Here is a 72,089-nt window from a genome sequence, read left to right on the forward strand (position 1 = left end):
CAATCAAAACATTTTTTATTTGACTGCCATTAATCACTATACTCACAACAGGACTACCTGGATCATAATACTTTGGAATGGCAATCTTACCTAACATAATATCAACCATTTGACCCATAACATGCACTATTTGTGAATCCTTTTTCTTCCTGCCAGGTTTTTTTAGACATGCTTCTCTCAATGCCTTACCATATATGGGAACATCCTTTATTGCTTGCAACAATGGAATTTTAACACAAATGTGCTTCAGTTGATCAATAATATCAAATCTTTGCTATTGTTTAGTGGGGACTTCTTTTTCTTGCAATTTAAGGGGAAATGGTGGCAATATTTGATTTTGGGGTATTGTATTGTTGGATTAGAGATTTCTTGCTCCTCCTGTACCTCTGTGATAACTGGATGAGAGGGATTAGGTAAAGTTGTTCCAGATCGGAGGTGAATGTCATCTAGTGATAAAGAATAGGCTGGGTACTGATTAACATCAGTTGAATAAGCTTGTTGTTGTTGCTAAGACTTGATATTTGGATTTGGCAACAGTTGAGTAGGCAATTGTGTTGGTTTAGGTGGTGCAGCAGTAGCTGCAGGAGGAGGCATTAAAGCAGGAGGTTGTGGCTGCTGAATAAGTGGCTGATAACCAGAAGATTGGGCTGGCCATGGTTGGATTCCCCTCCATTGAGAAGTAGGTTTCCAATTCCCTTGAAACTGGTTTCCTTGGCCCTGAGGTGGGTACCAGTTCCCCTATGGCTGCTGCCACTATGGCATTTGATTAGCAAAATGCTGCCCTTGGCCTTGTGAACCATACCAATTTTGATAGTTACCAAGATTTTGAGAATACTGTGGTTGCCATTGGTTATTTGGTGCATAAGAATTTCCACTATAACCAGAAAAAGAAAGTGGTTCAGGTGGCATACCTTGTCTTTGAAAATTTGGTCTTCTTTGAGCAACATTGAAGAATTTCTTGTCCTCATCTTGAATTGGCTTGAATTTAGGTACCTCCACGTTTGCAACCATCTTACATCTGCAATCTTTCTTTTGTTGTTTACAATGAGGACAAAATTCTGAAAGGAATGAATCAGCTTCCTCATGCTTCTTCTTAGTTGCTAGTGTATCCAACTGGGTAGCCATATTGTTTATAATGTCCTCCTTGAAGTCCTTTAACAGATCACTAAGTTCCAATCTAGAAAATCCAATTCCAAATGCTGATAATGGTGCCCCTAGTTTAAATCTCCTATTCTTCTTAGAAGTAGATCTGGAATACTTCTTGCAAATTTGTCCTATTTCAGCCCAAGTGGATTGTGTAATGTCACCTCCTCCCATAAGATCCAAGGAATCAGTGCATTCATCATTGATTCTCCTCAAAAATATAAATTTGAGGGAATCTTCATTGAGAGTGTTATGCTTGGACTTTTTGACACTAAATAGAAACCTTTCCAAGTAATCTTCAAGACTCTCATCTTCAGTTTGTGTCATTCTAAAGATATCATCCCCATGACAATTAGTACCCCTACAACACTCTTTGTATTTTGCAAGAAACAACCATTTCATCTCATCCCATGTATTGATTGTGCTACTATCCAAGCTCATAAACCATCTCAAGGATGACTCCTTCAAAGTGGCAGGAAAAATTTTGAGTCTATGGGCATCTGTAGTATAGTCAAAACTCCTACAGAGAACATCAAACTCAAACAGAAATGTGTCCGGATCCTCTATCACCAATTCATAGAATTTAGGGAGTGAAGATGTTGGAATGTTCTTGAGATTAGCGTTATCATGTTGATCAAAGATGGGAAACTCAAACGTTGGACTTGGTGGTGGTGGTGGATTATTCCCACCAGGAGGAGGGTTCCCTTGCATTAGAATTATGGGGGTTGTTGCTATAGAAAATTCTTCTTCTTGAAGACCAAAAAGGAACTGAAGACTACCTTCCAGAAATTCAGATTCAAGGTGATTCAAATTATGTGGGGCTTGGTAAAGTTCAGCAAAAGGATTTATATCTAGGAAATTATCTTCTACATGATTAGGATGAGTGGGCAGAAATCTACATCTGGGGTCTCTTCTTCTATGCATGCAGATTCATGAAATTTTCAAACAATAAGGAATCTCAAAAATAATTAATTGGAAACAATAATAACCATGAAAGGTTCTTAGTTTGACACCATCACCGACAATGGCTCCAAAAATGTCTACTCCAACTATAATAATAATAACTCTAATTGAAATCTCAACCCGAAGTTTGGACATTCATCTAGTGAAGTTACTATTTTCATGGCTAGTGTTCATTTAGTTATCAACCCAGGGATGTAAAACTTGAAATGGGTCTGCACTATATATGCACTAAACTCCTTCAATGGCTATTTTGCATTGCTGCAATAACTAACATTATGCAGAAAGGAAAGGCAAGAATGGAAATTATAGAAGGCTACAAGAAAACTTATAAAAACAATGCTGGAATGATCTAATATAAATAACAGAAATCACTCTGTTCTGGCTTGGCTGTAGGAACAATCAGTGGATCTATTTCCAATGGTTGCAGGAATAGTCAAGGCACAAACTTCTACTGCAACTAAAGAAGAACTAATTTCAATGAGAATAAACCCAAGATCACTCACCAAGTGGCCCCCCTTGGATGAGTGATATCAAGCTTCCAGAAAAATACTTTTAGCAGATCAGAACAACATATCTTTTATTCATTGCTTCCTGAAATTGATTACATGTTTTACAAGAAAAACTCCAAAATGCTTATCAAAATTATCTACTCTATTCCTTTCTATTCTGTCTAACCTCTAAGAAAAAAGGAAGAGCTTATTAAAAAGAAAAGATCAACTACAATGGACAAATCAAATCACGCCCAAAAGAAGAGGCGGATGATTGATTGATGAAGAAGATAACTAGAGCTTGGCTGCAGGAAATGTGGATTTAGACCGAACCACAGTCTTTGCATGCCGTAGCGATATTTTGTGAATTCAATGCCCACTAGAGTTAAACTTTTGTAGTGTTGTCTGGCTGCTCTGCTCATGCCGTACCTTGTGCTCGCTCAGCTTCTCTTTGGTTTGATCTCTAGTTATTTCTTATGTGATTCTTCCTTCTTCAAGCACGAAAGGAGAATATCCACCGCGGCATCATTTATTATCTACAGTACAATAAAAACAACATACATGGACATGCATACGTATTTTATTTAATTAATACATCCATTAATTCACATATGATATTACCCTAAATAATCCACATAGCAATAGGAACAAATCACTTGGCTTCAGGAATAAATGGCATGGCTGCAGGAATAGACCAGCAAAGTTCAAACATGATTTCATAAGTTTAGGTTTAACACATGGAATACATATAGTCAATTTACAATACTTCACTACTACTATGCAAACCAAAAGATGTCAAAAACCTAAGAGTTTTGATGATAAAAACATGACAAAGTCTCAACTTATCACCAGGGATTGCATTATTATTCTGATTTTCTCTATTCATACAATGCCTAGGCATATGACCAAATATATTGCAAACAAAGAATCTACCATTAAATTTATATGCATTGGGTTGCCTTACCAATGACCTCTTATTTTGGTTGACCTTTTGACTGGATGTGTTATCCTGATTTGTAGTACTGGAGCTTTATCCATGCTCAAATCCAAGACCTCTAGTCTCTCTAGTGTCCCTTTGATCCTTCAATAATTCATCAAACTTAGAATTAACTAACCTTGAACTTATCTTTATATTCATTTGCAATTGTCAAATCTCCTCTTAGGATTGTTACCATTCTTTCCAATTCTTTCTCATTGCTCAGTGATTGCACCAATTCAGTTCTCAACACGTCATTTTCATGAACCAACTGAATGCATTCCTCATATCTGTCTTTCAGAGATATAGCAATATTTTCTTCATTCTTCTTCTGGTCATCAATCTCCTTGGACATCCTCATAGTTGGGGCTTGCATTTCATTCTTCATAACAATATTCTCTTTACTCAACTTCTGACATTATTCCTTAAGGGCTTCCTTCTCTTCATCATCCTGATTTTGAAAAAGTTCCTTCCTTTTAGCTTGAATAGATGACAGCCTTTCCTATAGGATAAGAATGAATTTCTTCATAGATATCAACTCATCTTGCATCTTCATTTTCCTCAATCTTTCAGCATCATAGTCTTCAAGTGCTACTTGAAGTTCCTTCCTTAAACTTATCTCCATAGATTCTGAATATAGGATCTTCCTCAAGCTATTAGACTTACTCCGAGGAGCCAGACTCTGATACCAATTGTTGGGATCCAAGAACATTGAGAGGGGGTTTGAATCAGTGTTCTACTAGAATGGAGAATTTTAACCTTATTAATACAACAACTCAGTAACTGGTAAACATAAAAGCATATAACAATAATAAACAATGCAACTACAAAGATGAACACCATAACACCATAGATTTATACATGGAAAACCTTAAAGAGGAAAAACCATGGTGGGATTGGAGACCCACAATATCTATCCACTAATCAGATGAATAAATATTACAATAAGAGGCCTCCACATGCAAGAAGGCCAACAACCTAGAGCACACTTCTCATCACAAAAGGAGTCTCACTGACTACATAAAACATCGGACAACAATTTGGAATGAAGATTGAACTGCAAGTATAGCATCTCCCATTTTGGAGTACAGTTCTGGTTAAGCTCAATACCGGAGGCCTAAAACTTCTTCCACAAACCCAATTCAATCACCTATGATCAACAAAATCCTCTACATGAATGATTACTATATTATTCACTTGCATGCCATTCATAATCTTATCTGATCTACAAAGACATCTTCCATCATATTTATACAAACCTGGGACCTAAACAATTAGGTTGGCCACCTAAAGGATAATACAATAAATTCATAACTTAAACCCGCAATCTAATGATCAACAAAGCTGGCCTAAGACCGAAACAACATAATCCAACTAGTAACGCATCGGGAGCATCAACCCACACGTTATATAAACTTGTCCATAACCTAGAAGAATAGCCACCGAACCCAATTTAGGTCCACACATGCTAAAGAAATGATCCCAATCAGTCAAGACCTGAACACGATCATCAACAGCATCTAGATAACCTTCTAGAAGCTACACCAACACCACTTATGCATAATATCAAAAGATCTTCAACAAAGATCTACCAGTAAAACCCTCATCGGATCAGTAAACTAGGCTTACCAGCATATAAGATAGCATCTGATCACCAAATCAATACCATAGATCAAAGCATATCAGAGCATACCAAATCAACATGATCTTATCGACCAGAAACCAATCATCCTATTGAGACCAACCAATTACCGATAAACAGGAAAAGCAACGAGTGTTTACATCAATGACAAACATCATTGCAACACATAATCAATTCCTCCAAATTTCCAACAGAATCTACAAAAGATATCAATTGATAAGCATTGTCTAGGATGAATTTCTCCACGGGGAGAAGAAGTGTACATGTTTTATGGCAAGTGGTATGCAAGTCCCTTTTCCATTGTTGTCAAAGGGGGAGAATGAGTTGCTTGTGTGTGTTGACATCAATTCCAAAGGGGAGATTGTTGTCATTATTGTCATTGATGTCAACAAGTGATGCAAAGAAACAATAAGTGTTGTAGGGTGCAGAGTTATCATGCAGAAAATTATATGTGTGTGAAGGGCTTCAGTTGATGAAGATGCAGTGGAGAGTTTATATTGACAGATTGGCATCTCTGGCTGATGTGTCATGACCAGAAATTGTAAGTTCCATTCATTTCTATGTACCATTCATTTGGGTCTTTTTTATTTCCCTCAAGCTTAGGGTTTAAGCCTCATTGATCGAGTCCTTTTGTTAAAACTCTTAAACCTAATATGTTTTTGCGTTACCTTTTGACTTAAGCCCGAAGTTCATCTAGTCGTTGGAGGGGCCATGTCTTTTTTCCTAGGAATTAATCCTTGGTTTGCCCCTTTGTTATTTTCCTAAGTCTAAGCTCCTCATTTTATTTCCCCACGGGCAGGCCCCTTTTCTTTTTTTTGTCAGTCCCTGCAATGCCATGATGACCCTAAGTTGACCATCCTACACATCACGGGATTGCAAGGAACTACCATATGTCTCAGAGCGGCCAGCTGTCATAGTGTTATTGTCTGAGGCATGCAACAAAATAATTTTTAAGTCACAGGTCAGGGAGAGTATGTTAAAGCTCGAGCTACTAAGGGTGCTCCCTTTTTGCACATGTGTTAAAGGGATAAATATCTTTTAAGGCTGATCAAAAGGTGCTCGATGGTTAAGAAGTTAAGTTGGAGTTCATCATGGCAGAGAGGTTAAAGTGAGGTCGAGGATGTTAATCTTCATGGCATCACAAAATGATGCCATGTGTCCACATCAAGAGGTCAGTGTTGATGGTGGGGCCATAGGGATGAGTTGTGAGGAAGGACCGACATAGAATTTTCTTATTGGGCAAGAGTGGGGTCACTTGCCAACACGGAGGTCAATATCAGATTGACTATGGTGGACTATTCGATTTACCAACATGGAGGCGATCTACGGTGGAGATTTAAACTTGATTTAAAATTGTTTGGTGTCATTTCTTTGCAAAGGTTCCCAACCTTATCCCATGAGGTGTATAATAGGAAGATCAATCAAAGTATGAAGAGACCAACGATCCACATGGAAAGTGACTTGGATGATGAATAAGAAGATGACTACATGCCTCTAGACAAAATGATAGTCCACATATGCTTTGACAAAGTCAGACCTGACGATGTGGCATATATGAAGCGAATTAGAAGACATCTGTCGAAAAGATGAATGGTTACTTTGCTGACATATTTGATGATTTTAGCTGACTCTGATGTCATTTTTGTGAGTCGATAGACTTAGAGGTTCACAAGATTGCCAACTAGGATTGACAGAGTGACTTGGACATCGAATGTGATGACATGTGTGCTCCAGGTTTTCAAACAATAATGCAAGGATGTTGAACAAGGTGTTGATGGTCTAATGAAGCAAATGATTGATTCAAATAGGGCATGTAGTCGGTGAATTCATTAATGGAATATCTATAGCAGATAGGTGTGCGGCTCAATATGATCAACATGCTAGAGATCAGATCTTATGGACAAGAAATGAGATTGGATAGGTATTTGAAGCAGTTGAATCCAATCGGTGAGATGGATTGAGTTTTCTAAATATAGAAAACTAAGTACAGAGAATAGTTAGAGACCAAAGAAGAGACATTTAATGCAGTTGATTGATCCAAGAAAGAAGTCCAATTTGCTGGCAACCAAATCCCAGAGAGATAAATGAATCAATTTTATAATGAAAATTTGGAGAGAAAAAAATTCACTGATGTACGGTTGATTGAACAGAATAGTTAATGCAGTTGGATAAAATTAGTTGTTGTTGAAGAGATAGAGATAGACGTGAAGTGCTATTGAGAGGGTGTTGTGGTATGGTGAAGTATAGAGAGTATTGAAGCATAAAAGAGAGGGGAGTTGTGTGTAGCTGCCAAGAGAAAACAAAATATTCTAAAAAGCAATGTTGTAGCAGAGAGAAGAGGACAACCAGATAGAGGAAGAGGAAGAGGAAGAGGAAGAGACAAATTCAAAACAAAAATAGAGAAAGAGTCTCAGCAAGAAGAAATTTGTAAGTTTTACAAAACACATTTGTAATAAGGTGCATAATTTGTATTTGTAATTTCATTCACTTGTAATCTTTGAGTGGGTGCTCAAAGAAGGAGTAGGTGCTCCTTTGAGTTGTATCTCATGAAACTAGGGGTTGGTGCTCCTTTAGTTGGTGCTCAAAATATTAAGGGTTGGTGCTCCTTGGGTTGGTCCCCTAAAAAATATTGTAATAAGTGATTTCTTGTGAGGTTGGACTGGAGCAGTAGAATACAGTAGCTATTATCACAGAGGCTTTTCCCACATTGGGTTTTCCTTCTATATCTAGTGTTATGTGATGTTCTCTTGTGTGTGTGTGTTTGTTTGTATTACATTTCTAAAATTTTCACACTGAACTTAATGTTTTAAAATACACTGATTCACCCCCCTCTCAGTGTCCATTTGTATTCAACACTATGTCTTTCATATCACCAAGACTTTAATTTATATGTTGTTGATGAGGAATTTCATTTGGTCATCTCCTTTTGATTCAAGTTGATCTTATTGATTCACTTGGTGACCTTTTAATTTGGTATGTCTTTCTTATCGGGTAAACCTTCTCTAATCCCTTTCTTCCTCTTGGATTCCATCCCTTTATGCCCATCGCTGAGAGTTACAACGATCAAATATCATTGGTGGGATAGTAGTTGTCGGGGTCACACAAGAAACCCCTAGTCAAAGACTATTTTCTTACTGATATGATCATGGATCCTTTCGTTATTCTTCCTTATCGGTGTGGCTTCTCAAGTCGGGCTGAATTGCAATATTTCTTCATGATCTGAGTAAGTTTGGTCGATGAAAGTAATCTCCTATTTTACCTTTTTGGTGTGACAAATGGACCTCTTGCCGATATATTTAACTTTCTCCTATGTCGGGGTGACCTACTTAATCGGTCTATCTTTTGTGCTTTCATCCCGATAGTATCGGTCTCATGGATATACTTATCTCATCTTGTTGTTCATATTGAGGTGAGTCTATCTGATATATCACCATCTCCATCAAAATGACTTCTATCATCTGGCTGATTTTTGGGATCTCTCGCTGACTTCATGACTCCTGTCAATGTCAAACTCATCAGCCAAATTCTTCTCGATGGTTTTCTACCCGTGGATGTATATCGGTGAAACATATGACATCAGGCTGATGACTTCATGCTCATTTTGATGGTAATTATCACATCAATGCAGTTTGTCTACCTGTTATCGGTATGTCTCTTTTCGATGACAGTGCAAGTCCTCTTTTCACAAAAATATCTCTTATCGATCTAACAAGACAGTGTCTTCCTGATAGGCGCCTATAATGCCAATTTGAAGAATACCAATATGATCAATATGACTTAGTGGGGTCTTGTTGATTTACTTGTCTTGAGGCTTTTTGCTAAAATGAAATGTTGGGCTTATACATTATTCAAATTGCTTGTATTTTGACAACTTTAGGTGTGTCTAGGTAGTACCACTAAGGTCTGTGGGGACCAAAGTGCATGATAATGGAGATTCTAAGCCTATATGATAATATTTACATAGGGAGATCACTTCATTTTTTCTAGGTGCTAATAGTCCCCTCATGGCTATATGTTGGGCTCCACCCTTGTGGGAGCCCATTTTACCCCATATATAACACATTTGTTATTCATGTCTTTCATTGATGAACTTGTACCAAAAATAACTCCATTTGATAAGTAAATAAACCATTCTTCTCAAACCAATGTCATGGATTCAAGAATAATTATTAGCAATGTAGGGAGTATTTTCCAAGTTGGTGGAATATAATGATTTGATTGATGGTAAAGGTCAGGAAAAATGACTACTTTAAAATCCTAAGGAGAACCTTAATTCCACCAAAATTAATGGTTGCAACACTTTTTTTCTCAATATGCCACATCTAGTCCTAACTGGATCATCAAGTTTGATATCAATAACAATATTCATACAAATCTAACAATCTCCCCCTTTGTCATTGATGGCAAAACATCTCAAAAAGGATAATCTCAAAAACATATTCATTGAGACTCATTTCTCTGTTTACCTTTCTCCCCATTCCATTACTTCAAATTTCTTTCTCCCCCTTTGACATCAAGGACAAAGGGTACCTTTGATGAAAAAGAAAATAAATGTACACAATAACAAAAAGAATGTCAAAATTGTATATCAACCAAAAAGGGCTTCTTAACTGCTTTTCTTCTGAAAGATCTACTTGTATTTCTCCTTAATCTTCGGAAGGAGAACCTTCCATGAATGTACAATCAATTTGACAATAACAGATAAACTTTTGCATTCGACCAACACATCAATAACATGGGATAAACTATTTGGAACAGACAGATTCTACTCATAGTCAACCGCATCACTAAGCAATACTGAGAAGTGTTCCAGTTTAGCCTCAACAATCTCCTTGACTTTCCAAAAAATGCTCATGTAGTCTTCCTTCTTCCTTTGTAAAGATAACAATTCACACTATAGGGAATTTACCTTTTTTTCTCACCATCTTTGTCACTCAAAAAATCAAATGACTTACCCAGAGAGTTGAATTCTTCTTCAACAGATTCAACTTTTGCTTTGAATTTAACCATAGCAACCAGCCATTGTAGACGATATCTATAAACTTTGCTAGAACTGTTGATACAATCTCTCATCTCATTTATGCATTCAGTTAAATCCTTTTACCATCATCATATTTCTCTAACATATCTTGTATATTATCTACTTCTTTCTTTAAATCGTCTTCCTCTTTCTCTACAATCTCTAATTCTTCCTTAACCATGGGGAATTCTGGATCATCTAGCTCAATAACTTCTTCTTATTTCAATTCTTTTTGCTTCTTCTCAAGTTTTGGAGAGCTAGAGGACACAATCTCCTTGAGCTTCCTCTTTTAGCAGATCAAACCCTCCTCAGCCAAACAAGTAGTAGGGGATATCGGACCAATACACCACATATCCAGAAATGACTTAAAGTAAACATCACAAGCTTCTTCTCTCTTTTATAAACCATTTAGATACTGATAGATATGTCTAGCAACTGGGACTTGAGTTCCCATAACACATTTTCTTTCGCCAGTAAAGATCCTAGAAAATACATTGTCAAACATACAAGAAACAATCCAAATCGGAAGGGGTAACTTTGATCTTTTATCATTTTAATGTTTTTTAATAATTGATTCTTTAAAAATCCACACAAATCAAATATTGTATCTTCCATAGAAATCATGTGTGCAACATATACAATAATAGCTGAAGTATAATCTTCCATATTCCTAAAATAAACTGTGTAAGATATACCATACACAACATAGCTCACCACGTGATTCATTATTTTGTCAACTAATAGCACTCTCTGATCTCCCATCACCCCAGTTAGGGTTTCAACCTCCTTATTATTTACAACCTTCTTAACCAATACACTCCCTTTGTCACACAGACTGATAACAGTTGAAATAATGTCCTTCATGATTGGATAGGGTTTATCCAACATGATATAGTCATTTTACAATCAACTTAGAATTAATCTGATCACATCTTCACAGTCAAACTAAGGGACTTCACTCCACAAATCCAATCCTTTATGCCCTAACTCTTAGCCTTCTACAAAGCTACTTCACTTAAACTGCTCTCAATTTTCCTAATCTTTTTAGTGTCAAATTTTTCTAGTTGTACCTTTTCCAAATTTTGAAATCCTCTGCTACTCAATTTTGCATGATGACCATCTTCAATTCCATGATTACTTTCTCTACTTATCTTCTCTTCACTCTTTAGTTTTTTCTTCGCTCATTTAACTCTTTTTTTGCACAATGTAGAAAATGATCTCAAATTACAGATTCCTTCTAGGGTTTTGCCACCAAAATGTGTCTTGTTGATAATGTCGGCATATACACTAAATTATTGGATAACATCTCAAACATACTCATGTTTAACCCATGACATAAACTAACTCAAAAGAGGGGACCAAATTATTCTCCTTGATAACTCCCCTGAGCCAAAGCAATAAACTCAATTATCGGAGAAAGAGATGCCCGCACCGAATTTTAGTTTAGGCTTGCTTTCATTGTTCATCTCCTTCTTTCTCCATACCATGATTTTATTTTTCTCTGATTCACTAGTCTTCATCACATTCTTCTCCATAGGTTTACCAACTTCATTTTTGCATTGATTAGCATAATGTTCAGATTGCTTGCACTTGTAACAATTGATGTTTCTCTGCATTGAGTTTATTGAATTTGTCCTAGATCTGCACTGATTAACTTTTTGACCATAACCATTGCATACATGACAATATCAATGAAAGTTACGATTCATCCTACTCATTCCAACTAGAACATGATTCTAGTTCACAACATGATTTCTACAATAGTTTGCTTTGTAACCAAACATCTTGTAATTGTAGCATTTAATGCTTCTAAAGTCTGCAGCCTTATGACCAAATTTATTACATTGAAAACAATAACCATTAAATGATGGGTACCTTTGTGCATTCAGTTGACAAATAGGTGGTCTCCTTGCAGCAGACTTTGATTCTAGGTTTCGCTTGCATCTTCAGGTTTCTTTTTGGCTTCTACCTTGACTTCCTTGCCTTTGTTTTTGTCATTTGATTTGAATATTCACTGATCTGAAATCCTAGTCCAACCTTGTCTGAATTAGCTTTTTGCATGTTAATCAAGTCTTCTATCAGCTTGCTACTTTCAAGAACCTTACTTTCTACCTTTGGATTCTTTACTTCTTATTCCATCTTCTAACATTATTCAGTCTCTAGCTTAATTGAATCTTACAGGGTTTCTTCTATCTTGTTCTTTTCCTCAATTTTTAGCATCGAATCTTTAACTATTTTAATTCACCTGCTTCAAGTGATTATTAACTTCCTTGTGTCTCTACTTGAACTTCCAAATTTTTTCTCTCACTTTTTGCATGCATTCATTATCTACCTTCACATTCTCTTTCAACTCTTCATTCTCAGACTCCACACTTTCCAAATCTTCAAGAGTTGTCTTCAATTCTTGATCCAAATGATAATCTTTAGTCATACTCATCGGTGTCATGTTTCAACCAACAAAGATCTCCCTCAAGTGGTTAACCTATTTGACAAGGGACCAGGCTCTGATACAAATTGTTGAATGGTTGAATGGAATGGAATACTGAGAGGAGGGGTGAATCAGTATTCCCAAACTTATAAAACTTTTACAAATATATAAACCTCATCAACATAAATCAAATAATAAATAAACAACACAACCACAAAATGAACACTGTATTTTATATGTAGAAAATCCAAATCGGAAAAAACATGGAGAGGGTTGACTCTCAAGATAATATAGCTAGTTATATGGTGTTTACAAAATGAGTGGCTCATTGCCAAAATACAAATCGGCTCATTGTCGGAATGCTCACTATAATAGAAATAAATGAACTAAGGAAAATTGCATCTCCTAATGCATGAGATCAGTTCTAAGATAAGCTCATATATCAACTCACAACATATCTAGTAAGGGATCTCTCTAACCTATTAACAACTACTTACAAAAGATCAGGTAAGAGATTACTATATCACTATATGCACTCTGACAATCAAACTGGTTGCAACAAATCTGGTAAGGGATTACTGCATCACTATTTTCTCACATACACCTTCACTCTCACAAATATCATACTCCACTGCTCACACTGTATACTACTCACATACTACTACTGCCCTCTTGTCCACAACACTGTCACTCACACACCTCTTACTTTTCTATACTTTCTATTTGCTAAATGTCACTCACACACTTCTTACTCTGATATACTTTCTCTCTCTTGAATATCACACTCATGCATATCTTCTATATATATATGTCGCCCAAGCACAAATGATTTACACAATAATACTTTTCTCAGATCAACATGTTATCCAAAACATGCCTTGACCAAAAATAGGGTTACCAAGTTGGCCTTCACTAATCTTATACACACTTCCTTCACACACTTCATTTACCAAAACATATGCCTCAATTACCAAAACAAAACAAGGGTATGTCAAACCCAAAGATACAAACCCATAATCACAAATTCCAAGCACAACAACTTCTATCTTCCATATATAGATGCCACAAATTCCAGAACATAAATCATAATGCAATACAAACATTTGGATAATAATGTAACAAATACAATTGATACCAGAACTGGATGCAAACCATGATAAGCAAAACACAAGATTCCAGAGAAGAGGATCTTCCAGAAATAACTCTAGTAGCTCATACTTACCCTATTGCTTCATATCACATGCATACCTATCTTTCACTGTTCTTCAATATGCCACATACAGTCCTAACCGGATCACCAAGTTTCACATCAATGACAACATTCACACAAATCTAACACTAATTTATATAGAGAACTAGATCAAAGTGCCACTTTAAGTTGTTCCCTCTATAAAGTGATCACTTCTCCAAGAGGTAGGCCTTATAATTAAGGGTGGAAAAAAAATAGAAAAGAGATGGGTTTGGTTTCTGGTCACCCAAGTTACAAAAAGGGAGAGCATATACCTACCACCTTACAAACATGGAAGACGATGATTAATTAACCTCCTAAATTAGACTATATAAAACTATACAAAACATTCAAAAATGCAAGTCTAAAACTTAAATTGAAAGAAAAAAATCCTACAAAAATAACTTATTTGTAGTTTTAAATTTGCATCTTAGACATATGTTAAATAACTATACAGATTGTTAGTGACCAAATTTAGCTTAAAAACCAAATTAAGAAATCAGTTCTGAAAACTATGAAATATTAGTGTTAAGCCCACTATAACAGATGCACGGGAACAAAGACTATATGGGCAACATAATGAAATACAGCCATAAGAATACTCAGTGTATATGTAATAGGATTGAATGGATGCATAGAAGGATTGAATGGATGTGTAATTGGATAAGGTAAATGCACAACAGAATAGGGTGGATAACACTAGGATAGGATGGATGTGTAGTAGGATTAAGTGTCTGCATAACAATTTATAGAATGAATGTGTAGAATCAAGAGTTCCGAAGGTTTGCAGGAATGTAGTGAGATAACTAGTAAAAATTAAACTATATGAAAATTAAGTCTTTGTTATGGATGTGTAGGAATAGGTCACATATGTTTAGGAACAACCTGTTACACCTATAAACACTCAAAAACTCAATTTTTTTATGTCAACTTAGGGGTTGGGGCCCACAATGGGTCCAAAAATGTGATGATGGAATTGGAAAATACTATCGAACCTACTAAGTTACCACAAATTACTCTATAAATCCTACTAAACCATAATCAACAATGAAACAACTAGAAAAAAGAAAACTTTAAAGAAAATTCTAAATTTATACCTGTTAGCTGCAAATTCATTTTTCTTGTTTCATCGCATCCGATCACTTGAGATCTTGTTTTTGATAATGCTCTCAAAAATGTATTTTTTGTTTCAAGATGAATACAAGGAGAATGGACTTGTGGTTGGTTATGTGCATAATAAATGATTCTATGATGCAAAACTAAAATGATAGTGAGATGAAAGCTAATCAAGTTAATCTATTGAAGTAATAATATGAATATAATGATATCCTACTAAAATACCATGATAAAGCTAAAATGTAACAATGGAGGTGAATGTATTATGCTAATGAAAGCTAAAAGCCAAAGGTACACTCTTTGTTATGATTATGATCTCAAAATGCAAGTATAGTAGACACACTAAACTCTTGACTATTAGCCAAAATAAGGATATGAGTTCTCCTTTTATAGAAAATCCATGTCTTTGATCCTCGGTGTCAAAGATCAATGGATAAGAATTGGTCTTCAGAAAATAGAGGGCTAGGATTGAATTGGTTAGATTGTGAGAGAAAGAGTATGTTCCTCCTACATTGACAAGGTGGAGAAAATGTGGGAGGAGATACCACTTGTCATGATGCTCTCAATGAGCATGAGAAGGAGGAGGAAACATTCAAAGTTGTTAGAATGTGAGAGAAAAGGTTGGCCTACCTTTGACCATGGTGAGGTGGAAAAACCAAAGTCTTAAGAATAGGGAGGGTGGAGAATGAGTAGGAGATAAGGTGACACATAAGTCTCCCTATTCCTTTTGACTAGGGAATGATGTTTAGGATAAATAGCCAGTTAAATATTAGAAATATTTAATTTTCTTAGCCACATGAGGATGAAGTGGCAAGTGAGGTGTAAGGTTGATGTGGAAGAGTGATGTGGAGGGTGAGGTGGAGAGGAATTAAATAATTTAAAATTATTTAATTAATAAAAACTTTAGAAGAAATAGAATAACGTTAATCACATGGGTATGTATAGGATCATGGTGGGCCAAAACAAGCCCTTAAGTGGCAATGAAATTTGAGAAAACAAAGTTATGCAACTTGACATGAAAATTTGAGTAAGCTATGAACATTATTTTAAAAATATGTGAGAAGAGAATTTGTAGCAAATTGAATGTAGCTTCTAAGCTACTAAGTTGTTCTATGTAAGAAGTAGGTGTATGCCTGACCACCCTAACCAGAATCAAATCATAATATTTTTTTATTAAATTTTTAATATAAGTAGTAGAGTCATGTCTCAATGTGACACATATCTTTTGGTAATTTTTTTGAAGTAAATAATTAAATATTATTTTTTTACTACAACTTTTCAAAAATTTAAAAACTCATATGTCTGACCACCTTAACTTGGTCTAAAATTTATGAAATTCAAATTTATTTTATTAATCCTATAGTAGACAAAGCATAGAATGTGATACATGTTTTGGATTCAAAAACTGTGATACCGTTTGAAAGTTATGGGTGTTTTTCAATCAACCTATCAATCAAGACTTTAGTTAGAATTCAATTAGAAAATAAATAATAATTATTTATTAAATTCAAAATAAAGAAAACCTTATATTGTTGGAAAGTTGAGAATGTCCTTAAAAAACCTTTTCGTTTTATCAATTTCGGCTTAAAAAAAGTCTTCAGCCACTAGGGCGAAGTCTAGAAAAACAAGGAATACTCAAAAATAGGTTTTTTTTGTTGACTTTCTAGGCTTGGCATTTCCAAGCCAAATGCCAAAGAATTCCGAGACAAATACCAAGATTTCAAATTTTTATCAGAGATATAAGATATCCAATTAAATATCAGATATCCGATTTGTATAATTTTTTATTATGAATAAAATTAATAAAATTCGATATATTATTATATAATAAACATGTTATATATTAATACTATAATATATATATCTATATATTAAAATATATTATTAATATTCTTATTAATATATTAATAATAAAAGATATCAGATATTGGATAATATCTGATATTCGGTACTTTGTTTCAGAGAGAGAGAGAGAGAGATGGTTGGCAAGGGATAAAGGTCTGAAAGTGATCTAGATAGGGAGAGAGGGGGAAAGGGAGAGGGAGAGATAGGGAGACAAGGGTAAGGTGAAGGGGGAGATTGGGAGATAAAGGTAAAGGGTTTTAGAGAGAGATGGGGGAGAGGGAGAGAAATATCTGATACCTTGTTTAGGATATGAAGAGAGAGAGAGAGAGAGAGAGGGGGGGGGGGGGGAGGGGGCTGAGAGAGTGATATAGGAGCATCCCCGATCTATGAGCAATCTTACATCAACCAAAAATATTTTATTTTAGTTTTGTTCTAGTTGCAGTTTCTATGTTACTTTCAGCATTTTCTGGTAGGTGTTTATTTTTCGTTGCAGATTAGATTTTTGACTTCTAGGATTTTTCTTGTTCATCATTCTAGATTTCAAATTCATTTGGATTCTTTTATGACAAGTTATTCCTTCTGGAGTGTCTGTTTCTTGGTTCCAAAGCGGTTTTGAGCTTATCGTCTATGTTGGAGATTTCTTCTCATGTGGAGTGATTCCTTGGATTGTGGAACAATTTGGCACCAAACATGATGTCCTTAGTCCCTTGGTCGACCCTCCTTTGTGGTTTGCACTTCATGTTTTCTCTTAGCGGATGGGCTGACCTATTTTACATATTTCATTTTCCTTCCTTGGTAAATGTAATCTTTTGTGGCCAACCTAGATGTGTTTCGGATGGTATATATATTGGTGTGTGTGATCCTTTGAGACAAGAGGAAGTAGTATGATGATCTATATTCATGGATTTTAATTCAGATACTTCTTGGAGGTCTGGATGAATTTTTTTTGGGAATGAGTCTGTAACTGGGCATGTTAGTCTACATGTAACCTGGATGTTACTGGATGTTCTATGATGAATATTTGATGATGTGGATGTCTGATTTTCCATTTTCTATTGTTTGTGTTGTTGTTTCTATTGTGTTACTCTTGCTACATGATCTGGACTATTCTCTTTGAGGATCCTCTGGGTCATGGTTGTGTCAAATGGTATCAAAGTTGGTTGTGAACCTTTAGGCATTCCTTGGGGTGAACAAATCGCCGAATTGAGGTAGGTTGCAAGTGCATTCAATAGATTGTTGATGAAGAGGAAATTGAAATCTTGTATTCAGATTGCCAAGTTGAGGTAGTTGCACCGGAGAAAATGAGATGTTGCCAAGTAGGATGAACCCTAGAAGGGTAGAGAAAATGATGGAGGATTTCAAGAATGAGATGAGGAATGGGATCTGAAATACGTTGGATAGTTTGCAGAGGAATCCACAATTGGAGAATGAATTTAAAGAGGTGGAAGAAGAGATTGAGATCGAAGAAGCTGAGGGACCAACATATGAGGGTGAAGAAATATTCTTAGGGCAATAGCACATGTAGGAAAAGTTCATAAAGTTGAGGTTTCTAACTTTTCGGGTTTGTTGAATCTGGAAGACCCAATAGACTAGATCGGATAATTGGAGGAATACTTCAAGTTTGAATATGTTAAGGACCCACATAGAGTCTAGTTAGCATAAACTAAGTTAAACAAACATGCTTCTTTATGGTGGAAATATTTACAGAGAGATAGAGTGGACAATGGTGAGATGAAAATCACCTGATGGAGGCAAATGGTCATGAGATTGAAGGCTAAATTCATTCTAGGAGACTATGAGTTGGAGTTGTTCATAACGTTGTAGAACTGGAAGAAGAAGGACATGAGTGTAAAAGAGTATAATGAGGAATTCTACAAGGTGATGATCAGATCCAGTCATCAAGAGATGGATAGCGAGAAGGTGGCTGGATACATAAATGGACTTTGATTTAACATCTAGGATGTGATGAGTATGCTGAAGATTTCTATAGTTGAGGAGGCTTACCAATATGCTTTGAAGGCTAAAGATAAAGTGAAAAGGAGACAACATAATAGCCCTAGAGAAAAGGAGAGATATAAGGGGTAGGTGAATGGTAGTATAGAGAAGCATAATGTTGGAGAAGAACCAAAATCTAAATGGAGTAAAGAAATGGATCAGAAGACATAGAGAAAAGGTAGTGACAGTAGTAGTAGAGAATTTTTAGGTAGATGTTTTAAGTGTGGGTAAGCTAGACATAGATCTCTTGAGTGTAAGAAAGGAATGGAAAGTAATTGCATGGCAAATGAGGATCAAGAAGCTAGAGTTACTAGAGAGAATGTTGAGTTCCAAAGTAGGGCAAGTCCCTTTTGTTCAGAAGAGTCTTGATGGAATAGAACAGTGAAGATACCATACCTACTCAAAGGAAGAATCTTTTCCAGGTTGTTTGAAAATCAGGTGGTAAGTGCTGTAAGGTTATTATAGATATTGGAAGTACTGATAATTTTGTATCAAAGGAGATGGTAGTGAAGCTTGGTTTGAAGAGGCTTGAGTATCCTAGCCCTTACATGGTGAGTTGGTTGTAAGATAGTCATAAGGTGGAAGTGAGAGAGCAGTACTTGGTGAATTTTAATATTGGAGCTTTCAAGAATTAAGTCTTGTGTGATATTTTGTCTATGAGTGCTTGTCATTTTTTGTTGGGTAGACCTTGGCAGTTTGATAGAAGAGCTATCTATGATTGTAGAAGAAACCTAATCACTATTGAGAACGATGGACATAAGTTTACTTTGGGTTCTTTGAAGGGGAAGGAGAATGTAGTGAAGAATTTGAGTGTTGAGAAGAGTTGCAGTGGTGGGAAGAAAGTTGCAGAGGATACACCAGATCACGGCATGGATTTGTAGAAGGATCTAGTGGATAGGTCTAATAGAAAGGTCGTATCATATGGCAGTAAGGTTAAGGTGATGGTGGTAGACCAAATAAAATACCATGGAAAAAATAAGAGAGTAACAGTCAGAGACAGTGTGCACATATGAAGAAAGTAAAGGGAGATAAAGAAAAAAATAAGCTAGAGAATCTAGTTAAGGTTCCAGAAGAGTTTAGGAAGAAGTTTGCAGACAAAGAATACATTTGGATCAGAAATGAGCATGGGGTCTATATCTTGAATCCTTTTCAATGTTCATTAGTTGCCTCTCATGGAAAATCCTTTTCTACCTAGGGTGTCTGATGCAGGAGCATCCCTAGTCTATGAGCAATCTTACATCAACCAAAAATACTTGCTTTTAGTTTTGTTTTGGTTGCAGTTTCTATGTTACTTTTAGAATTTTCTAGTAGTCATTTATTTTTTATTGTGGATCAATTTTTTGTATTCTAGGCTTGTTCTTGTTCATCATTCCAGATTTCCAGTTCATTTGGATTCTTTTCTGGCAAGTTATTCCTTCCGGAGTGTCTTTTTCTTGGTTCTAGAGCAGTTTTGAGCTTATAGTCTATGTTCGAGATTTCTTCTCGTGCAGAGTGATTCCTTCAATTATGAAACAATTTAGCACCACACACAATGTCCTTAGTCCCTTGGCCAACCCTCTTTTGTGGTCCGCACTTCATGTTTATTCTTGGCGGATGAGATCTTCACGTTCTGGGGCTGACCCATTTTACATGTTTCATTTTCCTTCCTTGGTAAATGTAATCTTTTGTGGCTGACCTAGATGTGTTCTGGATGGTACATGTATTGGTGTATGTGATCCTTTGAAACATGTAGAAGTAGTATAATGATCTAGATTCATGGATTGTAATTTGGATACTTCTTGGAGGTCTGGATGAATTGTGTTCTGGGATGTAGTATGTAACTGGGCTTGTTAGCCTACATGTAACCTAGATGTTCTATGATGAATATTTGATAATGCAAATGTCTGATTTTCCATTTTCTATGTTCTATGTTATTGCTTCCATTGTGTTACTCTTTCTGCATGATATGGACTGTTCTCTTTGAGGATCCTTTGGGTCATGGTTGCATTAGAGAGAGTAATTAGGGGGAGGGAGAAAGAGGAAGAGAGAGAGAGTATTGGGGGGAGTATGACTATAGATTTCCTAAGGGATCATATGGTGTCCTAGGGGGTCATATGGGGTCCTAAGGGGTCACGCACATGTGTTAGAACACCATATGACCCCTTAGGACACAACATGACCCATTAGGACATCATATTGTTGTTCAAGGTCATATGGTGTCATAAGGGGTCATATGGTGTTCAGAGGGGTCACATGGTGTTGTTAAGTGTCATATGTGGTTATAAGGGGCAATGCATGTGTTAGAACACCATATGACCCCTTAGGACACCATATGGACATCATATGGTCCTAAGATGTCATATGGTGTCTTAATGGGCCATATGGTGTCATAAGGGGTCATATGAAGTCGTTGGGGGTTATATGATGTCCTAAGGGCCCACACATGTGTTATAACACCATATGATCCCTTAGGACACCATATGACCCCTTGTGACACCATATTATCCTAATCTCTCATATGGTGTCATAAAGGGTCATGTCACATAGTAGGATGTTAAAAGGGATTATATGGGGTCCTAAGGGCCTACATATGTGTTAGAACACCATATGACCCCTTAGGACATCATAAGACCCCTAATGACACCATATGATCCATTAGGACACCATATGACCCCTTAGGACACCATATGACCCATTAGAATATCATATTGTCCTAAGGGGTCATCTGGTCTCATAAGGGGTCATGTCATGTACTAGGATGATAAAAGCAGTCATATGGTGTTGTGAGGGGTCATATGGTGTCATTAGGGGTCATATGGGGTCTCAAGGGCCCACACATGTGTTAGAACATCGTATGATTGTTACAAGCTAGGGTTGTTGTTGCACCAAAAGATCGACCTATCAATGCCCGATATAACCACTAGACTTATAGAATCCATAGGATGTTGTTAAGCCAAATCGTGAATCCCCATGAGGGATGCTGGCCCACTGGCAACAATCCCCCTCCCAGTGACACTCACTGTAGCCTACGTGATTCGAACCTGTGACCAAGCTTTGATACCACTTGTTATAAGCTAGGGTTGTCATTGCACCAAAAGATTGTCTTGTCAATGCTTGATACAACTACTAGACTTATGGAATCCATAGGAGGTTGTTAAACCATGTCACGAATCTCCATGAGGGACATTGTCCCACTGCCAAAAATGACCCCTTAGAACACCATAAGGCCCCTAATGACACCACATGACCCCTTAGGACACCATATGATCCATTATGATATCATATTGTCCTAAGGGGTCATATGGTATCATAAGGGATCATATCGTGTACTAGGGTGTTAAAAGGGATCATGTAGTGTCCTAAGGGGTCATATGGTGTCATTAGGGGTCATATGGGGTCCTAAGGGCCCACATATGTGTTAGAACACCGTATGACCCCTTAGGACACCATATCACCCATTAGGACATTATATTGTCTTAAGGGGTCATATGGTGTCATAAGGGATCATGTCATGTCTTAGGATGTTAAAAGGGTGTTAGAAATTGACACTCATTTGATTGGTTTCAATATGTTCTTATTAATGGCAACATGTTTGGACTTCATATTTTAGTTTGGTTGTTTACCAGTACTGGCACCGACACTGGCAGGTATCTTCACCGGTTGGAAGGAATTCTTTGGTTACCAACATTGCAGGCCAACATAACTTCATCAGGTTATCAGTATTGGAGGCCGACATCATTTGGCAGATCTGACATTGGCAATTGATTTTGATATTCATGTATTTATATAATTGAGTCGACTTGTATATTCATTTTGTAATTATCTTTGTAAGTCGACATAAGGCATGAAAGTTTGTAAGGGGTATATAGGTTAGTTGATTATGTTCAACCCAACAATAAGAATAATAACTCCGGTTGAAGTCTCAACCCGAAGTTTGGACATTCACTTGGTAAAGTCACTATTTCCATAGCTAGTGTTCATTTGATTGTCAACCTAGGGACGTAATACTTGAAATGGGTTTGTACTATATATGCACTAAGTTCCTGCACTAGCTACTTTGTATTACTACAGCAACTAACATCTATGCAAAAAAGATAAGCAAGAATTGAAACTATTGAAAGGCTATAGGAAAACTTCTGCATTAACATAAATTCATTCAAGCGATACTGGCTAAGTTCAATGCTACTAAACAGAAATTACTCTATTTTGGTTTGGTTGTAGGAACAATCAATGGATCTGTTTCCAATGGCTGCAGGAATAGTTAATGCAAGAATGTCTACTACAGCTAAAGAAGAAAACTAATTTTAACAAAGGAACAGGAACACTCACCAAGTGGGCCCCCTTGGATGACTGATTTCAAGCTTCCCAAAAACAACTCTAAGTGCTCAGAATAACATATTTTTATTCATTTTTCTTTGGAAGTCATTACTTGATTCAACATCAAAAGAAACTCAAAACACTTGTAACTTTATTTCTAAAATCCTCTGCTCTTCTTTCTCTCCTTTCTATCTAACCTCTGAAAAGAGATAAAGACTTTTATTTAAAAGAAAATTATTTCCCATTACACAGATCATGCTGAAAAGAAGAGGCAGATAACTAATCAAGAAAGGAAACTGCCGAAGTTAAGTCGTTGATAATGTGGATCTAACCAAACCACAATCATAACACATCATGGCAGTATTTTCAACACTAATGTCCACTTGAGTAAGACATCAGTAAACTTTGCGTAGTTACTTTTCTTCTGTTGTTCCTTACACTCATGAGCATTTCTACTAATTCAATCTTTCAATCTCCTCCTTTAATATCTCCTAGTGCAACTGGTGCAACAAGAGAGCCTTCCCAACATCATCAATTTATTCTTGCAATATCAAAAAGAAAGAACATACAAGAACATACACATCTATTTTAATTAATCAAAACATCTATTAATTTCACACATGATATTTCCTAAACAATCCACATGGCAAAATGAATGAATAACATGGTTGCAGGAATAAACTAGCAAAGACAAAACATGTTTTAATAGGTTCAAGCTAACATCTAAAATAAATATAGTAAACTTCTGATATATTATTACTATTATGTAAATCAAAATATGAGAAAACTTAAGAGTTCTGAGGATAAAAATATGCTAATGTCTCAACTCATCATGCCCCCCAACTTTAAGGTCTTGTTGATCCTCCAGCAAGAGGAAAATTCCTAATTCTGGCACTAACTCTTAAGTCACCAACGGTTCCTTGACTTGTTCCTCCTTAAGGCAAATTCCAATAAAACCCCTTCATCTTTTCTAATCTAGACAATCTGACCTCCTTTGTAGTTGCTTCATAGGGGTGATCTATAACCTTACATCCCAACAATGGCCACATAAGTATAGGGGGTTGAAAGATCAAAGGTAACCAGTTATTGGTTTTCACCCTGCCCAGTTGGATATATTTAGGGGCTCTGTGCATAGTTGCATGAAAATTTGGTAGTGAATGAGGTTCCCCTTGTTTCAATTCTTCTAGCTAATTATTCCAGTACTGAGTTAGGCCTTCAATTACAACTGCACTTTCATTTTGAACTAAATGCTCATATGCTTGGAATATTTCTTCCCTCATTGGCAGCACTTGATTCCTCACATCTTGCCTTACCAATAGCTTCTGCCATTCATAATAGAGAACTCTTGGCTCTTTTGCTTCCTTCCTCAGTGGTAATGGACAATCAAATTTAACATCCCTATATATTTTGGCTTGAGCTCCCATGCTGATCTCATTCTAAATCCATGACATTAAGGCTTTTATGTGGATATCACCAATGTATAACAAGGGATTCCACTCACTATCAAAAGTTACAACATAGTTATGCAAGTAAATCTCACACAATAAATTTTTCACAGCTACTAGGGAAGTCTGATAGGCATCATAAAATTCCTCAAGGGTTTCTAAAGAAGAGCTAAGGTCGCTGACAATGCGGTTTAATTTAAAATTTAAATACCACTCTTTCAAATGCAGAGCATAAACTCTTGGCAGTGCCCTACATTGCATTAACTCCGGGACCATACTAGTGATTGTATCAACTTTGGCTTCTAATTCTTCACTTTTTTTTAACCCTTTTTTCAATTTCCTTCTGTTTTTTATCAATAATCCCCTATAATCTAGCCCTTTCTATCTCCCACTGCCTATAAAATGTTAATGCAATAGATAAACTGTTGAGAGATTATGGAGGTCTAATAGTTGTTACCTTTGGACACGGAATTTCTTCAACAGGTTCCTCAAGTTGTCCTACCACATATGCCAAGCTTGAAAGTCTGTCAACATCATCCTCCTTCTGAATTTCAACCTCTCCTAGGCTCTCTTCTTCTGATGATTCTACTGAAATAACCTTTGTTCATCACTTATTGGATGGAATTTTTGGGTAGTACTCCTAGTTCTTCTTGCATAAACCTTTGGAGTGGTTGCAGGAATGGTTTCTACCTGCTACTTTGCTATAGGAGTATTTATCTTCGGTCTACGCCTCTTGGTTGTAGGGGAAACTTGAGTTTCCTGTGGTTGAACCATAGGTTCATCTTTTGCATTAATTCCTTCTAATTTCTTCCCTTTTCTTTTAGAAGATGTTGATTCTCTTTGAATATAAGTGGAGGGCTGCTCCATGTTTGTCTCAACCATCTCTTCCTCCATAATGGTCACAACTCCTTCAACAATGAGCAATTCACTCTCTGCAAAAATTATGGGAGAAGAGGGTTCTCCCATTTCCTCCTTTTCAACTACTAACTCATCTGCAACAGGAGCATGTTCAACCCTAAACTGTAATATGTCTTCAAATACCCCCCATTCCATCTGTGAGACATCCGTAAGAGAATGTTCTACCAGCAATTTTATCAAACCATGATGGCTGATAGAATGATTTCCATTCTTTCGTGTTTCTTTGGCACTTGTGGAAAAGAGGTGATATAAAAAATTAAGAACATTCACTCTTCGGCCATGGCGTAAATGACTAAGCAAATTGAAATGGGGTGAATGTAAATTTGACTACATCCCTTCACAATTAATGTACTTCATTACATATAAAGTCACCTGGGGCCACTCTATTGGAAGGGAAACCCTCCTGGTTCCTTGCTTGTCCACTATTAGAGGTCCATCTATGGGGAGTGCAAATTCTGCTCTAGTGCTTCTAGCATTTTTTATTCTAGTAACAATTCTCCTTCCTACAGCAACCCTGTAACCTCAGTTATCTGCTGCTCTGTAGAAATGACCCTTAATCCTTTAATAGTATCCTCACCTTTGTTGAATGAATGCATAAAATCAGAGGCAATTTCTTCATTATAATCCCTTGATTTGAGAAAGTAGACAATCCAGCCATGTTGTTGGAAATAATGCTCACAAAGAGCATCCTATAGCAATACATCATGGATTATTGGTCCATGGTGGATTGGATCTCCACCCATTTCTTAATCTGTTAATGTAGCAATCTCCGCAGTTGAGAAACGAAGAACCAAAATACTCTACAGACTGAAAATTGAAACTTCCTTACCTATTTCCAAATTTGGCTACAAAGTTCATTACTTTCTTATGCCAAAGAATATCTCATTAAAGGAATGATGGCAAGAAATCAAATCAAGGTACCGAAAAGGATGAGTAATTACTAATTTTGGAAACCGGACCATAAAACACCCCCCCCCCCCAACTTACTTTAGCACGTGTCCACACAGGCTGAAAGGATTTAGGGAAGTGTACGTAGATTTAGCAAATGCAATAATCATAATGAAATCATAAATGCCTAATTAAAATAAAATAAAATATGTACATACTTGCAATCATGCGAAAAGAATGGCGAAATAAAATGAAATGATAGATAATGAAATGAGATGGGTTGACGTGGATAGAAAAATTTATTTATGGAGAATAATATTTCTATAAGACATGGAAATATTGTTGTGAAATGACGCGTGGAGAACTATGAAGTGGCAAGCATGTTCACTGCAAAGGCTGCAGGAACCTTACCTCCAATACTTTGCTCAATTGCAAAAGGAACTTAATCAGTTGTTGCATGAACTTGTGTTTGATCCGTTTTAGCAAATTGTTGTAGGAACTCCTCTTTGTTGGCAAGCTTATGATAAAGATGCAATTTGTGACCATTTACCAAAAGCTTGAACCAAACCGAGTCAATTGTGGTCAAACAAATAGCTCCATTGTTGAAAACTTTCTCTATCTCATATGGACCTAACCATCTGGTTTGCAGCTTTCCCATAGTATCTTTATATCTTGATTCATATAATAGTGCCCAGTCACCTACTTTGAACTTTTTCTCTTTGATGTATTTATCATGCCACTTGGCTCTCTAATTTTTGTATTAGTTATGTCTGTTGGGCAGCCATTTTTTCCATTCATCCAAAGCATTCAATTGTTGAATACGATCTTTTTGTGCTTCAAAAAGTGTTATATTTAATTGCAAAGTTGTCCTTAGATTTTTATGCTCAAACTCAATAGGCATCATTGTTGCTTTTCCATACACCATCTCAAAAGGTCTAAAACCAATTGGTGTCTTCCAAGTTGTTCTGTGTGCCCAAATTGCTTCTAAAAGTCTATGAGACCAATATTTTTTATGAACAACTATTGTCTTGGTAATAATAGCCTCAAGCTCCCTATTTGTAACCTCTACTTGTCCATTAGCTTGTGGATGATATGGGGTATATTTTTTGTGTCTTATGTTGTATTCATTGACCAAGGCTGCAATTAATGTTGAAGTAAATTGTGGTCCTTGGTCTGATACAATTTCCCTTGGTACTCCATATCTTGTAAATAGCTCCTCATAAAGGAACTCAGCCACCTTATTATCTCTTGCATGTGTCATGGCGTGAGCTTCCACCCATTTGGTTACATAATCAATACATACTAAAATGTAAGATTTTCCATTAGAAGGGGGATCAATTGGGCCAACAAAATCTAATCCCCATTTATCAAATGGTGCAACCAATATTTGTGGATACAATGGCATCTCATCAAATTTAGTAGGTCTCCCCATGTGTTGGCATATATCACATTTTCTTGTATACTGTGTTGCATCCTTATATAATGTGGGCCAAAAATATCCTGTATTCAATATTTTGAGTGTTGTTCTTTTAGCAGCAAAATGTCCTCCACACGGCTCATCATGACATGCATGCAAGATATCATATGTTTCATCTTCTCTTACACATCTTCTCATGACTTGGTCAAGTCTAGTATAAAACAAACAATCAGCAATCCATGAGAAGTTAAATCTTTTCTCAACTAGCAACCTTCTTTCTTTAGGGGAGAAATGAAGTGGCATTTTATCAGTGGCTAAATAATTGACAATATTAGCATACCAGGGAGTGTGGGCCTGTATAAGGAATAGATGTTCATCTGGAAAGCATCATCTATTGTTGTAGGATCTTCTTGTAACTAAAGTCTTGAAAGATGATCTACAACCACGTTGGACTTTCCTGGTTTATCAATAACTGTGATATCAAATTCCTGCATCAATAATAACCAGTGAGCTAATATACTGATAATTGAAGGCTTATTCATGAGACATCTGATTGCAGTATGATCAATATGCACAAATATGGGATACCCTGTTATATAGCACCTGAATTTGTTGAGTGCATATATAACTGATAACATTTCTTTTTCAATGACTGTGTAATTTAACTCAGGCCCCTAAAAGTTCTTGCTAATATAATATATTGCACTCTCCAAGTTATCAATATTTTGTCCTAAGACTGCTCCTATTGCATAATCAGATGCATTTGTATGAATTTGAAATGGTAAAGACCAATTCGGACCTTTAAGAACTGGTGCTTGGGTCAAAAGCGTGATTAAGCTTCAAGAAAGCTTCATTGCATGAAGAAGTCCATTTAAATTCCATATCCTTGGTAAGTAGAGAATATAAGGGACTTGCAATTTTGCTAAAATATTTGATAAACCTTCTATAATATCTAGCATGACCAAGGAAACTTCTAACATCTTTTTGCTTTACCCGTGCATTGATATTTTGAATAACTTCAATTTTTGCTGGGTCAACCTGTATTCCTTTTATAGAGATATGATGACCAAGGACTATTCCTTCCCACATCATTATGAAGCACTTCTCACTATTTAATAACAAACTATAGTCTTCACGCCATTGCAAAACTTTATTCAGGTTCCCTAATGCTTCTTCAAATTCAGAACCATAAGTTGTAAAGTCATCCATATAAATTTCCATGATGTCTTGGGAAATATCTGAAAAATATGCTTATCACCGCTCTTTGAAAAATGGTTGGAGCATTACACAATCCAAAAGGAAAAATAGAATGTGCATATGTTCCCCATGGACAAGTAAATGTAATCTTCTCCTGGTCCTCTAGGGCTATCTGAATTTGGTTGTAGCCACTGAATCCATCAAGAAATGAAAAGTATCTTTTCCCAGCCAAAGAGTCTAATACCTGATCCACAAATGGCAATGGAAAATGATCTTTTCTTGTTGCTAAGTTCAAAGCTCTATAATCAACACATACCCCCCATTTTCCTCCTTTCTTAGGAACTATTACCCAAGGTGATGCCCATTGAATATCAGAGGTAGGATAGATAAACCCAACCTTTAACAACTTCTGCAATTCCTCTTTAACTATTTCTTTTAATGCAGGACTGATTCTTCTTTGTGGCTATCTAAGTGGGCAACAATCTTCTTTTATGTAGATATGGTGGGTACAAACTGTTAGATCAATCCCATGCATGTCCTTGTAATCCCATGCAAAGGCATGTTTATGACATTTAAGCAAGTCCATGAGTGCTACTTTTTGAGTATCTGCAAGATCACTATTGATATTCAAATATTTATTCAAATCAATTTCTATTTTGATAGTAAGATAAATCTGGGATATATCAAAAAAATTAGAAGTACAGACTTCATGCGGCAACAAAGTATGCAATATATCAATGGTTGCAGGAAAGTCTAAATCTGCAATATTTGGTACCAACTCCTGCAATTGTTGTTCTTGTTTATACTCATTTGTCAGAATTTTATAAAGAATTGAGTCTTCATCATGGAATTGCATGAATGGTCCTCTATTAATCATCATAAGGTGATTAATAGAGTCAACTCCCTTAGATTGTTCTCCCAAAGTAGGACAAACGACTTGTTGTTGATCAAACTGGGGCTGAGCAGGAGAATAAAAAGCTAATATTTTTGTAGAGTTCCCATCTAAAATAGTCATATCCCCTGATCTACATCCAATATATGCATCACTCGTAGCAAGCCAAGGTCTTCCCAGAATCACCAGATATCCTCCTAATGTCACCTTTTGAGATAGAATCATAAAATCTGTAGGGTATTTCCAAGAATCCAAAGTAACAACCACATCTTCAATCATACCATCAAGTCGAACTGTAGAGCTATCAACAAGTTGTGGGACTGTAGGTGTAAGTCTGAGACTATTGATTTCAAGCCTTTGCATTACTTCTCTTGTCATCACATTAATGGTTGCCCCTAAATCAACTAAAATATTCCTTATTTGAGTGCCATTAATGACTATATTCACAACAGGACTACTAGGATCAGAATATTTAGGAATTGAAACCTTTCCTAGCATAATATTTGCCAGTTGACCCATCACATGCACTGTTTGCGGATCCTTCTTCTTCCTACTAGGTTTTTTTAGACATGCCTCCCTAAGTGCCTTTCTATATATAGGAACATCTTTTATTGCTTGCAACAATGGGATTTTAATACATACATGTTTCAATTGATCTATGATATCAAAACCTTGCTCCTATTCTATAAGAACTTCCTTTTCTTGCAATATCTGGGGAAATGGGGGTAATCTATGTTTCTGAGTGTTGGCATATGGACACTCCAATGAGACATTATGTGTGATTGAAGGTTTTGTCATTGATGGCAACCTTGCAATCCTATGGCACCAACAAGACATTATACTAGCAAAGCATTACATAGGCAACCTTGCAATCCTATGGCACCGGCAAGACATTATACCAGCAAAGCATTACATAGGCAACCTTGCAATCCTATGGCACCAGCAAGACATTCTACCAGCAAAACATTATTCAAGCAAGACAATGCACAAGCATCAGCAAGAACAATCTACACCGGCACCGGCACAGAAGAAAAGATGTATACTAGCACAGAGGCCGATAGGATTTTTGATATGTAATATTTTGTTTATTATTGTAAGCCGACTTGGCAAATTGTAAAATGACTCTTGTATATAAAAGAGATCATTGTAGAAATTTGTAGGATATGGATAGGAAGCATATAGAAAATTATTAGGCAGACCTAATGTGCGAATTATAGGTCAAGGGTATATGCAAAGAACAAGAGCAAAAACTGGTACTGAATCTAGCATTGAAGATGCTATTGTAAAGCAGTACAGAATATTGGATTTGTATAATCCTCATTGTAAGTCAGTGTGACTTCTTATTGAGCAGTGTGCTCTAGGCAGTTGGCCTTCCTGCATGTGTAGGCCCCTATTGTAAGTAATATTCTCTTATTGGCTAGTAAGTGAATATTGTGGGTCACAAATCCCACCAAGGTTTTTCCCACACCGGGTTTTCTCATTAAACATCTTGTGTTATGGTGTTCTTTTCATGTGGATGCTTTTGATTCTGTTAATTACATTAATTCTTGCATACTGGTATACTATTACCTTATGTTCTGCATGTTTTGTATTAAGAAAATTTCATTACCGGTCAAATACTGATTCACCCCCCCCCCCCCCTCTCAGTATCTGTGGGAACCCTAACAATTGGTATCAAACCTTGGTCCTCTATTTTTAGAAGCCTAATAGCTTGAGGAAGATCTTGACACCGGTAAAGATGGAAAATCTGATGAAGCAACTTGAAGGAGCTCTTACTAACTATGATGCAGAGAAGTTGAAAAATATCAAATTAGAAGATGATTTAAAAGTAGCTCAGGACACTATTCAGGCACTTCAAGAAAATCTTACTGTTACAAGAAATAAGAGAAGAGAACTTTGTGAAAAATTGCAAACTGAGAATGATGAAAAGGAATCACTTAATGATATGATAAGCAAATTGAAACAAGAGATCATGACAACAAAAAATGAAATGCAGGATATGACTATGAGATTTTGCAAAGAGATTGAGGACAAAAAGAAGAATGAAGAAGAATTGACCAGAAGACTAAGTGATGCAGCAAATGAGAACACAAGACTTAGCTATGAAAATGACATGTTAAAGACAGATCTGATGCATACTTAGAATGACTTGAATGAACTAATGAGACAAAAAGAAATCTTGGAAAGGGAATTGGAAACTGCAAATCAACACAAAGAAAAATTCAAGAAAAGCTCAGAAGAACTTGGTACCTTATTGAAGAATCAAAAACGCAAAGGTGACACTTCTGGAATTGGATTTGAAGTTGGAGAAAGCTCCGGTACTGCAAATACTCAGGATCATAGCAAACTGGTAAGACCTCCTGATACTTACAAATTCAATGGAAAATGATTTAACTGTAATAAATATGGTCATAGGGCAAATGAATGTAGATCTAGGAATTATCAGAATATCAATCCTCCCACCGGTCAATGCTCCAAATGCAACAAAATTGGTCATAACTCTGAAAACTACAGAATGAATGTAAGATGTTATGTTTGTGGAAGATTTGGACATTTATCAAATCAATGCAGAACACAAACCGGCATAGGTTATGGGAAAGCTATTCAAAAAAATAATGTAACTTGTTATGCATGTAACAAGATTGGTCATATTGCTAAATTTTGTAGAAGTAAAGGTACACTGGTAGACAACAAAAGTACTAGCTTGAAAGGTAAAGAAAAGGTTGAAGAGGTTAAGAAAGAATTCTCAAAGCAATGGATTAGAAAAGGTGATCTAAATATTGGGAATACTCCTCCACCAGTAGAACAAACAAATTCTCCACTGGCAAGACAATATGATGCTCCACCGGCAGGCCAGAGCAGTGCTCCACTGGTAGGAAGTTCTTCATCTAATTGAAGAAAATTATCTTGAGGGTTTGGCAATCTAATGACACATGTGCTATTATTCCCTCGGTTAGAGAAAAGAAGTTGAAAATCACTCATTACTGGCAAATAAAGTTAAGCTAATACATTACCAGCAAGTAATTAATGTGGTAGCTAGCAGAAAAGACTTTATAAAATAAGGTTTTGGCTCCATTTCACTTCACCGAGCATTCAAACTTTCAGAGAACGTGAAGATTTCCGAGCTAAGGCATTCCAAGCAAAGAGGCAAAGCATTTCAGCAATCAATCCATCCAAAGGCAAAAAAAGGTATTTATCATCATGGCATCCTCCTCTACACCTGAATTCATAGCAAACCCTACAGTAGTCAAGGTTATAAAATGCCCTAGGCCCGTATTTCAGCTAGTTCCCAGGGTAGCTAAGAAAGATGACAATATAGGTGCTTTTTCCCAAATTCCAAAAGGTGTTGTTTATGTAGAAGACCCTAGAATGTATATTCATTGCAACATAGAGGAATTAGGAGATGAAGAAATTAAAAACATGTATAAGACTGTTATATGTGACAATTCCAGAAATGTAAAACCTGAATGTAAAGTTGTTGAAACCCTAGGATTCACTGAAATCCTCTGCATTCCTGAATTTCCCAAGGAAGTGAATAGGATAGTTTTAAGTAGGGTACATGGTTCATTCTTTCAGCTTGATTCAGTTCACAAAATTACAAAGGAAGCTATGAAAGCAGTAACAGGGTTACCCTCCATCGGTAATAGACCTGACAAGACTACGAAGGTCTTCAATGACCTAGTAATGAACTTAACTGGTGCAACATCAGACAGAAGGTCTCTAAGGGTTAATGATGTGACCAATACAAATGTTATATTTGTTAGCATGATTTTAGGGTACAAAGCAACTCATGCAAACAAACTTAACTCAGTTTCTAGTTTATGCATTAAGAGTGCTCATGATATGGTAAAAGAAAATGTGAAAATTGATGTATGTGAATGGTTAAAAGATGAGTTGATTGATAACTTAGCCAAAATCAAGAAGGATAAGAAAGGAACTTTTAGATTTGGAAATTTATTTGTATGCTTAATGTTACATATAACCAAACAGGTTCCCGGTATAGGCAACAAAGATTTTGGATATGACATACCGGTAGGAAAACAACTATCAGACTTATTCAACAACATGGGTGAAAACAAGGAAAAGAATATCAATGAGTATTTTCAAGCACTAAAGGTCAGAATGAACAAAAGAATCAAACTATCATAGGAAATTATCAACAAATACAAGGTTGATATATGTTTTGTAATAAAAAGGATGAGATCTAGATGGAAGCAGTCATCCTAAGAACAATTTGGGTAACAGAGATGGGTTATGAGACCGATGATCATATCATTGAAACTTATGCCAAAGCACTTCTGGAAGCACCCTGGGAACCCTAACAATTAGTATTGGAAGAAGTATTTGGTAGTGCTGAGACCATAGAAAGCCAAATTCAGTCAAAGAAAAGAGTGAAAAAGGTTGAGGCATTTGTGAGAAAAGGATCCAGACAAGCAAAAGCCATAAAGGAAGATGTATTAAAGAAAACTGGCATAACTAAAGATGAGTTGGGAGCCCAACAACCTGAAACTCATCTATCACCGGTAGGTACTTCCTCAGAAGGAGATATGCCAGCAACTTTCAAAAGAGTTGTTAGGAAAAGAGACCCCTCACCGGCAACCACTCCTTCACCTAGAAGGACAAGGCAGAAGCAATAAGCTGTGAGATCTCCGATCAGAAAGGTCACACCTAAAAAGAAGCTGACCCCTAAGAAAAAGAAAAAGACAACAACTGACTTGGCACCTCTAGAAATTTTGTTAAATGAGATCACAGAGGAAGGAAAATTGAAGAACATAGGGAAAATTTATGACAGGGCAAGTTGAGGAGAGTGTAATATTACACATGGACATGTTTAAAAAGTTTTTGTTGCAAGTCTTAAATGAAATTCCTGATGACTTATACTAAAGACTTGAGGCCAGAAGGCAAGGTGTGATAGAATTGGATAAGAAAATTAAAATTGAGAAATTATTTGTTGTATATCCGATAAACTCACCTAAAGAAATTGATGACCTAATTGCTCAAGCAAACCGGTCAATGTTCTCTACTGCACACCAGCAAATTTCATTGATGGCAGGTAGAGTTACAAAGGTTTCGGAGGAAACAGAAAATGGTTCGGACATACTTTTGGTTGAAAAAGAAAAACAAGAAGAATATAGGAATCCCAAGCCTATTAAGGTATATCAGAAGGACAAGGGGAAAGGTAAAGTTGGTGGACCACCAAGTATCAAGGTTAGAGACAACTTACCCCCACCTCCTTTAAATACTCCACCTGTAAAATCAACAACTACTGAAGATCAACCGACAGCTGAGAGCATGGATACAGAGGGTGGCAATACTAATCCTGAAGTCCTATATACTGTGAATGTTGATACTCAGAATATCAACATAGTGGTAGATAAGGATACAACAAATAAATTAGATATAGCCAAAGAGCCTCCGGTAACAGGAAATACAGAACAACTGGCAGCGGATACAGGGAAAAAGGTGGAATCTGAAACACAAACAAAGAAACTGAAAAAGCTAAAGGCTCCAGAACAGATGCCACCGGTAAGAAATGAAGCAGGAAAACCAGTGCTTAAGGAAATGCAGACACAAACTGACCTGCCAAAGGTCAATACAAGCATGGTCACTTCCATCGGTACTCAGTTTGTTGGGTCACCATCAAAGTCAACAAATGTGATTGAGGTATTACTTGAATCTATCAAGAAAATAACTGATTATAGCTCACAAGCTTACAAAGCAATAGATGATTCAATCCCATTTTTGAAATCAATAGCTCCTAATAGTAAGATAGACAATAAAGATTCTTTAGGACAGTTGGATACACTTTGTAAATACATTTATGGAAATTTTGAGCAAATAAAGGTAGAATCTGTAAAGGAAATTGTAGAAAAGGAGAAACAGAAATTGTTTGAGGAAGGAATAAAGAAGTGTAACAGAGAGTTTGACACACTTCTACCGGAACTGTGTAATTTGTTAAAAGAGTACAAAAACTTGTATAAAGATACATGTAAAACAAATTTTTTGACTGTAGATATTGACAAGAAAATAAGCAAGGCACAGGATGAGATAAATAAACTTGCAGACAATTTTGTCAACACAACTGATTCATTATCAGTTTTTGAAGAGAAGATAGCAAATTTTGAGGAAGAATTGCTCAAATTGGAAAGAGAGAAAGAGAAAATAATAAACAAGGCAAAACTTTTGAGATCTAAACTAAGTCCAAGATTGGACTATTTAGCATCTCTGCGGAAGGAAATTTCAGAGGCATTAACACAGGGAAGCAAAACACCGGCAGAGCATTTGCAGTATCTCACCAGTACAGTAAAAAGAACTGAGACAGCAATAAAAGACAGTAAGAAGTTTATGGATGATATAAACTTAATTTTGGGAGATCTTCTTCAGATAATAACTACCCAACTACAAGGTTCAGGTTATGGACTAGTATAACTACTAACTCTACTAACCTTTGTCATTGATGCCAAAGGGGGAGTAGTAGGATGAGAAAATTCAAAATACAAGGATCATATGCTCAGGGGGAGCTCTCACATTTTTGGTAAACATTTTTGGCTCTCACATTTTTTAAACATTTTTGGTCTACACATTTTTGGATATCTTTTTGAAATTTCTCATGAGTGTTGCCATCAATGCCAAAGGGGGAGATTGTTGGCATATGGACACTCCAATGAGACATTATGTGTGATTGAAGGTTTTGTCATTGATGGCAACCTTGCAATCCTATGGCACCGGCAAGACATTATACCAGCAAAGCATTACATAGGCAACCTTGCAATCCTATGGCACTGGCAAGACATTCTACCGGCAAAGCATTATTCAAGCAAGACAGTGCACCAACATTAGCAAAAACAATCTACACTGGCACTGGCACAGAAGAAAAGATGTATACCGGCACAGAGGCCGACAGGATTTTTGATATGTAATATTTTGTTTATTATTGTAAGCCGACTTGGAAAATTGTAAAATGACTCTTGTATATAAAAGAGATCATTGTAGACATTTGTAGGATATGTATAGGAAGCATATAGAAAATTATTAGGTAGACCTAATATGTGAATTATAAGTCAAGAGTATATGCAAAGAACAAGAGCAAGAACTGGTACTGAATCTAGCATTGAAGATGCTATTGTAAAGCAGTACAGAATATTGGATTTGTATAATCCTCATTGTAAGTCAGTGTGACTTCTTATTGAGTAGTGTACTCTAGGCAGTTGGCCTTCCTGCATGTGCAGGCCCCTATTGTAAGTAATATTCTCTTATTGGCCAATAAGTGAATATTGTGGGTCACAAATCCCACCAAGGTTTTTCCCACATCGGGTTTCCTCGTTAAACATCTTGTGTTATGGTGTTCTTTTCATGTCGATGCTTTTGATTCTATTAATTACATTAATTCTTGCATACCAGTATACTGTTACCTTATGTTCTACATGTTTTGTATTAAGAAAATTTCATTACCGGTCAGATACTGATTCACCCCCCCCCCCCCCTCTCAGTATCTGTGGGAACCCTAACACTGAGGTATTGTGGCTATTGGATTAGAGATTTCTTGTTTTTCTAGCACCTCAATTATAACTGGAGGAGATGGATTAGGCAGAGTTATCCTAGATCTGAGGTGAATATCACTTATAGATAGAGAATAGGTTGGGTATTGATTAGGATCAGCTGAATAAACTTGTTGTTGTTGCTGAGATTTAATATTAAGATTTGGCATTGGCTAAGTGGGAAACTGTGTTGGTTTAGGTGGAACAACAGTGGCTACAAGGGGAGGCATTATTGCAGGCAGTTGGGGCTGTTGAATAGGTTGTTGATATCCAAAAGATTGGGTAGTCCATGGTTGACTCCCCCTCCATTGAGGAGTAGGTTGTCAATTCTCTTGAAACTGGTTCCCTTGTGCCTGAGGTGGATACCAATTTCCCTGTGGTTGCTGCCACTATGGGATTGACTAACAAAATACTGCCCTTGGCCTTGAGGACCATACAAGTTTGGATAATTACCAAAATTTTGAGCATATGGTGATTTCCATTGATTATTTGGTACATAAGAATTTCCACTATAAACAAAAAAAGAAAGTGGATTCGGAGGAATACCCTGTCTTTGGAAATTTGGCCTTCTTTGAGAAACATAGAAAACTTGTTCATCCTCACCTTGTATTGGCTTGAAGTCAGGAACCTCAAGATTTGCAACCATTTTACATCTGCAGTCCTTTTTTCTTTGTCTACAATGAGGGCAAAATTCTGCAAGAAATGCATCAGCTTCTTCATGCTTCTTCTTAGCTAAGAGTGTATCCAATTGAGTAGCCATATTTTTTATGATGTCCTCCTTAAATTCCTTCAACAAATGGCTAAGTTCCATTCTAGAAACTCCAGTACTAGATGTTGATGAAGGAAGTCCTGGCTTGAAACGTGTTTTTTTTAGAAGCTGATCTAGAATACTTCTTACAAATTTATCCTATTTCATTCCATGTATATTGTGTAATGTCACCTCCTCCCATAAGATCCAAATAATTAGTGCATTCATCACTAATTCCTCTTAAAAATATCAGCTTGAGGGAATCTTCATTTAGAGTGCTATGCTTGGAATTTTTGACACTAAACAAAAACCTTTCTAGGTAATCCTCAAGACTCTCATCTTCTTTCTGTGTCATTCTAAAAATATCATCCCCATGGCGATCAGTGCATCTACAATAGTCTTTATACTTTGCAAGAAACAATCATTTCCTCTCATCCCATGTATTGATTGTGCTACTACCCAAACTCATAAACCATCTTAAAGATGATTCTTTCAAAGTGGCAGAAAATATTTTGAGTATATGGGCATCTGTAGTATAATCAAAATTCCTAGAGAGAACATCAAACTCAAACAAAAATGTGCTTGAATCCTCTATCACTAATCCATAGAATTTAGGGAGGGAAGAAGCTGGAATGTTCTTGAGATTGGCATTATCACGCTGATCTGATATGTTAAACTCAAATGTTGGGTCTAAAGGTGGATTATTCCCACCAGGAGGTGGATTTCCTTGCATTGAACTTGTGGGGGGAGTTACCAAATGAAATTCTTCTTCTGGTGGTCCAAAAATGAAATGAAGGCTGCCTTCAAGAAATTCAAATTCAGGGTGGTTCAAGTTCTCTGGGGTTTAATAAAGTTCAGCAAAAGGATTTATATCTGGGGAATTAATTTATTCATGATTAGGATGACTGGGTACAAATCTACCTAGAACATCTCTTCTTCGCCTACGCATGTAGGTTCATATTTTTTTTGAACAATCAGGTATGCTAGAATAATAATTAACTAAAAAATGAAAAGACAATCACCATAACAGGTTCTTAGTTTGACACCATCCCCAGCAACGGCTCCAAAAATGTTCAACCCAACAATAAGAATAATAACTCCAGAGAAGTCTCAACCCAAAGTTTGGACATTCACTTGGTAAAGTCACTATTTTCATAGCTAGTGTTCATTTGATTGTCAACCCAGGGACGTAATTCTTGAAATGGGTCTACACTATATATGCACTAAGTTCCTGCAATAGCTACTCTGCATTACTGCAACAACTAACATCTATGCAGAAAAGATAAGCAAGAATTGAAACTATTGAAAGGCTACAAGAAAACTTCTGCATTAACATAAATTCATTCAAGCAATACTGACTAAGTTCAATACTGCTAAATAGAAATTACTCTGTTTTGGTTTGGCTGTAGGAACAGTCAATGGATCTGTTTCCAATGGCTATAGAAACAGTCAATGCAAGAATGTCTACTGTAGCTAAAGAAGAAAACTAATTTTAACAAAGGCACAGGAACACTCACCAAGTGGGCCCCCTTGGATGACTGATTCTAGGCTTCCCAAAAACAACTCTAAGTGCTTAGAATAACATATTTTTATTCATTGTTCTTCTAAAGTCATTACATGATTCAGCATCAAAAGAAACTCAAAACACTTGTAACTTTATTTCTAAAATCCTCTGCTCTACTTTCTCTTCTTTCTATCTAACCTTTAAAAAGAGATAAAGACCTTTATTTAAAATAAAATAATTATTTCCTATTACACAAATCACGCCGAAAAGAAGAGGTGGATAACTAATCAAGAAAGGAAACAATTGGAGTTAAGTCGCTGATAATGTGGATCTAAACCAAACCACAATCATAACACATCGTGGCGGTATTTTCAACACTAATGTCTATTTGAGTAAGACATCAGTAACTTTGCGCAATTACTTTTCTTCTGTCATTCCTTACGCTCGTCAAAATTTCTATTGATTTGATCTTTCAATCTCCTCCTTGAATATCTCCTATTGCAACTGGCGTGACAGGAGAGCCTTCCCAACGACATCAATTTATTCCTACAATATCAAAAAGAAATAACATACAAGAACATACACATCTATTTTAATTAATCAAAACATCTATTAATTTCACACATGATATTGCCTAAACAATCCACATGGTAACAGGAATGAATAACATGGCTGCAAGAATAAACTGGCAAAGACAAAACATGTTTTAATAGGTTCAGGCTAACATCTGAAATACATATAGTAAACTTCTAATATATCATTACTATTATGTAAATCAAAATATGAGAAAACTTACTAGTTCTAAGGATAAAAATATGCTGATGTCTCAACTCATCAGATTAGATCATTTTGATATATGGAGAGTGTGAAGGATATGCAATATCTGTGAGCAAGATCATGTATGTGAGGACATTTATGTAAGGGGTTATTCCAGTAAGGTTTTAGGGTTTCAGACTGGAATAGATAGAGCTTAACTAGAACTATATTCAGACATAGAAGATGCTATCATTGTAGTTCAATCATTTCTCCAGATTGTAGTCTAGATTTGTATGTACTCAATGAGACTCTTCTTGTGATTGAGCAATGTGCTCTAGGTTGTAAGACTTCCTGTAAGTGCAGGCCCCTATATTTTCTAATATCTCTTCATATGGCCAGTGGATTGATATTGTGGGTCACAAATCTCACTGTGGTTTTTCCTCTTTGAGGTTTTCCACGTATAATTCTTTGTGTTATGGTATTCATTTGTGTAATTGGCTTATTGGTTTCTTTACTTCTTTCAATTCTATATGTACCAGTATACCAGTTGGTGGATGCATGTTTTAATAAGGTTAAAATTGATCATTCTAGTAGACAATTGATTCACCCCTCCCCCCTCTCAGTTGTCTTTGGGTTATTTGAACTATTTAACAATTAGTATCAAAGCTCTGGTCCTCTCTACAGAAGCTTAACCGCTTGAGGAAGATCCTATGGCGACTAATAGTTCAAGTTCATCTAGTTCATCTGGAACTATCTTTCAGAGAGATATATGTGAAAAAAAATCTTTACAAAGATATCATTCATAGGGGGAGTTTGGTCTTTGTTTCAGAACTTCATTGCTATATCTTTGTGTGGGAGATTGTTGGTTGTCTTCCATTGGGGGACACTTGTTTGGCATTTCTTGGCACTTGGATATTTTCACATCTAGTGTTGCCATCAATTCCAAAGGGGGATATTGTTTCTAAAGTTCTAAGAGCTTTACCACCAACTTACAAAATGAAGGCTACTGCAATTAATGAATTGAGAACAATGGCTAATACTTTTGTCAATAGAGATACCTTGGTTGGGAAATTATCTTCTTTCGAGCTTGAAGAATTTGGACGCTCTAGACCTGTGAAGTCTGAACCTGCTTTTCATGCATCTACATCATCAACTGGCAAGCAAGATTGGAAAGCTCTATATGAAAAGGAATTAGATCATTTTGCATCTAGATGTCCTGAAAGGAATTCAAGATTTGAAGAGAGATCAAGAAGATCTTTTAAGCCTAACCCTGGATATTAGACCAAGTATAAGTACAGGAAAAATATAGACAAATCATGCTACATAGCGGATGAGGAAGGTGTGACTGATTTTGAAGATGAACCAATAGAAGAATCCGCTAGTGGTTCCAGCAATGGTAAGGAATGGGTGTTCTTGGCTATCAAGGAAGACGTTTCGGCACTGGAAAAAGAATGTACCTGAAGTGAAGGCACTTGCTGCTAAAATTCAAGATAAGGATGAATGGGTAATTGACAAAGGTTGTTCACATCATATGTCTTGAGATAGAGGGAAGTTTCTATTTTTACAAGAATTTGATGGCGCTCTGGTTAGATTTGGAGATGACAAAGCATGTATGATCAAAGCAAAAGGGACTATATCATTAGATGGTAAGCACAATACTCTTAATGTTTATTTTGTTGAATTTTTGAGGCATAATCTTTTGAGTGTAGGACAATTGGTGGATAAGGGATTTCCATTACAGTTCAAGGATGGAAAATAAAAAATCATTAATAGATCTAGTTTGGAGATTGCAACCGATACATAGATAAAAGGTAATATATTTCATTTGAATTCCGGTGATAAGACATGTTTGATTGCACAAATTGATGAGACTTGGTTATGGCATAAGTGGCCATGTCATTTGAATTTTGATTGCATTGTAAAGATTAGTTCAACTAAGGCAGTTAGAGAGATATCTAAGATTGTGAAGCCGTGTAATCCGGTATGTAGAGTGTCAAATGGGAAAACAAGTCAGAACCTCTTTTAACAATATACAAGATAAATCTAATGATTTTCTTGATCTTATTCATACTGATTTGTGTGGCCCTGCTAGAGTTAAAAGTTTTCAAGGTGATAGATATTTTTTGCTAATCATTGATGATTATTCTAGAATGATGTGGGTTACTTTTCTAAGGGAGAATCTGAGGATTTTGAAAAGTTTAAAATCTCTAGAGCTAAAGTTGAGACACAGATAGGATTGAAGATTAAATGTTCAAGGTCAAATCATGGTGGAGAATTCACATCCAGTGAGTTTAATAACATTTGTGAGAAACATGGTATAAGAAGACAATTTTTTGCTCCCCAGACACCTCAGCAGAATGGAGTTGTGGAAAGGAAGAACATAACTATCTTGGATGCTACTAGAACAATGCTGATGGAAGCTAGTCTACCTCATATCTACTGGAGAGAAGCAGTGAGCATAGCAGTCCATACATTTAATAGAGTACATATCAAAGGAGAAACCGGTAAGACACCTTATGAATTGTGGTTTGGCAATACACCTATAGTTAAATATTTCAGAATCTTTGGTAGTAAATGTTATATCAGGAGAGATGATGTCATTGGAAAATTTGATCCTAGACGTAATGAAGAAATTTTTCTTGGATATTCTAATGAAAGGAAAGCATATAGATGTTATAACAAGATATTGCAGAGAATTGTGGAGAGTGTTAATGTCAAGGTGGATGAACTGAATAGAAGTCAAATCAGAGTTTATGAGAATGAACTGGCAGTGGAAATGATCATCACTAGACTAGTAACACCTTTACCTGAATAGAATGTTGAGACAGTTACTCCGACAATATCAAAAAATTCAATAGTAACTGAAGAACCAGGAAGAGGAACAGAGTGTCAGAAGACTCCTAGGTATGTGAGATCGAATCATTCAGAAGATTAGATCATTGGGGATAAGAACAATGGAGTGATGACAAGAAGAAGACTGGCAATAAATGAGGTATGTTTAAGTTCTCAAGTTGAACCAGTATCAGTAATTGAAGCATGTAAAGATAAATGTTGGATGAAAGTTGTGGAAGAAGAAATAGATCAGATTGAGAAGAATAACACATGGACTTTAGTTCCTCGGCCTAAAAATAAGAATGTTATTGGAACTAAATGGGTTTTTAGGAATAAATTGAATGAAGATGGTCAATTTGTAAGAAACCAAGCTAGATTGATTTGTATAAGATATTCTCAGAAGGAAGGAATTGATTATGGTGAGACTTTTGTACCTATAGCTAGGATTGAAGTTGTAAGATTATTTCTTGCCTATTCTACCCATAAGAACTACAAGGCTTATCATATGGATTCTAAGTGTGCATTTTTTAATGGGGATCCTGATGAGGAAGTTTATATTGAGAAACCTGATGGTTTTTTACTTTCAGATGATAAAAACATGGTTTGCAGGTTAAGGAAATCTTTATATGGATTGAAATAGGCACCTAGAGCTTGGTATGCAAGGTTAGATAAATATATTTTGAAGCTTGGTTTTACTAAGGGTAATGTTGATAGTAATTTATATTATAAGATCACTGATGATGATATATTAATTATTGAGGTATTTGTTGATGACATCATTTTTTGAGGTGAAGATAATTTTTGCATGTAATTTTCTAAGAATATGGAGAAACAATTTGAAATGTTTATGATTGGAGGTCTACTTTATTTGACTCAGACTAGGATTGACATAATGAATTTTGTTTGTATTTCATCTAGATATTAGAATGATCCTAGAGAAAATCATGAGAGTGCAATGAAAAGAATTTGCAGATACTTGCAAGCTACATCAGAATGTGGTTTTTGGTATCCTAAGGATGATGACTTTACTTTATGTGCATATACAGATGCTGATTGGGCTGGTGATGTTGATGACCAAAATAGTACTTCTGGTGGAGCTTTCTTTCTTGGAAAGAAGTTGGTTTCATGGATCATCAAGAAACAGTTATGTACTTCTTTATCTAATGTTGAAGTTGAGTATGTTGTTGCTACTACTAACTGTACACAAGTTCTATGGATGAAGCAAATGTTGAAGGATATCAAAGTGCATTGCACTGGACTAGTAGTTATTCACTATGATAACTCTGTTGTTATTGACTTATCAAAGAATCGGATATTTCACTCTAAGACAAAGCACATATCTATCAAGTATAACTTTTTGAAGGAGAAGGTAGAAGAAAATGAAATTAAACTAGTTTATGTGAACACTAAAGAGAAGATTGTAGATATTTTCATTAAACCTTTGCCTAAAGAATCATTTGAGTACCTGAGAGACTTGTAAGGGGTTTTTGCCCCTCCGGCAGAGAATTGATTGATGTTTTTTCAGCATCAGTCTCGTATGTATTATCAGAGATATCATTCATTATGGCACTGATGTGGGGATGCTACTGCTCAGGGGGAGTAGTTAGCCTTGTGATTCAGTGATCTATTTTTTTTCTTTGATCTTTTTGTTAGATTTTTGGCATTGATGTCAAAGGGGGAGTAGTCTCAGGATGAAACCGGCAGATGGAAACCATGATCATTTTTCACATGAGTGTTTTCATCAATGCAAAAGGGGGAGATTATTGGCAATTGACACTCATTTGATTGGTTTCAATATGTTGTCATTGATGGCAACATGTTTCAGCTTCATATTTTGGTTTGGTTGTTTACCGGCACCGACAGGTATATTCACCAATTGGAAGGAATTATATGGTTACCAGCATTGCAAGCCGACATAAATTCATCAGGTTATCGATATTGGACGCCGACATCATTTGGCAGATCCAGCATCAGCAATTGATTTTGATATTCATATATTTATGTAATTGAGCCTACTTGTATATTCATTTTGTAATTATCTTTGTAAGCCGACATAACGCATGAAATTTTGTAACGGGTATATAGGTTAGTTGATTAAATCATTTTGATATATGGAGAGTGTGAAGGATATGTGAGATTTATGAGTGAGATCATGTATGTGAGGATATTTATGTAAGGGGTTATTCTGGTAAGGGTTTAGGGTTTCAGACTGGAATAGATAGAGCTTAACCGAAATTGTATTCAGGCATAGAAGATGATATCATTGCAGTTCAATCATTTCTCCAGATTGTAGTCTGGATTTATATGTAGTCAGTGAGACTCCTTTTGTGATTGAGTAGTGTGCTCTAGGTTGTAAGCCTTCCTACAAGTGTAGGCCCCTAAATTTTGTAATATCTCTTCATATGGCCAATGGATTGATATTGTGGGTCACAAATCCCACCATTTTTTTTCCTCTTTGAGGTTTTCCATGTATAATTCTCTATGTTATGGTATTCATTTGTGTGATTGACCTATTGGTTTCTTTACTTCTTTCAATTCTATATGTATGGGTATACTAGTTGGTGAATGCATGTTTTAATAAGGTTAAAAAAGATCATTCTGGTAGAACACTAATTCACCCCCCCCTCTCAGTGTTCTTGGATTCCAAAAAAGGGGTCATATGGTTTCCTAAGCATGCAAGGAAGTTAAGTAGCAAAACAAATTACTACACTAACCATGAGGAGGATAATGCAAAAACTTTTATAGATTTTTACAATAGTTACAAAAACTTAACAGAAATAATCAAAATATCATGCATACCACGACACAGCAACAAAGTGATTTACATTGGGAAGACCCTTTTAGGAGAAAAACCCCACACTCCAAAAGTAAAATATTATTCAGCAATCAATAACAGATTACAATATACTTGCAAAGAAAGCTCTTTGTAGGAGTACCACTATTCAAAGACTCAGAGGTAACTCAATCACAATAACTCTCTTACACACAACCTTTATCTCATGCACCTCATATATAGGAGATAGAATAAAAGAAACCATCAAATAATATTCCAAAACCATGGGCTAAAACCACCCAATAAAGTATAGTCAGCCTTATCTCCCTTCTAGATGCCCTGTGACATGTTAAAACACACACGTGTTGCTCCCTTTTACAACTCATTTATGTCCGATGTATTTTATATTTCCTATTCCAGAAGTTCTAACTTTCAGAGACCATAACTTGAAAACCATGTGTCCTATTGACGAACCGATTGAAGTGTTGGAAAGCTCGCAAAGTGTTTTATTGCCTTGTAAACTACTACACCATTTACACCCACTTTTCAAGGCATTTCAGGGCCTCTAAATTTCTCAAAATTAAATTTAAGCCCTTCATCGCACCCCTCCAAAATGAAAACTTTAATATCTTCAAAACTAGTTGTGATATTGCAACATAACTTTACCAAAATGTTTATCTAGCCAACTAGAAGCTTCGAGAATAATTTCACACCATTTCATGCTCAAATGAAAACTTAATAAAAATAGTAACCTCATGTAAATGCAAGGTTGAGATACCATTTTACCCAACATTCTCCCACTTGTTGAACACCTTGCAAGAGCAAAGGGAATATCAACACAATAAATCAATCGCTAGGGGCTATGAGGCCCATAGACTTCGAACACAATCTAAACTTCTTTATGCTCACAGCCTTCATTAAAGCATCTGTAGAATTTATCAAAGTTTCTACCTTAACCAACTTCACCCTACCATCATCGACCATATTTCTAACAAAATGATACTGAACATCAATATGTTTGGTCTGGGCATGAAATATCGGGTTCTTAGCTAGGCAAATCGCACTCTGACTATCACAATAAATTGTCACTCCACCTTGTTTTATTCCAATATCTAAACATAGTCTCTTAAGCCAAATGGCTTCTTTACAAGCATGAGTAGCTGCCATATACTCTACTTCAATAGTGGAAAAATCAACCACAACCGGTCACTTACTCATCAAACTAATTTCACCACCAAATAAAGTAAACACATAAGCATTCGTGGATGTCCTCCTATCAATATCACCTACCTAGTCTGAATCCACATAACCATGAATATCAAGGGAAGTCATTTCTCCAACCAAATAACCTTGACAGCACAAAGAATACTCAGAGTTACCCTTCAAATATCTGAAGACTCTTTTAACTGCATCCCAATAAATTCTACCAGGATTAGAAAAATATATAAAAAGAACTCCCACTGCTTGGGAAATGTCTGGTCTAGTACAGACCATAGCATACATTACACTTCAAATTACACTCTAGTAAGGCAAACTGCTCATGTCTTCCATCTTTGATAGAGATGTAGGACAATCTGAAATAGATAAGTTTGTTCCAACCACAAAAGGAACACATAATGGTCTGCAATCCTACATGTTGAACCTCCACAAAACTGAATTCACATGCTTACTTTGGCAAAGACATAGCTTTTTGTTCACTCTATCTCTTTTAATTTCCATCCTGAGAATGTGCTTTACAGTACCAAGATCTTTCATTTCAAATTTAACAGTGAGTTGAGACTTTAGTTCTAAAATCACACATTTCCCTTTACCAATGAATAACATATCATCAACATACAATGCAATGTACAAGAAATTATCACCATCAAATTTATAATAAACACAATGATCTGATTTAGAATTCTCAAATCCTAAACTCAACACATATGTATCAAATTTATGGTACCACATCCTAGGACTCTGCTTTAAGGCCATATAAGGATTTCTTCAATTTACAGAGCAAATTACTTTTACCTTTCACCACATAGTGCTTCGGCTGTGTCATATAAATATCCTCCTACAAATCACCGTGAAGGAAAGCAGTTTTCACATCCATTTTCTCAACCTCTAAATCATAAGCAATAGCAATAGAAAGCAAAAATCTAATGGATGTCATTTTTGCAACAAGAGAAAATATCTCACCATAATCAACACCCTCAACCTGAGAGTATCTTTTTGCAACCAACCTTGTTTTATACTTATCAATGCTTCCATATAAACCAATCTTTTTCTTGAACACCCATTTAAAACCAGCAGGCTTTCATCCTTCAGGAAATGGTACAAGATACCATGTAACATTCTTTTTCAAAGTTGTCATTTCTTCTTCAATAGCAATCTTCCAAGATTTTGCATCATTCATACCTAATTCCTCTTCTACAAATCTAGGTTCATCCACATTAGTATTCAAAGAAAAAATACATCTCCAATCATCAGGTGAATACCTTTCAGGTGGTTGTCTATGTCTTGTAGACCTTCGAACAAGTTGAGTTGGAGGTTCTTCCTCCTCTTCTGAAGATTCAGAGCTAGATGAGCTCTCCTCAACTACTTTCCTATTAAGGGGTTTCGATTCAACTCTCTCAGGAATAGAAGGGAATTGAATTGCATCTTGTTTCTTAGTTTTTTTTGGTTGTAATGTAACATAAGGAGACTTAATTTCTCTAAAAATAACAGTTCTACTATGAATTACCTTTTGTGCAATAGGATCTCAAAGCTTGTATCCTTTCACACCATAACTGTAACCAATGAAGATACATTTCACAACCTTATTCTCCAACTTTGTGCACTTCTCCTTTAGCACATGTGCATATGCCTCTCAACCAAAAACTCTAAGATGTCTTAATGAAGGATTGTGACCTGACCATGCTTCCATAGGTGTTTTATCAACAAGAGCTGATGTAGGAGACTTGTAAATCAAGTAGAAACAAGTGACAACAACTTCACCCCAAAAATTTTGTTCTAGACCAACACCACTAAACAAACTCCTAGCCTTCTCCATCAGTGACATGTTCATTCTTTCGGCAACTCCATTCTTCTATGGAGAATACAGAGTTGTCTTTTATCTGTTAATGCCACAATCTTTATAGAATCTATCAAAATCATTAGAGAAAAATTCACCACCATTATCAGTCCTTAAACATTTAATTTTCTTTCTAGTCTGCAACTCAACCATTGCTTTAAATTCTTTAAAATGACTAAAACTTCAGATTTACTCTTTAGAAAATATACCCATGTCCTACTAAAATCATCAATAAATGGAATATAATATGTGGACTTTCCAATTGAAGGAACATCTACAGGACCAAACACATCAGAATAAATAAGATCCAAAACACCACAAGGTTTATGAGAACTCGAGTAAAATTGAATGCGGTTTTTTTTTCCATAACTACAATGCTCACAGAAATCAAAGTCGAGATTACAATCATTCAAATCTTCAACAAGGTTTTTATTTTTTAGGTCCTCAAACCCTTTTCTCCAATATGGCCAAGTCTATGGTGCCATAACATAGTCTTCTCTGTAGGTAACATTGCTTTAGAAGAAAGAGAACCCTTAGATACCCAAAAGCCATGTCCATCCATTGAAGGTGAAACTCTCAAATCTTCTGACGGAGTATCCACAAATTTACTTTTTACAGAAGTACTATTACACTCAATAGTGTATGTCTCTAGATTATACAAAGTGTCGAACCTGACACCTCTAGTAATCACCATAGCACCCTTAATCATCTTATATCTTGCATCATAAAATGCTACCTGCACAATTACATCTATCAATTTTCTCATAGGTAATAAATTTTGTTTTAAACCAGGGATATGCAGCACACCGCTAATCCTTTTTATTCTACCATCAAAAAACCTGATCTTAACTTTATGTCAACCAACAATGTCTAAATGTGAACCATCACCCAAGTACACCTTGTCTCCATTAAATTCTTCATATTCAGAAAACCAATCTTTATTGGAAGTCATATGAAAAGATGCACCTGAGTCAATTAACCATACACCATTACCTACATGAGTAACCAAAGGTGCAATGATGCATCACCATCTTCCTTCTTGGATACAAAACCAAAATCAAACTTCTACTTTTTATTCTTCTTTTCTTCTCTACATTCCTTATGAATGTGATCTAGTTTACCGCAATTGTAACATATGACTTTGGACTTTCCAAAAGATTTGGATCTCCCTTTGGATTTTGACTTATTGCGCTTCTCATTCTTCTTTCCTTCTTCCTTAGGTCTTCCATGAATAGATAGGGGTTCCTTCAAACTAATGGATACCTTCCTTTGCATCTCTTCACCAAGTAGGGCACCCACCACATCTTCAGACTTCAAAAACAAAAGAAGTACTGCACACAACTACAGAAAAGAAGTAAAATCAGTTATAAGAAGTTTATCCCTAATATCCTTTTGAATATCTTGATCAAGCACGGGAAAAGAAATCTCAGAATACAAATAATTATATCTACCAATAAAATTTGTTACTTTTTCTTTAACACCTTGTTTGCAATGCATCGAATCAGTCAAAGTAACTTTAGGACCAATGTTATTGTGATATTGTTGAATAAAAGCATTAGCAAGTTGTTGAAAAGAAGTAATAAAATAAGGAGGAAAAGAACAATACCATTGCAAATCTCTCCCTTAATGTCCTAGTAAACAATTTCACTAACAATCTTTTGATAGTTCTAATACTTAATATAAGTACAGATCCAATAGCCAACAAGATGAGAGGGGAGGGGGGGGGGGGGGTGAATCATACAAACTTAATCATCCATAAAAACATCAGATTCAACCTCGGTAACATATATTTCAGTAATATAACCAAAACTGTCAAACATACAAACTCAAAAGCATATAAACATCATAAACCTCATAACACCAGATTTAACGTGGAAACCCAAATAGGGAAAAACCATTGTGGGATTTCGGACCCACTAAGAAATATACTCTTCTAGAGTATGCTTGGTTAAAAGAAAATCCTGTTAAAGATTACAAACACATTGCTAGATCTGACCCGGTTAAGGGATTTCCCTCAGATCTGTTAGGATCTTCACCTTGTTAGAAGTGACCTTGTTAAAGGATTTCAAACACTCAATCAGAATGTCACCTTGCTAGAGGGTTTTACAAATAAGACTGTCAAGTCCACTCGGTTAAGAGATTTTCTGTCACTTTCACAAAATAACAGTAATAAAATCTATCTGCAAATTCACATCTAAAATGCTAAAGCAGATTCTTATTTGTTCAATACAATCTAGACATATAACTAATCTTGTCTATCTACTGGGCTTCTATACTTTGTTATTCAAACAGGTCTTCAAGCTTTTGTGCTCGATAATCACTATGTAGCATCCCTGTGCATACACTTGCCCGCGTACATTGTTATCAACAGTTTCCTATTTATAAACAATTAGGTAACCACTTAATCTCCTTGATCACATTTCCCATGATCAATCATAGCCATCAGATCTTCGATCTTGTCCAGGTTCAATGCATCTTTAGATCTGAAAATGTTTTACCCCGCCTTAGAACTTGCATACATTTCTTAGAACTTGTGCCAGGGTATTGCGGTTCAATCTGAGCTGTAGATCTTCATGCTGACTTTCCATTGCCTTAGATTCATTAACAAACTTCATGCATAGCTCACCAATCATTTAATCAATTCCAGCTCATCAGCTTCCTTCATTAAATAACGCATGCAAACATTTAATGCATTATGTTATAGCTTGGTTACAACTCGGTAACAACTCGGTGAATACTAAACTTCACTTGGTAGACATTCCGCCTTTATTAACCGATAGCAATAACCTTAGGATTTACCGACTAGGTTCCTTAGGGTTTACTGACTAGGTTCTTTGCTTGATAACATAGTATAGTATTAACCTTTATAATTTACAACATATGTATGATGTTAAAACAATCTAAAACATCATGATCTCATCATTGTCTGACTCGGTACTAGTTGCCCATTGAATACCTTATTCATCCCCTTATTCATCATATTCTTTCCTGTGTCTTTTACCGACATCTTTATAATCTTCAAATCATACTTCTCAAGATATGGTAACATCATACTGAATTAGAAAATCAATTTCTTGACATCAATGACAAAATAATAATATCAAGATAGTAAACATCCTTAATCACTTATATCCATAATCATCAACAACCTTCTCAATATCCTTATGAAATGCCAACAATCTTTCATTGTCTATTATAATGCTATATTGTCAACAATCTCCCCCTTTGGCACTGATGGCGAAACCAATTGATTTAACCTAAAAAGATTCAGATTGTTGTGATTCTGAAATGCTGAAATGCTCTCCCCCATACATTAGACTTCTCATGTTTTCTTCAGTCTTCTTCCCAATCTGTAGTCTTCTCATTAGTCTTCTCCCCTGATATTAGTCTTCTCCCCCTTTGACAATAATGCCAAAAACTAAAAAACTAAAACATAATTTCTTTCTGTATGAAGTTATTTCCTGTTGTTGTGTATCAATTCAGTCTCGGTCAGAGCATTTTGTCTTCAATTCCTATTTCCTGTAATATGTCATGTACACCTTTAGAAAACATCCTAAAGTGTATAAATCAGCATCAACTACCAAAAGATATTCGATAGAGTCATTGGATTGATGCTTTCACCAAACTCAGTCAGTGAGTAGAAGATAGGAGTAGGACCCCTAACTTACTTCTGTGATATTCAAAAGTGTCCCTTGGTAGTGGCTTGGTGAAGATATTTGCTATTTGGTCCTTTGTGCTAACATACTCCAACACCACTTTCTTCTCTTGAGCTTCTTCTCTAAGATAATGATATTTGATAGAGATGTGCTTTGTCTTAGAGTGCATAACAGGATTCTTTGAAATATTAATGGCACTAGTATTGTCACAGAATATAGTTACTGGCTCGGTAACTTTCTCATTTATACCTTCCAACAGTTGTTTGATCTATGCAATGTTGGTACAAATCAATGTTGCAGCAACGTATTCAGCTTTTGTTGATGACTGTGAAACACATCCTTGATTCTTCCTAAGCCAACTCACTAGTCTTTCTCCTAAAAAGAAAGCTCCTCCACTTGTGTTTTTTCTGTCATCAATGTTGTCTGCCCAATCAGCATCAGTATAAACTTTTAAATCAAAATCATTTCCTTTCTGATATACCAAGCCATAATCCTCAGTGCCTTTCAAGTACCTAAAGATTCTTTTGATTGTTGTCATGTGTGTTTCCTTAGGATCTGCAGAGAATCTTGCAACTATACCTACTGCATGTGCTATGTCTAGTCTGTTGTGAACAACATATTGTAGCTTTCCAATCATGGATCGGTAAAGTGTCTCATCAACAGATACAGATTCATCATTCTTTGATAATTTACAGTTGGTAGTCATAGGAGTACTTACTGGTTTTGAATCCTCCAATCCAAATTTCTTCAAGATTTCCTATATGTACTTGGATTGAGTAATGAAAATCTCATTTTTCATTTGCAGTATCTATAAACCTATAAAATAGTTTATCTCACCAATTAATGACATCTCAAATTCTTTGCTCATTTCATTTCCAAAGTTCTTTTTATAAAGAGTCATTTCCACAAAATATAATATCATCAACAAATATGGCTGAGATCAGTATTCCATTTTCATCATTCTTCATGTACATATTGTTGTTCTCACTTGTCCTTATAAAACCAATCTTAATCAAATAAGAGTGCAATCTTTCATACCATACTCTAGGTGCTTGTTTCAAACCATATAAAGCTTTGTTCAATTTACATACCTGATCTTTATTATTGTCTTCAACAAATCCTTCAGGTTGTTCAATAAAAACTTCTTCTTCTAATATTCCATTCAGAAATGTAGATTTGACATCCATTTGATATACCTTGAAGTTTTTGAAAGCAGCATAGGCCAACAATGATCTCACTCCTTCAAGTCTAGCAATAGGTGCAAAAGTTTCACCATAATCAATTCCTTCTTCTTGAGCATAACCTTTGCAAACTAGTCTTGCTTTGTTTCGAATGACCTCTCCTTTTTCATTTAGCTTGTTTTTGAAAATCCATTTTGTACTGATTACATTCTTGTCCTTTGGTCTTGGGATTAGTGTCCATGTGTCATTCTTCTTGATTTGATCAATCTCTTCTATCATAGCATTTATCCAATGTTCACTGTTAAATGCCTCTTTCACTATTCTCGATTCCAATTCAGATATCAAACATGTGTTCTATCTCAGTTTGTTCCTTGTCATCATTGGATCATCCTTATCTCCTATAATCTGACTTGGTGCACGATGTCTTCTGACATACTTGGCTAATACAGGCTCGGTAGGCTCTGTATGATCTTCTTCATCACTTGGTAACTGGATATTTTCTTCATTTTCTTCAACAATCTTCTCAGTAAGACTTCTCGGTTGAACATAGACAAATTCATCATAGTCTTCTAGTTCCTTGGAATTTCCTTCATCATTTCTTTCTGCAAATTCATCAATTTTCACATTTTCACTTTCTACTATTTTGTTAGATGATTTGATCAGACATTTAATTGCTTTGCTTCTAGAAGAATAACCTAGAAATGTTCCTTCTTCACTTTTCTAATCAAATTTGCCATTTCTATCATCTTTATGAACATAGCATCTACTTCCAAAGATTTTAAAATAACTTACATTAGGTTTCTTATCATACCAAATTTCATATGGTGTCTTCAAAGTACCTTTCTTCAATTGTACTCGATTCAAGGTGTAAACTGTTGTGCTTATTGCTTTTCTCCAAAATGTTTGTGGCACCTTCTTTTCAATCATCAATGTTCTAGCACAATCCACAATAGATCTATTTCTTCTCTCAGCTATCCCATTCTGCTATGGAGTTCTCGGTGCAGAGACTTGCCTTTTAATACCATGATCATTGCAAAATAAGTTGAACTCATCAGATGTGAACTCTCCTCCTCTATTTGATCTAAGACATTTCAATTGTCTTTCTGTTTCATTTTCAACTCTTGCCTTGTACCATTTAAACATTTGAAAAGCTTCTGATTTTTCTTTTAAAAACATTACTGACATCATCCTTGAATAGTCATCCACAAATAATATGAAATATTTATCACCATAATAACTTTGAACTTTCATAGGACCACAAAGATCAGTGTGCACTAGACCTAAAATTCCCTTAGAAGTGTAAGCCTTACTTGTAAAGCTTGATCCTGTCATCTTACCCATTTGGCATCCTCTGCACATAACATTCTCAGGTTTTTCAAGACTCGGTAGACCTCTTACTCAGTGCTTCTTGCTTATTTTGATCAAATTATCAAAATTTACATGACAAAACCTTTTATGCCATAACCAGGTATTATCTATTTTTGCATGCAAACACTTATTCCGAGTTGAGTCAAGGTGAAATGTGTTACCTTTTGTTTGTGTCCCAGTAGTAGCTAACTTCCCATTCTTTTCATGAACTTTGACAATTCCCTTCTGACATTCTATTTGGTAACCTGTGTTGTTTAGCTATGCTACACTCAACAAATTGTATTTAGAACCTTCAACCCAATAAACATCATTGCATCTTGCATTATCAAGAAGTGTTATAGATCCTTTACCTTTCACTGGACATGGTACATCATTACCAAATCTAACATAGCCTCCATCATAATCTTCTAATATAACAAACTTGTGTTTATCTCCTATCATATGATGTGAGCATCCACTATCTATAATCCAAGAATCATTAGTGTTTATGTGAGATATTAGGGCTTTTTCTTCATGCCTTTCTTCATTTGATCCATCTTTGATAGCCACATAAACTACTTCCTCTGTATCAGTATCATCTGATTTATCATCATTGGATTCCTCATCAGCTATTAAGCATGTCTTTCTATCTCTTCTTCTGAAGTCTCGGTATCCTCTATAATGATTATCTTTCTGTCTATCATCTCGGTAATCTCTCTTTTCAGTAGAATCTTTGTTAGGATAGTTAGAAGCCATATGTCCTATCTTATCACAATTGAAACATTTCAAAGGTAGCTTTCCTTTGTACTTACCTTTGCCTCTTGGTAACCTTTTGGCTAAAAGTGCTTCAAACTCTTCTTGCTTTCTAATTTCCTCATACAGTTTGTGTACTGCCTCCATGTTCTTACGAAATCTTTCACTTGCTCCACTATGATCTCCTTCAGATTACTTATACTTTCTTTCATTGAAATCATTAGATTCATCAAGATGAAAAGAACTAGATGAAGATTCAACTTTATTTACCGAAGATCCACTGTTATCAAAGTTACTTAATTCAAATGCATGTAGCTTACCAATAGTAGCATCTAAAGAAACTGGCATATTAGGTATGGACCTCAATTCATTGATTGCAGAGACTCGGATTGCATAAGCTGGTAGAAGGGTTCTTAAAAACTTACTTGTTATGTCCTTTTCTTCAATAGTTCCACCTGCTCCTTTGATTTGATTGACAATCTCCTTTAGTCTTGTACTGTACTGAGTTATGTTCTCACCTTCATTCATCCTCAAAGATTCAAGTTGTCCTCTTAGACTATCTACTTTTTCTCTTTGAACATGTTTATCTCCTCCATATATTGATATGAGCTTATCCCACATTGCCTTTGCATCATTGTAGCCTTCTAGATCATTAAACTCTGAGTCAGTCAATGCAGATGTTATTTCAATCATTGCTTGAATATGTTCTTGCTTTGCCTTTATCTCTTCCATAGTCAATGGATAGGTGTTCGGTGTGACAAAATCATTCTCTAGATAGTATACAACATATTCTCCAACTCCTGATAGATGTAGCTTTATCCTTTTCTGCCATGTAGAGAAACTTGACTTGTTCAGCTTCGGTGCATCCCTCTTATACATCTTTGGATCTTTAACTCAAGTGCCTTTAAAATTTACTTTTGAAGTCCAAACCTCTGATACCAATTGATAGTTCTGATACTTAATATAAGTACAGATCCAATAGCCAACAAGATGAGAGGGGCGGGGTGAATCATACAAACTTAATCATCCATAAAAACATCAGATTCAACCTCGATAACATATATTTTAGTAATATAACCAATACATGCAAACATGCAAACTCAAAAGCATATAAACATCATAAACCTCATACCACTAGATTCAACGTGGAAACCCAAATAGGGAAAAACCACTATGGGATTTCGGACCCACTAAGAAATATACTCTTCTAGAGTATGCTCGGTTAAAAGCAAATCCTATTAAATATTACAAACACATTGCTAGATGTGACCCGGTTAAGGGATTTCCCTCAGATCCGTTAGGATCTTCACCTTGTTAGAAGTGACCTTGTTAAAGGATTTCAAACACTCAATCAGAATGTCACCTTGCTAGAAGGTTTTACAAATAAGACTGTTAAGTCCACTCGGTTAAGAGATTTTCTATCACTTTCACAAAATAACAGTAATAAAATCTATCTGCAAATTCACATCTAAAATGCTAAAGCAGATTCTTATTTGTTCAATACAATCTAGACATAGAACTAATCTTGTCTATCTGCTAGGCTTCTATACTCTGTTATTCAAACAGGTCTTCAAGCTTCTGTGCTCTGTAATCACTATGTAGCATCCCTGTGCATACACTTTCCCGCATACATTGTTTATCAACAGTTTCCTATTTATAAACAATTAGGTAACCGCTTAATCTCCTTGATCACATTTCCCATGATCAATCATAGCCATCAGATCTTCGATCTTGTCTAGGTTCAATGCATCTTTTGATCTGAAAACATTTTACCCCAACTTGGAACTTGCATACATTTCTTGGAACTTGTGCCAGGGTATTGCGGCTCAATTTGAGCTATAGATCTTCATGCCGACTTTCCATTGCCTTAGATTCATTAACAAACTTCATGCACGGCTCACCAATCATTTAATCAGTTCCAGCTCATCAACTTCCTTCATTAAATAACGCATGCAAACATTTAATGCATTTTGTTATAGCTCGGTTACAACTCGGTAACAACTCGATGAATACTAAACTTCACTCGATAGACATTCTGCCTTTATTAACCGATAGCGATAACCTTAGGGTTTAACAACTAGGTTCCTTAGGGTTTACCGACTAGGTTCTTTGCTTGATAACATAGTATAGTATTAACCTTTATAATTTACAATATATGTATGATGTTAAAACAATCTAAAACATCATGATCTCATCATTGTCTGACTTGGTACTAGTTGCCCATTGAATACCTTATTCATCCCCTTATTCATCATATTCTTTCCTATGTCTTTTACCGACATCTTTATAATCTTCAAATCATACTTCTCAAGATATGGCAACATCATACTGAATTAGAAAATCAATTTCTTGACATCAATGACAAAATAATAATATCAAGACAGTAAACATCCTTAATCACTTATATCCATAATCATCAACTACCTTCTCAATATCCTTATGAAATGCCAACAATCTTTCATTGTTTGTTATAATGCTATATTGCCAACATCTTTGATCATGAGCAAGGTCACTACACAAAGTTTGGAATGTTTTAACATGAGTTAAGGGATCACCTTTTCCATTATAAAGTTCCAATTGAGGGACTTATACATGTTAATGAGGGACAACTCTAACAATGTCATTGGATAATGAGATTGCTACATCAAATGTGGGCACATTATACTTAGATTTGATTCATAGAAGCTATTTGTTATTGTAAGGAAGACATTGTTTGGGGTAGACTATTGATTTTATCTTCAGTAGAAGGATTTAAATTAGAAATGTTGGATTGAGAGGGAGGAGTAAAACTATTGAATGAAGGAAGAGCTTGAGAATAAGGAGGTGGGACACTATAATAAGTAGGTAATTAAGAAAGATGTGTAACACATGGAAGGCTCATAGGAGGAATGCAGGAATTATGGTTGAAGGAGTTTCCCCCTTGTAATATTTATAGGTATGACATTTTATGTAGAGGGAGCCATGATGTTTGATGTGAAGGTAGGGAAAGTACTCATGGGAGTTATTAAAGGAATGGAATGATTAACGTGACTAGGAGGTTGTGTAGAACCTAGGTTTTCAACACAACTCTTCATGGGCATGATATTAGAATCAACAATATGAGCAATACCATGCAAGATATCAACACCATGTTTATCACTTTGAGTCATTCTTTTTAATCCTTCAATCAATGGTAGAGCTTCACTTTCCGAGTATTCTTGACTCATCCATTGTTGAACATTGTCAAATTGATTGTCCATCTTGGCCAATTGGTAAATGGATATTCTAGTTAATGACTCCTTCTCATCATGAGAATTTTCAAGAGGATAAACAAGAATATTTGTAGGATTGGAAGAACCACCAATGTCCTCATTGAAAAAGATATCCCAATTAGGCTCCATTTCCTCGGTAATTAAACCTTGGGCAGCCTTATTTCTACAACTTCTCCTTATGGGGATACTATAAGTAGGACTAATAGTAGTAAAGCTCATGCACTAAGGGAGGTAAATTGGAAATTTGAATTTCAAAATTTAGAATGCAAAATTCTAGGAAAATGATTGAAAGAATAAATATTAATAATGCAATATCCTAGGAATTTGAAATTTAAAATTAAGGCTTTGCTAAAATAACCTCTTAATTTAAATTTAAAATTATCCCTTAGAAGATAGAAATTTAAATTTTAAATTAGGGCTGAAAATGACCTCTTAATTTTTAAAAATTGAAAATTGAAAGGAGGGAAGATTAAATTTAAAATTAGGGTTGTCTGAAGCTAACATCTTAATTTTGAAATTTAAAATTTTGGAATGTTGAAATATTGAATAACGCACTTTAATTTTAAAAATTAGGGTGTATGTAATTTGTTGGCATTATGTGAACCGGTATGAGGACATAATGACATTGTATGTTGTCATTGATGTCAATATGCTGAAGAGGTGAGAACCGGCATATGTGAGAACCGGTATAACACTGTGAACCGGCATTTGTGCCAAAGTGAAGTGGTGTGTTTGTTCAAGGTGAACCGGCATATGGTTATGGGAACCGGCACATGGAAGTGTTGTATGACTACCGGTTGGTAGTCTCAACTTTAGGGTTTCTGGTTGAAGTGCTTCAAGCCTGTGTGGCTCAACTGGTGATTTTGTGTGATGAGTTAGCATTGTAATGAAGAACAGATCATGTTGCCACATTAGCCTTGTGCGCATGAAGGATCTTGCATGAAGGAGATTATTCCTATCTACCTTGAGAATGTGCGAAGTCTGTAAACGGTAATAATGTGTGATGGGTTATCAGCCGCCATGAAATCGATGGAAAACAAACGATGGAGAATGTCTTGAGATTGGATCAAGACTATTGCATTTAATGTAGTATGCTCAATGGTCAGGATTGAACCATTTCAATTCCTTAACCTAACAGGTTTAGGGTTTATGCTACCGACCTATATATTTTCCTATAAGGTCGATGTCATGAATCTTTCTAAGATTGTTGGCAAAAGTTGTGTGTGTGTATCCAAGAGAAGAGATACGTGATTCTTGCCAGACCAAAGAAGAGAAGTGATACCTACAAAGTGTAAGTGCGGAAGGTGAAGAGGAGCTTAAGCGGATCTGCATTAGCATTGAGTGTTGTTACCAGATCATTGTAATACCTATTGATCTCTAACCACCTCAACAGTTGGAAAATCCCTTAACGGGGTAGCCTTAACCGGCTTGTTGTAAATCCTTTAACAGGGTGACTCAAAACTATTGAGTTCTTGAAATCCTCTAACAAGGTAACCTTTAACAGGTTTTAACTCTTAACCGGGTATTCTAGCCATCCCTTAACCAGGTGATCCCTAATAGGAACGGTTCCTAACAGAACCTATTGTATCAGTCTTTAACCGAGCAAGGCTCTTGACAGAGTGGACTTCTAAAGAGTTCAAAAAAAAGCTTGTGGGTATTCATCCCCACCGTGGTTTTTCCTAGTTGGGTTTTCATGTGAAAAATATGTGTGTCATGTGTGATGTCTTCTTCATATGATGCTATGTTGTTTTCTGTCAAGCAGTGAATCATGTTGATCTAGTTGCTTATATGTATATCTTTGATGGTAGATTACCTGTTCATGCATTAGGGTGAAATGGAAATGAAGTTTTAGATTAGATGAGAAGATAAGTGTCAACCGGTTTATTCTTGTCTCAATTATTCTAGGTTTTGTCAGTTGTACTCTGTTTAAGGACCGGTATTACTATTTGTCTGTCAATGCACAGTGTCTGCTGACAAACCAGTTTAAGAGTGTGTTTTTGTCTGTACTGATTCACCCCCCCCTCTCAGTACTAGTTTGGTAATATTCATTCATCATTGAGTTATCAGTTGGTATCAGAGTGTCCTCCAGGTCCTATGTGTTATAAGCTTAACTTCTTGAGGAAAAGATCCCAGTCAAATGATGAAGAGGGAAGGTCCAAAGTTTAATAGGGAAAATTTTAGTATATGGAAAGACAGGATGAAGATATACATCAGAAGCATGGGTGCTCAACACTAGAGCTATGTTGAGAATGCCTATGTTTCCCCTACCGGTACTCTCACCGATGACCTAAAGAGAGAGATGCAGGTGAATGGGAAAGTCATGGAATACCTAATTAGTAGTTTATCTGACATTAAGTTTATTGATGTCCAAGATAAGGTAAATCCCAAAGAGGTATGGGATACTCTTGAAAATATCTATGGCGGTGATGAGCATGTGAAACAAGTTAAGGGAGAAAGCCTTAAAGGGAAGTTTGAAGACATGCGGATGGTTGAAGGTGAGACCATTCAACAATATGGAACAAGAATCAAAACTATTGTTGGATATATCAAGAGTGCAGGTGGTAAAATGGAAGATTCCACTATGGTAAGCAAAGTCCTGAGATCCCTATTATCGGTCTATGCAATAAGGATTGCTACTATTCAGGAGTTGAGATCAATAGACAAGACTAAGGTATCCCTAGACTCCATCATTGCAAAGTTGATAGCCTATGAGCTAAATAGTTTTGATGGTAGTGTTCAAAACACTGAATCAACTTTTAAAGCTTATGTTGTACCATCCAGGAAAGGAAAAGAAGCTAGCACTAGTGGTGAACCAAGACAGAGCAAAGAAATGGATGATGAAGATATTTTGATGGCATTTGAAACTCTGCTTGCCAGGAAACTTCCTAAAGGAATTGGTAAATATAGAGGTAAGCTTCCTTTGAAATGCTTTTCTTGCAACCAGATAGGACATATTGTTGTAAACTGTCCTAATGGTCACAACAAGGACAAACCGGAAAGGTTCAAGAAATTCAAAGGAGGAAACTGGAGAAACTATTTTGTGGCAATTGATGAAGGTGTCACGAATGAGGAATCAGAAGATGAAGAAAATGAAGATATTGTGTTTGTTGCTATCAAGGAAGATGTGTCAGACAAGAAGGGTCTTGTCTCCCAGTTTGATAATTCCAATGAGAATATCATTGACAGTGGTTGTTCTCACCATATGAATGGTGACCAGAGCAAGTTTCTATCCTTGGAAGAGTATGATGGTGGTGTGGTTCACTTTGGTAATGATGCACCATGCATGGTCAAAGATAGAGGGTCCATCTCTCTGAATGGAAAGAGTAGTACTGACAATGTTTATTGGGTTGACGGTCTCAAACACAATCTTCTGAGTGTTGCCCAGCATAATGATAGTGGTCTCACTCTGGAATTCAAGAATGGAGTGTGCAGAATCAAAGGAAAGAATGGTGAATTAGTGGCCACCGGCATGCAGACCAAAGGTAACCTACTTCAGCTGAATGTAAATATAAATACATGTCTTATGGCTAAATTTGATGATAGCTGGATATGGCATAGGAGACTCTACCATGTAAACTTTGATAACATTGTGAAGGCTAGTAAGATCTAGGCAGTTAGAGGGTTGTCAGTGCTAAGCAAACCAGATAATACCTTGTGCAGAGAATGTCAATTGGGGAAAATGTCATCCTCAACCTTTAAAGGTAAATCTTTCACTGCTGACAATTTGCTTGATCTTGTGCATACTGATTTGTGTGGCCCTATGAAAACTAGGAGTGTGTAGGGTTATAGGTACTTCATGATTCTCACTGATGACTACTCAAGAATGATGTGGGTCACATTCTTGAAAGATAAATCTAAAGCTTTTGTAAAGTTCAAAACTTTCAGAGCATTAGTAGAGAAGGAAAGCGGTAAAAGAATCAAGTGCCTGAGAACTGATCAAGGAGGGGAATTCACTTCCGGTGAATTCAACAAGTACTATGAAGAACATGGCATCAAGAGACAACTATCTGCCCCCTAGACTCCACAACAAAATGGCCTAGCAGAGAGGAATAACCGGACTGTGGTTGAAGCAGCTAGAACCATGTTGATTCAAGGAAAGGTAGCTCACACCTTTTGGAGAGAAGCGGTGAGCACTGCAGTCTACACAATGAACCGGGTACTCATCAAGAAAGGTAAGGATAAAACTCCTTATGAGTATTGGACTGGTAAGACACCTATGGTTAGCTAATTTAGAGTGTTTGGTAGCAAATGTTTCATCAAGAGGAGTGAACACCAGAGCAAATTTGATGCGAAATATGATGAGGGAATATTCCTAGGGTATTCCACCAAGAGCAAAGCTCTCAAGTGTTTCAATAATAGGACTCAGAGAATCATGGAAAGCATCAATGTAACAGTTGATGAAACCTCTAAGAAAACTGAGGAAACCGGCAGTAAGCAAGCAGTAAATGAACTAGTTGTAACCTTCTAGGAACCGGTTGTCAGTCAACCAAGTACCAGTAACAATGTTACTACACCAGTAGATGTAGGTACTGATACTGATGGAGATGAGGATGAAGAAGAAAAGTGAGAGGAATCTATCAAGACCATTCCTTGGTATGTTAAGATGAATCATGATCCTAAGTAGATCATAGGAGATAAGGATACAGGAATCCTTACAAGAAGAAAGGTCAGAGAAAACTCATGTATGATCTTTGAATTTGAGCCTAAATCATTCAAAGAGGCACATAAAGATGAAGACTAGATCAAAGCAATGGAAGAGGAACTTGACCAGATAGAGAAAAATGGTACATGGTCTTTGGTACCCAGACCGAAGCATAAAAATGTCATTGGTACTAAATGGGTTTTCAGAAATAAGATGAATGAGGATGGCACGGTGATTAGAAACAAAGCCAGATTGGTGTGCAAAGGATATGCCCAAGAAGAAGGAGAAGACTATGAAGAAACCTTTGCTCCTGTAGCCAGATTGGAAGGAGTTCGTATGCTTCTTGCATATGCAGCTTTTAAAGGTTTCAAAGTATATCAAATGGATGTAAAATCTGCATTCCTAAATGGTGTACTTGAAGAGGAGGTGTATATAGAGCAACTAGATGGGTTTTCCCTATCTAAAGATAGTGACATGGTATGTAGGCTACATAAAGCCTTATATGGTCTAAAGTAGGCACCTAGAGCTTGGTATGAAGGTCTGCATTCCCATCTTGTCAAGATTGGATTTGAGAGAACAAGTGAAGATAGAAATATCTACTTGAAGTCTAAAGGAGATCAGATCTTGATCTATGAGGTATTCGTTGATGACATTATCTTTGGTGGAGATGACAAGATGAGTCATGAGTTTGCAGATGAGATGAAGAAAGAGTTTGAGATGTCACTCATAGGGGAGATTAAGTTCTTCATTGGACTGCAGATCTAGTAGATGAAAGATGGAATCTTTATCACTTAGTCCAAGTATGTCAAAGAGGTGTTGAAGACATTTGGCATGGAAGATAGCAAACTGGTTGGTACACCTATGGTGACCAGTTGTAAACTATCCAAAGAGGATGACTCGGTATTGGTTAATGGGAAGGAATATCGATCAATGATTGGTAAGTTGCATTATGTAGTGCATAGCAGACCAGATATTGCACATGCAGTTGGAATTACTGCAAGGTTCTAGAAAAGCCCAAGAGAATCCCACTTGGTTGCAGTCAAGCGGATTCTTAGGTATCTGAAGGGAACTGTTAACTATGGATTGTGGTATCCATATAGCAAGAATTTCAACTTGAAAGTATACACGGATGCTGATTGGGCATGTAATGTAGATGATCGGAAAAGCACAACCGGTGGTGCATTCTTTCTTGGTGGTAGATTGGTCTCATGGATGAGTAAGAAGCAGAGTTGTATCTCTTAGTCTACAACAGAAGCAGAGTATGTTGCAGCTTTCATGAACTACACTCAGACAATTTGGATGAAGCATGTATTAAATGGATTCAAAGTTCCTGTATCTAAACCAGTAAGTATATTTTGTGACAATATTAGTGCAATTAACATCTCCAAGAATCCAATTTTACATTCTAGAACCAAGCACTTTGAGCTTAAGTATCATTTCTTGAGGGAAAAGGTTCAGAACAAAGAGATTGCACTAGAACATGTTTCCAGTAAGGAGTAGTTAGCAGACATATTCACCAAGCCTCTCCCAAAGGCTACATTTATGTACTTAAGAGGTGAATTAGGGTGTTGCCCCTTCAGGAGGTAAACTAAAGGCATATGCTCCACATCTGTCAGGTATTGCATAGTCAATTTCTTTGTGGAATGATGTGTTGAAGGATGCTACTTCTCAGAGGGAGTAGCATAATGGAACAGGGAAGCCTGTGCCTTCACTTTGGCATTGTTGTCAAAGGGGGAGAAGATGTGAAGCAGAGAAGATATCTATAGAAATTGGGGAAAAGATGTGAAGTGGAGAGATATCTTTTGTATATTGCCATCGATGCCAAAGGGGGAGATTGTTGGAATTATGTTAATCGATATGAGGACATAATGACATTGTATGTTGTCATTGATGTCAATATGCTGAAGAGGTGAGAACCAACATATGTGAGAACTAGTATAACACTATGAACTGGCATTTGTGCCAAAGTGAAGCGGTGTGTTTGTTCAAGGTGAACCAGCATATGGTTATGGGAACTGGCACATGGAAGCATTGTATGACTATCGGTTGGTAGTCTCAACTTCAAGGTTTCTGGTTGAAGTGCTTCAAGCCTGTGTGGCTCAACTGGTGACTTTGTGTGATGAGTTAGCATTGTAACGAAGAACAGATCATGTTGCCATGTCAGCCTTATGCACGTGAAGGATCTTGCATGAAGGAGATTGTTCCTATCTACCTCGGGAATGTGCGAAGTCTGTAAACGGTGTTAACGTGTGATGGGTTATCAGCTGCCATGAAATCGATGGAAAATAAATGATGGAGAATGTCTTGAGATTGGATCAAGACTGTTACATTTAATGCAGTATGCTCAATGGTCAGGATTGAACCATTTGAATTCCTTAACCTAACAAGTTTAGGGTTCAGGGTTTATGCTACTGACCTATATGTTTTCCTATAAGGTCAATGTCGTGTTTCTTTCTAAGGTTGTTGGCAAAAGTTGTGTGTGTGTATCCAGGAGAAGAGATACGTGATTCTTTCTAGACAAGAGGAGAGAAGTGATACCTCCAGAGTGTAAGTACAGAAGGTGAAGAGGAGCTTAAGCGGATCTGCATTGGCATTGAGTGCTATTACCAGATCATTATAATACCTATTGATCTCTAACCACCTCAACAGTTGGAAAATCCCTTAACAGGGTAGCCTTAATCGGCTTGCTGTAAATCCTTTAACAGGGTGACTCAAAACCATTGAGTTCTTGAAATCCTCTAACAGGGTAACCTTTAACAGGGTTTAACCCTTAACCAGGTATTCTAGCCATCCCTTAACCAGGTGATCCATAATAGGATCGGTTCCTAACAGAACCTATTATATCAGTCTTTAACCGAATAAGGCTCCTAATAGAGCGAACTTCTAAAGAGTTCAAAAACAAGCTTGTGGGTATTCATCCCCACCGTGCTTTTTCCTAGTTGGGTTTCCACGTGAAAAATATGTGTGGCATGTGTGATGTCTTCTTCATGTGATGCTATGTTGTTTTCTATCAAGCGGTGAATCATGTTGATCCAGTTGCTTATATGTATATCTTTGATGGTAGATTACATGTTCATGCATTAGGGTGAAATGGAAATGAAGTGTTAGATTATATGAGAAGATAAGTATCAACCAGTTTATGCTTCTCTCAATTATTCTAGGTTTTTCCAGTTGTACTATGTTTAAGGACCGGTATTATTGTTTGTCTCTCAATGCACAGTGTCTACTGACAAATCGGTTTAAAAGTGTGTTTTTGTCTGTACTGATTCACCCTCCACCCCTCTCAGTACCGGTTTGGTACTATTCATTCATCATTGAGTTATCATAATTAACTACTTAATTTTAAAATTTAAAACAAAAATTGAAATATTGAAATTCATATTTGTTTTCGACCTTAGGGCGACCTAAAATCAATAAAATCTCACAAATCTCTGGAATTGAGTAGTAAAATACAATCAAAACAGACTCCCAAAATTTGAGGAGAAAAAGTCAAGACCGGGTAGTATACTTTTTTCCAAATTTTCAAGGAAGCAAGATATTGTGATTTTAATGTGAATTCCAAAAGGATATGCGAATTGAAGATGTCTATATATGTTAAAACAACTCATGAAGGTCGAAATAGGACACACTAAGGATGTTTGAGAAGATGATTAATTGAAAGAATAACAAAAAGGGCACACTTAAGGGCCGACTTTTATGATATTTATAAGTAAAACAAGATTCTTTAGATTCAATTAAGTCAATTAAATGCTTAAAGGAAAATCGAAAAGTGCACAAGATTTATTTAAATTAAAAAATAGAGTTTGTTGCATAAACCACTTAATTTTAAAAATTTAAATTTAAAAATTTGAATGTTGTAAGGTGGGAATTTGAATTTTGAAATTGAAGCAAGGATTCAAATTTGAAAATTAATTCAAGATCTACACAATCCACAAGTTCAATTTTAAAAATTAATAACTAGGGTATTTTTATTTGACCACTTAATTTTAAAAATTTTAAAAATTGAACATGTAAATGAAAACTTGAATTGTCAAATTGAAGGGTTCTCAAATCTGAAACAATCAATCCAATTTAGACAAATCACAAGCTCAATTTTGAATCTAAAAATTAGGGTTTTTGTGAATTTAACCTCTGAATTTTTTAAAATTGTAAGGAAATTAAGCTTGTAATTGAAAATTTGAATTTTAAATTGCATACACTCAAATCTGAAAACAAAAATCAGAATTAAGGATGTAACGAGTCGGGTTCACCAAAATGTAAAGGGGAAAATTTGGGTGAATTGGCAATTTGCAAGGTAGAAGGAGAAATCACCAAATCACCTATTTTCACTTTGGGGGAGATGCCTTTACATTCAAAAGAGGGGGTAAATCCACTAGATTTAGTCACTAATCAGATAAAGCTTAATTCCAGAGGTACAACTTCACACCTTCTTCCTACACACAAAAGAAAAGGAAAATGTATTGGGAATAGGGGTTTGCCTTTAGGTCAAACCCCAATTTTGGAATTAACCATGTGGTTGAAATAATAAAATTGAAACTACTGAAAGTAGAAATCCTCCTCTTTGAGGTGATATTGAATTGATTGAAAATGAAATGCTTATACCTCCTTGTGAATTTTTTCTTGCCTCCACATGGAATTTTGACTTCATTAATTAAGATGATGATCTCCTCTTCAATTTTTGAAACCTTGACTCTATTGTTGCTCTAAAGCTTGAAGGAAGACTTAAAATGATCAATTGCTCTTGAATGCTTGATAATGATTGTGGATGGTCAAATGAGAGGGGAAATCCCTCTTATATATTTTCCAGTAGGATGAATTATTTAATTTTTTGACATGAGCTGACATAGAGGGGGGTTTCCCACTTCAAATTTGAGATAGGTCAGAGGGAGGGGCCCAAGGATAGGTCCCCATTAAGGGGGACCAGGGTGCCATGCCCTAGTCCTACCCTAATTTGGGTTAGGATCAAGATGGTAGTTGGGTGCATCATTGAGTCGAATGAAGCTTTTGACATGTGTGAGCATAATCAAGTCTTTGATCAAGCCGAGGGGTGCAAACACTAAGGCAGAGATCCAAATGCGGTCGTAAATTTTAAGGGATGCAATTTTAGGACGCTACATTTAGCCCCCACTTTAGCGGGAGTATGAGCTTATGCAAATACTCGCGGTAAAGTACAAGGAATTTGTATTGAAAGGCTTTCACCACATCAAAGAGGAAAAATACACCAATCCCCTAGTGGACTTTAGGAACTTACGACTTCAATGATAAGGTAAAAGGGAAGATCATGAAAGAGAAAGAGAGAACCATGACTACAACTAGTAAGGTTCTCTTACTATGAGTCATGAAAAGAAAAAGCACCAAAAATTACAAAGCAAAGACAAAATTCACTAAGTAACTTTGAGTGTTAAGAGGGAGAATCATTGAGAAAAGTGTATGCCCCCATGTTAAAGAAATTGCACACACCTTGCTAGGAGCAATTTCTTTAAGGTAGGATACACCCAAAAAGATAAGCACGTTATCACAATAATTTAGCCCCCAAGAGAGGATGAATCAAAGGATAATAAACACAAAGCACAAAACATGAGGTGGTTTCACCTAATTTTGAAGTCGGTATGCTTTTTATGATAACTCATGTATATCATAATATATATATATATATATATATGTGCATAGAATTGTCCTCATCCCCAAACAAAGGAAACCACCATGGAAGAAGGGAACACATGTGTCTTTTGAGTCAACATGGAAGAGAACAAAAGAGATCTCAATGCTTTGAATTATCCTAAAGTAGACAACAATAGGAACAACAAATAGAAGATTAGGGGAACAAATAGAAGAATGTCTCAAACAAGCAAGAGAGTAGAGAGAAAGAGAATCTACGGTGCAAATGGAGATAATAAAGCATGTCGTCCTCCCCCCAATCTTGTGGATCATTCTTTTGAGAAGGTGGAAAACATGCAAGAGGAGCCACATCGAGCATAGTAGATGGAGCTATCACAAGTTCCAAACAAGGACCATGCTCTAATGATGACTCACTTTGTTCGTTGCTAGGAGCTAGGATTAATACTTTTGAAAATTTTGCAGATAAATTGTTGTCAACATCAATATATTCATATTCATCATCAGAAATATTAGAATCAACATTTTCATCATTAACAACATTTTCACCTATTTCTTCATCAAGATTTATAAGAATAGGAGTTATAATAGGAATAGAACTTGAACCATTATTTTTTAAGCATTTTGCATCTTGGAGAATTAGGTTGAACATCTTGTTTAGGAGAAAATGGAATCTTGTCAATAGTTGGTGTTTTAGGAGAAGAAATGGTTTGGGAAATATCTTCACAAGCTCTAGCACGATGTCTTCATCAGTGTTCTCTTGCACAACGGTTTCGTCTAGTTTTGGATGAAGGTTTAGGTTCATCAAGTATAGGCTTCGTCTCTTCTTTTAGGGAAGGATGAATCGGCTGAGGTCTTTTAGGTTGGACAATAGGAGAGGCTAATTGATTCTCTCTATAAGATGGAGGAGGAACCACACCATATAGAGAAGGAATGGGAGGTGTAGGAAGGAGATCGGGTCCATTATGAGGAGGAAGTATAGGTCTACCCTTAGGAGGAATAGATTGATGCTTAGGAGGAAGAGATTTTTTATCCTTGGGAGGAAGAATGGACTCATCTTTAGGAGAAGGAATAGATTTTTCTTTAGGAAGAAGAATATCTATTTTCTTAGGAAAAGGATACTCTTCTCTTTAGGAGAAGGAATAGGTTCTTCTTTGGGAAGAAGATTATTTCTTTCCTTAGGAGGAAGAATAATCTTATCCTCAAGAAGGGGTATATGATCATCAAGAGGAATTCTAAGTGTTGTATTTCTATGTTTACTCAAGGATAGAATCATTTCATTTTCCAGTTTTGATATGATCTAAAGAGAGCATCACTTCTAGGTTAAAGAGGTTGGAATCATTTAGACCAAAAGTAATCAAGACAAATGTCTCCATTCCTCACTACAAGTTGATACATGCTATGATTAATAGTTATGATTTTATCATTATGAGTAAATTTAAATCACTTATGAACTATGGAAGCGATCACTTTCATGGAAGAGAACCAAGGATGTCCCAACTTCACAACAAATTTATCGAATGTAGGAATGATAGCAAATTGAACATCTAAGAATTTAGTGTTTGCATCAATAGGAAGTATGATAGAACCAATAGTTGGACAATAAAACCCATCAATGACTTTAAATACCACATCAGTATCATCATATATCACTTTATTTAATTGCAAAGTATAAATAAATTCTTTAGTTATCACATTAACCATACAAGCAGGATCAATAAGCACTCCTCTAGAAGGTATACCTTTGATTTTTGCACTTATGTATAATGGGCCATCAGGTGCTTTAATGGTCTCACTAGGATCAAATGTGATGCATAAATCCTTAGGAGGTTCTTTTTGATCTACAAGGTTCACCACATTATTAGATTCAAGGCCAACATCATTGGGAGAAAAAGCAAGATGATTAGTCTCAATCACATTAGTGGAACAGGATGGTAAAGGATCAGTGAAAATCTAAAGATTTTGATTAGGAGGAGCTATGGATTTGTTTCCTTTCTCATTCACACTTGCCATAGATATGGTATTGTTATCAATCAATTCTTGAATCCTACTTCTCAATGAAAAATATTTTTCAGTATCATGACCAAGCTGATGATGGTATTGATAAAAGGATTTAGCATCAAAGTAAGGTAAAGTTGTCTTAGATGGATCAATCAGTTTGATTTGGGGAATTTTTAACACATTCTTTTGTATTAACTGAGACATAATTCTATGCAAAGATTCATTCAAAGGAGTAAATTATTTTTCTTTTAAAGTATTTAGACAAAGGAGACACACCTGTAGTGGCTACAAGCTGATTATTGTTGTTATTGTCATTGAATTTGATGAATCCTTTGTTTTCTTTGAACTTCGCAAACAGTTGTTGAGCACTATCACCCTTACCAGTCGGAGCCATAGAAGGAGATGATTGTTCCAATTGGCTAACAATCAATTGATAATTTTGAAGTACTATGCACAATTGTGGAAAGGAAGTAAACTCAATTAAAAGAAGTTTATCCCTAATATATTTTTTGTAAATTAGCAATAAAAATATTTTGAAT

The sequence above is a fragment of the Cryptomeria japonica genome, chromosome 3 (assembly GCF_030272615.1).
Source record: "Cryptomeria japonica chromosome 3, Sugi_1.0, whole genome shotgun sequence".
Lineage (NCBI taxonomy): Eukaryota > Viridiplantae > Streptophyta > Pinopsida > Cupressales > Cupressaceae > Cryptomeria > Cryptomeria japonica.